This window comes from Melitaea cinxia, chromosome 26 (genome assembly GCF_905220565.1).
Source record: "Melitaea cinxia chromosome 26, ilMelCinx1.1, whole genome shotgun sequence".
In the NCBI taxonomy this organism is placed as follows: Eukaryota; Metazoa; Arthropoda; class Insecta; order Lepidoptera; family Nymphalidae; genus Melitaea; species Melitaea cinxia.
Genome location: NC_059419.1, coordinates 5,806,465 through 5,878,553, shown reverse-complemented (window position 1 = coordinate 5,878,553; position 72,089 = coordinate 5,806,465). Strand labels below are relative to the sequence as shown.

Genomic DNA, 72,089 nt, shown 5'->3' with positions numbered 1-72,089 from the left:
GAGCAAACTATAATTTGTTTATTTGAAAAAAGAAACTTAATTTATTTAAAAAAAAAAAAAAAACAATTTTCCCTATAGACAATTTTTTACTTTGACTTCGAATTGAACTCTTGAATAAATTATAACGCTTGTAAAATCTTTCAGGGAGATGCTACTAGTGCCATTTGAAGTGCGTATCGTGGTCCTGGGCAAGCGACTGGACGCGCTGGAAGGCCGTCTTCTTGTACTGTACATCACAGACCGGTACGCGTACGACACACTGCTACATCAGGTATGTTTGCCTCGTTAGGCCTTGTCTGTCCTCGACTGGCCCCGTATAACCTTTTATGGCCTTACCTGACCCCTAAATAAAATGAAGTGAAAATATTTATTATGTCATATAAAGGTTATTAATGAACGCAAAAAAATTGTAAATTAAAAAAAAAACTTTATCTTTTAGCCACTTAGCTACAGATCCGCTCTGTCTGTGGTAACGTTTATTTTTCAATTTTTAATTGTATGTTACTGTTTTTTATACCAAAAAATAATTAAAGTAATATTTTCTAAAATTATTAAAACACAAGGAGCAATCCACAAGATGTAACAAATTAATTTTTTCCATAGGAGCATTACACAGAAGTTGCCCACTCAACTGCAGTAAAATTCTTGGATGGCAAGCCAATTTATCTAGAGTTTTCTGGAAACTTAGTGCCAGTTACCAAATCTGGCACTCAGCCCACTTTTACATTTGAGGTATGTTAAAAACGTTTCTTTAACATAAAAATATAGAGCCAATTTTACGTAAATCTCTGCTGGTAGTCCTCCTAGGTGAAGATAACAGCCCTATATTTCCTAAATTTAACTCAAACAACGTGAAAATGTCAGGATATTTGTCACCTTATTCGCTGATGATGAATGACCTGTATCAAATAATATTTTTCTAGGCATTCAAAGACAACCGGGTAGAGTTCACGGTACGAGTAAAACATCACGAGGAGAATCCATCCGGCAGAATATATTTCATGAATGAACCTAAGGTAAATGAAATCCTCCTTTACCGTTGCTGTGAAATCGCAATGAATAAGTGTATTTTCTACGTGACATTGGCGAAATCATCTGTGCTCATTTGGCACTATTGAAAGCCATTTTAAGAAGAAGAAGAAGATAAATGTAACATATTAATTGTTGACATGACTGTATCAAAAGATTATTTTTATAACAAATATAAAAACAAAATCAGGTTTGATATAAACATGATTTAAAAAGTTTATATATATGTGGTTACGCCACATATCTAATTTAATGTCTAATTGAACACTACAGGCGGCGAAGGGCGAGCAGGCGCCCAGTCCCGCGTGTGTACTGGACGTGTCCCTTCCGGAACGCATCGCGCCCCGCGCTGCCAAGAGCCACCTCGACTGCCTCAACCTCGACCAGTCCGGTGAGTCACTCTTACACAAATACACACACATACACTGACTATAATACAATCACGTTTGTAAATTAGACTTAACTCTCGCACACGTTCATACACAAGTGGACTGGTACGTTTCCAAAATAAACCTAAAAAGGGATTTAATATACCTAATACATCTTACAGTTTCATATTGACATTTGTTTTTCTAATCTAACCCATTTTTCTGTTATAGGATTTGATGCGCTTAAGGACGAGCTAAGTTTCCACTGGGGTGATCACAACCATAGCGTGGGTCCGCCTCCCATACCTCAAGACCAACCCGCCCTACAACTCAATGGACACGTTAGTACTTTAAACCTTACTTGATATATTAGTGTTATTGTAGTTTTGTGGTAGTAGCCATTCAGTGGGTACATAATGTTCAATCTTAGTTATCAATGGTAGTTAAGTTTTCTTTATAGTAACGTACGATTTTAGTCAAAGTAGTGTGTTACAAGAAAAGTTTTAATACTTGTTTTTTATCTTGTAATGAAGTATAACTTAACGTCGGTCAACTTATGTTTCATGGCAATTAAATTATTAATTTCGCAAACCACTGATTAAATTTTAACAATTTTTTAGTCAAAGTAGCAAATTAAGAAGAAATTGTCAAAATGAAAAGTTTAATTCATCATAAGCTACAATCAAATTTATTAGTAATTATTACTTTGTAAATGCTTAAGAATATCATTGAATGATCATGAAATAGTTTTGCTAAGTTTTCATGTCATCTAATTTAAGCTATTTCGCCAGGATAAAACTATTGCTAACGGTGATGTCAAATACACAACGAAAGAAACAGACAAGGACGACAAAACACATGGTAAGTATATCAATGAGAAATTCCAAATTAATATATACAATCTTTAATTGGAATTAAAATTATTACAACTAGTATTCAATTATAAAGATGTATTCTGATTTGAATAATTATTTATCATACAAAATTTAGGTTTTATCGAAAATTAAAGTGAAGGAAACACTAGAAATAATCGAAATCTAGGGATTGTATTTATTCACATAATATTATAGTTTATTTGGCGGTCTTTTGACGACAGAAGTTCTGAACTTCTTAAATATAAGTTAAAGTGTGCATATGATCTTGGTGATGACTGCACAAACTTGACTAACTTCTACCCACAGCCTAATGCACATTCTTATGTGACTGACGACCGCATTGTATTTTAGATGTAAAGTATACATTAAGAACCTAAACACTCATTAAAGTTTATACATCTCATGCTCGATTTCACATCTTCATTTATACACGTAGATTATGCTTGTGCTACAAACATAGTTGAGACAATTTTAAATAATGTTTACCTATAATTAAAACGTACAAGATTTTTATACATTTTACCCGACTACAGACTTCGAAGATTTATTGTAAGTACGTAAATTTTTAGAGTAATAAATAACTTATTCCAGTAAACGGTGACACTCTGCACGTTGATTCAAATAAAACGAAAGCCACGTTTGATTCTGATGAAGATAAAACTCCCATGAATACTCTCGAAAAAGGCAAAAAGAAGTCTGAGGGAGGTTCTTTCTTAGGCGGTCTCGCTGGTAAAGTTAAAAATGTATTTGGTCACAGTGAAGATAAAGAAGACAGTAAGGAATCCTCTCCTAAACCCCAACCCAAACCAAGAGAATCCAAAGAGAAGACCCCTCCTAAACCTGCACCAAGACTTATTACCGAAGATTTGCTAGAAAAGGTCGACGATATGTTTAAAGATGTACATTCTAAACGACACCTAAAAGACGAAGACGATGTCGACAGCAAAGTATATGCAACTAAACTTATAGTAGACGAAGAAAATCCTAATGATATAAAAAATAAAACTGAAGAAGTATACCATCAATACGAACACATGCAACCAGTAGAAACACCTTTAATTTGCAAGAAAAGTGATCCGTTCCAATTTTACACAGACTGCTGTGAGGGCAAATTTAGGAAAGGTGAAAAACATCGCCATGATGAAACTTCTAATTTAACAGATAGAATCGAACAAGTCAAGTTTACTGCACATGAAAAACTTCAAGAAGTTAGTGAAAGTGCCGAGAATAATTCAAAAGAAGCTTTAGATAAAGTAAAGAAGGAACAGGAAAATATTTTGCAACAAGCCAATGAGGTCACAGAGGACATACTAGTAAAATCAGAAAATATTAAAAACGATTTGATTAATAAGAAAGAAGATTTAAAGTCTAATATTGAAGACAGTGTGCAAATAGCTAATAACAAGTTCGACGATATCAAAGAATCAGTCGAAAAGGCAAAGGAGGATGCATATTCTAGTGCTGTTGGGATTAAATCTAAAGTTGATTCGAGTGTTGAAAATGTAAAGTCTTCCGCAAATAATGCCGTAAATAATGTAGCTGAAAATGCTAACAACACTAAGGAAAAAATTAAAGACAAAGCTCATGAGCTTGATTTTGCTGCAATGGAAATAGCTGAGGAAATGAAATTAAGAGGACACGATAAGTTGTCAATGCTAGGTAAAACATTTGAAGATACAACAAATGACATTAGTCATAAAACTAAAGATGGCGCCAATGCAGTAAATGAAAAAATGAATGATATTAAAGATAGCTTAGATAAAACATCTCATAATATTCAAACTGGTACAGCACATCAAGCTGAAAACGTTAAGGAAACAGCAATCAATATTGAAAATAAAATAAACAATAAATCAAATAATGCCAAAAAAGCTACTAAAGATACTATTGACGACTTAAAAGATGCTACTAAAGAAAAAGTTAATGAAATAAATGAATCGATTGATGTTGCTAAAAATAAAGGTCAAGAAATAGCAGGTGATGTGAAATCCAAAGCAAAAGATAAGAAAGATAAAGTTAAATCAGAAGCTAAAAAGAAATCTAAAGAGGGAAAGAATTTCTTTACAGGACTTGTTCATAATATTTTCGGAGAAAAAGATAAAATAGAGAATGAAGTTATTGAAAAGGTTGCTGACGCTAAAGATTCAGTAAGTGAATTAGCAAATAAAGCGTCAGAAACTAAAGAAAACGTGGAAAATAATATTACCAAGGAAGAAGAAAAAATAATAAAAGATGCTGAAGTTATCGTTCAAAGTGCAAAAGTAAAAACGGATGAATTATTAGAAAAAGCGAAAGAGACAAAAGAAAAAACCGTCAATAACGCGCAAGATAAAACAAATCAATTAGCAGGTGACATTGAAAACAAAACAAAAGATGCCATTAAAGTTGCACAAGCCCAAGCCAATAATACTGTAGAAAGTCTCCATGATAAAAAAGACGAACTAGTTCATGATGCTCAGGAGATAAGCGAAAATGTCTTGAAAAATGTTCACGACAAAACAGATAAACTTGTTAAAAATATTGGGGACAAAAAAGATGAAACATTACAGTTTGCACAAGATGCAAAAAATAATATTGTGGACACTTTTGTAAATAAAAAACAGGAAGTATATCAAAGTGCGGATGAAAAAATGGACGAACTTCTGAAAGTCGGACAAAAAAAGAAAGATGATGTAGTAGGTAACTTGCAAAACAAAAGTAATGAAATAAAAGAGAATTTAGAAGAGAAGAAAAATACGTTAGACGATGCCATTGTCAATAAAAAAGATGAAATAGTGAAAACTTTTAACGATAACACAGAACTTGTTAAACAAAAACTTGGACAATCAAAAGTTGCTGTAGAGGCTGCCATAATTAAAAAGAAAGACGACGTAATAGACACCAAAAATGCTTTACAAGAATCGGCAGAAGATAGATTAAATAGGATAAGGCAAGAAGCTGAACAAACAACAGAAGAAATCAAAAGATCTGCCGAGGAGGTTCTCAATGCAGCTGCAGAAAAGAAATCGCATACTGAAAATGTTGTCGCAGATAAATTCAGTGATCTTAAAAAGAGTGGAGAGGATGAACTACTAACGCTTGACCAAGTTGCGAAAGAAAAAGGAAATGAAATTCAAAAGTCTGCAAAAGTAACTTTCGGTCAAGTTCAGAAATCAGCTTCCAGTGCTTTCGACGACATCGAACGCACCTCGAAGGATAAAATGAACAGCGCAAAGGAGACGTATGAAGATGTGCATAGTTCAGCCCGTGATACATTTGCTGATTTGAAGGATGATGTGCATAGTTCAGCCCGTGATACATTTGCTGATTTGAAGGATGATGTCCATGGATTAGAAAGTTCAGCACAGGATACATTGCACAGTTTTCAGAGTTCTGCAGGCAACACGTTTGACAGTCTTGATGAATCTGTTCGGGAGTATGTAGGTGGTGCGCAACATTCTACTTCTAACGCAGAAGACAGTGCAAAGGAACTTTTCGGCAATGTAAAAGATACATTTGAAGGTTTCCAAGTCGCGGCCGGCGATAAACTCGAAGATATCAAAGGATCTACAAATGAGAGTTTGCAGGAAGTAGATGATAGATTGCAAAATACTAAACAAGGAATCAAGGAAGGGGTAAAGGGGACAGAAGAGTACGTGGCTGACACCCTATCAAATGAAGCGGATAAGTTCACGAGCAGTCTAAATGACTTGGGCAACTCGGTCTTCGGAATGTCTGGCAAAGGTTAGTTACGTTCGATTTAATTAAAGCTACACTCATCTGATATTGTGATAATATTTGTCATTTGTGTTGCTACCAAAGCTAGATTATTGAATTGCTGTAAAGGAATTGGTAAATTAATCATATAATAATCGTATGTTTTTATTTCCAGGATTCATGAAGGATTCTAGCTCGAAATTGCTTGAATCCGAGAAATCACAGTCTTCGCCACACAAGAAAAGCTCCGGGTAAGTTAGCACTGATTCTATCGATTGATACTCTTCAAAATTTTTGATCAAAATGTAAATAACACGTCACGCCATTGAGCACCAAACTAATTCACTGTAAAATTGCACACTTTACATTCGATATTACAATTTTTTCTTTTCAAAATTATTAAACGTTTATAATTTACAATAATTTTTAAATACTAATAAAAACGTGACCCACTCTGTAGCAAGTTACTTGACTTTATAGCTCTTAACAATTTAAAGCAACAAAACACAGTCCTCAATAACCAAGGAAAGATTCTAGACCTAATTCTTTCGACCGAAAATGTTGATCATTTACAAGTAAGCAAGTACATACTCAGCAATGTTGACCCATACCACCCGCCTTTGGAATTTGTTCTGTCATTTTACGATGCACCTGGTCTTCCTCCCATGATTCCCAGTGACAAGTTTAATTTTCACAAGGCGGATTTTGGCAAGATTGTGGGCGAACTTAACTCTATTTCGTGGGTCGATGAATTCTCAACCTTGACTAATGTTGATGATATGGTGGACATGTTGTATAAAATAATTAAAGAGGCAATCAAGAAGCACGTGCCACTAAGTAAAACTACACATAAAAAATATCCCTGTTGGTACAGTAAGGAACTTATACATATACTAAAGGAAAAATATAAGATACGTAAAAGATATCGCAAATATAAAAATCCTTTGGATGAGCTGTCTTTCTTGTTACTAAAAAAACGCTGTTCATTATTAATCGAAACATGTTACAAGAACTACATTGATAGCATAGAGGACTCTTTATCCAAAAATCCAAAGATATTCTGGACTTACCTAAAAAATAAGCGTCAGAATAAAGGTACGTACCCGTCGTCGATGTATCTAGACGATAGACGAGCTTCTAACGGCTCTGGCGTTTGCGATCTCTTTGCGTCATTTTTCGCATCCGTTTATAGGACACCCTCTTCTCCCTCAAAATTTTATAGTGACGTTACATTCCCAACCTCTTCATTTGCAAATTGTCTGACAAGTTTATTCTTTTCACAACATGACGTATTACTTGGTTTGAAACACTTGGACCGAAATAAAGGAGCTGGATCTGATGGTATACCATCTCTCTTTGCAACGGAATGTTGTGATGCGCTCTCGTTACCACTCTCAATAATATACAACAGATCAATAAAGTCTGGATATTTTCCTGCTGCTTGGAAAGAGTCTAGGGTTGTACCCATCCCAAAATCTGGGGATATTGCTTGCATAAAAAATTATAGACCTATTTCTATTTTACCTGTATTCGGTAAAGTATTTGAAAGACTAATAAGACCCACACTTTCCTGGCATATAAAACAAATGATATCGGAACAACAGTCTGGTTTCTTCAAGGCTCGATCCACAACAACCAACCTTGCTTCATTTGTGACCTTTTTGACCGATTCAGTTGATTCTAATATCCCAGTTGACACAATTTATACAGACGTAAGCAAAGCATTCGATACCGTGGACCACGTTATTCTTCTTCACAAGCTTTCAACCTTTGGTATAGTAGGTAACTTGTTGGAATGGTTTCGCTCGTATCTGAGCAATCGGAGTTCTAGGGTAGTTGTCAGTGGATACTCGTCTCAAACATTTTTAACCCAATCAGGTGTTCCCCAAGGATCAGTTCTGGGGCCTATTTTATTTAATATATTTGTGAACGATATTGTAGGAATATTTAAACACAGCAAATGTTTTCTTTACGCCGACGATCTCAAAATTGCAAAACAAATAAAAAACCAACATGACACTATCCTTCTACAAGAGGACTTAAACAGCTTAGTCGACTGGTGTGAGAGAAACGGTTTAGAACTGAACATCGATAAATGCAAATATATACGATTCTCACGTGGAACTTACCCGAACTCGCAGTCTTACACTATCAATAATGAGACGTTGCAGGAGGTGATTGCTGTCAAAGACTTGGGAGTTAGTTTGGACAGTAAAATTAGATTCCACACACACATTGACAGAATAACAACTAAGGCGTTTCAAATGCTGGGTTTTGTAATAAGGAACAGTAAAAATTTTAAAAAACCGCAGACCAAGATTAGCCTTTATGCGGCCCTGGTTCGATCTGGTTTGGAGTACTGTGCTCAGATCTGGTCACCACACTACGAGGTACATATAAAGCGTATTGAAAGGGTCCAAAAGCGTTTTCTATGGCACCTTTCTTATCAGTGTAATAAAGTAAAACAGTTGCCGACATATCATAGTCGTTTACAACATTTTAAACTTAATAGTTTGCTTGATCGGAGACATTTATTAGATCAGGTTTTGCTGTATAGATTGGTTAACGGTATGTTGGACAGCCCCGATCTTGTAGAAAAAATATATATAAATGCGCCCACCAGATTTCCCCGTGCAAGTAAATACGTTCCATTTTCGATTCAACGTTCAAAAACAAAATTAGGTCAGAACGCTACCATGAATAGATTATTTGAACAGTATAACCGAATAACAAAAAACAACGACATTGATGTGGATATTTTTTCAGACAGCCTCCCAAAATTTAAAAATAAACTTATTGCAAGCTTTACTTCTCTATCTTGACATTAAATGCATCACTATGTCTTTCAATATCGATCATGTTCTGTATGTTTTTCATGAGATGTATGAGTGTGTATATTTCTTCTCTTAAAAAAAAAAAAATAAATAAAAATATATATATAGTTAACGTTAAGTTGTTATTGTTTATAGATAAATTGTATTTTTTTTCTTTCTATCTTTTTGTAAATTTTAATTTATGTAAGAATTAGTTATTTGGAGTTTTTAGGTTTTTGTTTTTTACATTTATATAAATTTAAAATAAATAAAATAATTACTACTTAGATGGAACTGTCCTTAACCACGCCGTGGCAACTTGTAAATAAAACAACACTCAGCAAATTATTGTAAACATTTATTTTTAAAATCTGTATTAGTGTATGTTTTGTAAGTTGTCCTAAAAAAATAAATAAAAAAAAATAAAAAATAAAAATAAATGAGGTAGAAATTCGTATTGACAGGCAGATTGGCGTGGTATACAATTATCATCACAAGCTCAACTTATTTTCTTAATTTTAATGATTTATTAGTTGACTATATACATATTAGCAATTAATATTTCCCATATAGACTATATAGTACAGCACACAATTCTAAACCTTTCTTCTTCTAAGCACTACGTGACGTAATTAAGTAAAGTTTCACAAACTCGAAACACTTTAACTACAACACATGCCTGCCTCTAACTCCACTCGCACCGCATTACAGAATACCGAAGCTTAAACGGAAGAATAAGAAATAAGCGCGAACGAGCTACCAGCGGCGAACGAATGTATGGTATAGACTAGATTAGATGTACTATTTATTGTTAATATATTTTCCTACAGCACTATTGTTTCACAGGTGCAATGGTAAACTAAGCTCTTACATACAAGAGAATTACTTAACAAAAGGTGCTCAGTGAAACAATCGTCTTGTAATATAGATCAGTGTAAGCTTACCCTGTGTGAGATGTGTCATTATTATAACGATGATGTTTTAGATATTCGCTCGAATAAAATAAACAATGGAAGTTAACGTATTGGCAGGCAAGGCATGGCACAAAAGAATTTTATTAATTTATATAATATATAGGAGATTTTAAAGTAAAAATTATAATTGATTAAATAATAGGATTAATGCTTTAAATATATTAAATCCAATTAAGCGTTGAGCCAATCAAGAAACACTTTTTAACTTCCATTATCCAAGTACAAATGAGTACAGTCATTTACTACGATTTTTAATATTTTAACTAGTTTTCGATTTCAAAGAAATCAAGTCTATTTAGTGATAGTTTATAAATCGTGTTTTAATACATATTAATTTAAAGTTTTTTTTTTTAAATAATTTATACAGATTTATTTAGACGTTAAAATCGTGTCTATATTCTTGCCTATTATTCTTGATATAATCCCTATTTGTTTTTAATATAATCATATTTCGATTTTATACTTTTGACATGGATCATTTTAATATATTAAAAAGTCATTTTGTTGCAATGTTAGGTATTATGTGCTTACGTCTAAACTTGTGCGCTTAGTGCAACTTTTGGTGCAGCGCTATGTAAAATTTACTTTATTTAAAAAATGAATACTTACTGACTTAAAAATATTTTTTAAATGTGCGCACAAGTATAGACATTCGCCATTTGATGTAACGTCAAATAATTCGCATTTTTGTATTTAATTTTAAGTATTTATGTATAATAGACGCAATTATAAATGTTTTTGTGTTGCATAATTTATTGTATTTTAAATGTGTTTTCTTTATACAGTTTTCACTGCTTTTGTACAGTATTTTATCGATGTTTGTTGTAATGTACCGATAGACAGCAACCGATTTTTCATTCTATAAATACATGATTTTATTATAGATCTGCTAGGTATTTATTTTTATATATGACCTAATATGGAAGACGAATCATCACGATTCGTCAGCAAATTTTTCAGTCAAAATGTTTTAAACGTAAGATTTATGCACAAGTGTAACATCATTTTAGTGATATTTAAACTATTCAAAACGGATAATTGCATCGAGAGTAGCGCTTGCTTCGCTTGTGACGTCTCTCTGTTTATTGTTAATGTAAGATGATATTATACGAAAATGTTCACGATCAAACGGCTTTTTATTTCTCTTGTCTATTAAGTTATGTGGCTTAGCCTGCGCTTAGCTGTTGAAACACTGCCATTCCAGATATTACATTTAGAAATAACTACTATAAATATGCAATTCATTTTATTGCAAGACATTTTTATGTTTATTTTAATGGTAAAATTAATTTTAACGTATTATTCCAACAAGTTTGCTTTGGCTTTAAATAATTTCAAGTGAGCACAAATTATTTCGCACTTAGTGTATAAAATATAAATTTAATAATAATATTTTCTTCTAAGTAAAGGACTATTTAGTAGGTTTGTATAAAAGCCTACTACTGTGATAAATATGCACAAAGTATTTCGTCACTGCATCTTGAGCACGACCGCTTTTGGTAAGTTATTTTGCGCATTCATTTTTTTTTTTTTTGTTCGATGTGTTACATTTCCAAAGAACAGTTGTACATTACACGGCAAATCGACATCAAAAATCGTCATTTCATATCACGATAGCATGTCGTACCAATATCGTATCGTTCTGGTTAAGTAAAGAACATTGAATGCATTAAAATCATAAGCAGAATGAGCATTCAGTTGTATAAAAGGGAACTAAAATTAAAATTCTTTACAATATGCAGAACGCTTAAAAATTATTACACACTATTTTAAAATTACATGCTTTAATTTCAACTAATGGACAAATGCAATGCACAATATCTGCAAATTCACTTAATCTTAACATCAAATAAGTCAATGCAGAGGCAATTTTATTTTTTATTTTTGTATTAATTTGTATTAACAAAATTATTACTTTAACATGTTACTCATAAGCTAATTGTATTAATTAATCTATTTTACAGTTTCTTCTCAAAACTACGCCGCAACCAATGAAGATTGAAGAAACAACTTTGGTCTAAACTAAAAAATTATATTTAAAAGGTGAACTTCATAACACTATTATAAGTAACTTTAGAATTAAAAATAATTATTATTCATATATGTTGATTGATGTAAAGAAATAGTGAGTATAGAGTTTTTGAGTAAGTTACAAATTCGGTACATTTTTATAGTGATTTATTTATGAAGATAGTACCTGAATAATGGGTTCTTTAAACTTGATTCTGAATGTCGTGAAGAGTTTATTTGTGTGTATCTGATCGTTTTCTACTAATTGACTGTTTGTAGAGTAAGTAATGTATTTAGAAATGCGATTGCAAATAATTAGTGAGGTCAAACCGTTTCCCATATTTAAGAAATATGTTATATATAAATATTATTTATAATAATAGTTTTGTCCACCTCTACTGGGTGTCTGAAGCCATTTTTACTATTTTTGTATAGTTTATATTTAATGGTATTTATGATCTGTTCATAATAAAGCGGTGCTTTAAATGTATTGGCATTGAATATTTACTGGGCTCTTATAAATTCGTGTCAAAATTTTAATAAACTGATGAATTTTAGATTTTGTGATTCAAGGATCCTTAATTAAAATTTACATTAAAAATGTATTTTAAAATGTTGCTTGATATGAATATTATAATTTTGAATGAAGCTTGTAGCCAAAGCTTTTATTTACTTTTGAAAAGTGTCATGTCTTTGGCTACATTTGAATTTTTCTATGTATTCTAACTCTCAATGTTATAATTATTAATATTAAAAATAATTCTATACTTATTTCTCGTGTTGTCACAATATTTAAATATTTTTGCACTAATGTCTTTAATTTCTCTATGGACTCATCTCTGTCATTTTGTATGTTAAGCAAAATGTATGTGACCGTTTATTATGTAATAAAATTAAAAAACTTGTTTCTATGGTAATTAACTTATGGTGCAAACTAAGAAGGGGTTTATCGAGTGTCGTTAATATACTCTGACAAGCCACTTTAACAGACAACATGTACGTATGTATAATGCATTGGTGCAAATTAAAACATACATAAGTTCATCAACTGTAACTTCAATAAATGTTACATCGATGAAAACCTTTAATTTCTTCTTTAAAATTTTCTAAATTTATTCAAACCAAATTTATTCAAAATGTTTAAGTATTTTAAATAAATGTTATTAATATTTCTCACTCCGTCTTAAGACAAAAAATGATACAAAAATATTGCGTGTTATATATTACTTGATAGTGTAAAAAGTTTTAGACTATAAACAACTACACAAAAAATAACCGCAACATTATTATTTTTTATTAATAATAAATAAATACCATAGTTTGTTAGAAATATGTATAAATTGTTTTAATTGTACCTTTGTATTCTACTAAAGTTAATAATTGATCTTTGGACTTAGTCTTATTTACAATTCTGTAAAACAAAAAGCCCTATGTACTAAACACCGTTAACAAATCTTACAAATGGTCTTGTAACAATTGGAAACTACCCACTAAAATTCTGAATGTACTGTGATGCCAAAATGAAATGAAGATTATGTAAAAAGTTAAACTTTTGTTAATGTGTTAATAGAGTCTATTACCACCATATTTATTGCTTTTAGTAATAAATTTATTGCAATAAAAAACTTTGTTTTAATCAAACCTCTTACTAACCCTATTTACAAAAAAAAGTGGTTTTATATTATGCTGCAGTAAAGACAATGTTGAAGAGTGGGCACAATTTCCTTTCCATTTTTATAAAAGTTTTAAAATAAATAAAATAAAACACTTCTCTTTATAAATAGAATATTTATTGAAAAATATAAATTACATTAATATCGACAAAACTGCTCCCTTTTGAGCTTTTTTACTATCATACTTACTAAACATACATAATTTAAGCATTCACAATTATTTTTACTATATAAAAGGTAACGCCATAGCTAATACTGCTTCCATAACCAATGTAGTAAGTCTGTATATTTTAGTACAGACTTGATTACAAGACTCATTTAATAATAAGTACAAATTATAAAATATGCATAGAGAAACATTTAACAATAAATGTAAGGCACACTATTGGGCGGTTTATATTATTGTCTATAATAATTATCTATATAACAAATATAACATTACCTAAAGTGAAATACAACCTACATTTTGTAGACTGCTAGAGCGTTTTACTCATTTAAAATAGCGATTAACCTTCGTTTCGACTTTATATTATTTATTTTTAAGTATGTTAATTGATCAGAAAATTACTAATGTGTCTAACACTTAAATCAAATCCAAAGCGAGAGAAAAATCAGAACATTTAGTTGCCACAATAACGTGAATTTATATTGGTGACAATTTATTGTTTAATGAAAAAAAATTATTAATATCACTTAAGGAAGTAGTTTTGTGCCTTCACAAATATAAATTAATATTAGCGAGATTACTGTGCGGCTCGAATGTGCATAACTGTAATTTTTATAATTTAAAAAAAATGCATAACGACTTATTTCACAAAACACAACACATTTATGATAGCAATGCTAAATAAATTCATCATAATATTGACACCTGATATGAAGAACATTGTATCTCATTTTGTTAAGTTTTCAGAAAAGCGTTTTACAATTTTGTTGCATTTCAAAAGTGATGTGGAATAAAGTAAATTATTCCACTATTAATTCACTTCATTGCGGATATTTATTATTCTTTTCGTAACGGAAATTACAATGTTTTTTAGCAAAAATTTGAATTATCTGAAATTACAATAATATTTTTTCATATATATTTTTTTCTAGTGGTCGGATAAATAAGGTTCCTAGATTAAAAGATACCTTTTTCCCCTAAGAATTTTGATTGTATAGTTAGAAAATATTGTTTCATTAGTTACAATGTTTTTCATATTAGGTGTTGATATGTATTGCCAGATCTGAAAATAAAAATTTAACTGTCGGAGTTTGTAGTATATCTTTTTCTATCTTTAACAGCACATAAATCGGGCTATCACAATATGCTTTAAAATATTTTGTTTTTAAGTATTAATTATTATTCAACTTAAAATAAATGCTAACACTAAATAATAATAAAACACGATTATAGAATATATAACTCGAAAACAGTAAAAACAAGAGAAATTTTAAATTATAATAATGTAAAAACTACATTAAAGTTTTATTTAAACAGAGAAAAAATACTGTCTAAGTTTAACTTCTTTCATGTTAATAAAATAATGTCAATATTACAAAATCTCTTAAATTGGTGAGGTTAAGAATGGAATGATCGTAGTAGCTCTTAACTCTTATAATATACATAAACTTCGATTGGAGCATTTAAATACATATTTAGCACCAGAAGTAATCTTGGATATTTGGTACGATTATATACACATAAAATACATGCAACAATGCAATAATAAATTTTTCTGCCTAAAATCAAAAATGAATGTTTTAGTTTATCTTTCCTACATATATCCCATAGTTATGAAACAAAAAGGACAGCCAGAAATGGGATTTGTACGTATTATTCTGATGAGAATGTTGTTTCAGATTTCGCTATGAAACTTTTCCAAAATAAAATATTTCATATCTTTGTCAGTTTCCAGTGAAATTTATTGGTAATTGACGATTTTCTTCCATATTCAATTCAATTAAAATGTTTTAACTTTTACCAAAAGGATGGATCATAAGGTTTTTCCCGAATTGGAGTCGAAAACGGAACCGTTCGTTTCTTTGTCGTACGATATAACGCTATCACAGCTCAAGTAATCCATATCCGTCAACTGTCGCTTAATCATCAGGTGCGGGGTTTTCCTTACGTGTCTTTCCTTTAAAAACTTCGGTATCATCTGCTTACGTTCCATCAAATACTCGATTATAACTCTTTCGAAGAAGAGAGCTATGACGAAATTGAAAGACGCTAAAGCGAGGATTACGTAAGACAGCAGGGTATCCTTCGGCATTCGGAGCTGGAGAAAGGTCGCCAGCCATTTCGCGGGGGAGACGGTTATGTAGACGCAAATGGCGGTCATGATTATCAGACTGGCCATTAGCCTCTTATTAGTGACCACGGAGCGGCGGTACGGCGCACCGTGGCTGAACACTATCACCATAATCACGTACTGGAATATAGAAATCGTGAATATGGCGTAGTTCTCCCAGCACTCGTTCGCCTCCTCGCCCTCGTACGTGTGCCTCACGTACCAGGGGAACGTCGTCAGCGCCAAGTAACTCAGATACTGCGCTATCGCGATGATCGACAGCTGCCCGAGCAGCGACATCAGCGGCACCAGGCTCAACAGCGACGTCAGCGGCGGCACCGGGAACAGCCGCCCCGCGTACGCCTCCGTCATGCCGAAGAAGAAGGCGAAGTTGACGATCAGCGCCACGTCGATGAACAGGAACTGGAAGTCGGTGAGGTTGGAGTCGAAGTAGTAGAGGAAGGCGACGGAGAGGAACTCGGCCAGCGAGTAGGCCACCATGAACTTGAAGACGCCGGCGCCGGTGGCGAGCGCGGCGCGGCCCTCGCGCAGCAGGCGCGGCGCGGCGGCCACGTGGCGCGCCAGCAGCGGCGCCGCGGCCGAGCTCTCGCCCGCCGCCAGCGACACGCCCGCGTGCGCCGCCCGCAGCGCGCCGCAGTCGTTGGCGCCGTCACCGCACATGCCTGCACACGGGCGGTCAGCTGGGGGGCGAACGGGCGCACAGACGCCAGTGACATTAGAAGCGGCGCAAGCGCGTTACCGACCTCGCTCTCGACGCTCCCTAAAGACTCTGGCTACCGTACGCTCAAAATCAAAACTACCCTTATTCAAATAGGCTCCAAAAACACCTTCCAGTCGTTATTTTAGGAATTAAACTTTTAATTATTTTTAAAAGTGAAGCTACCACAGGTTCAGAATGCAGATTCTACAGAGAAGAACCGGCAAGAAAACAGTAGTTACTTTAAAAAATATATATAAACTATATTTTTTAACCAATTTGATAATATCTTGCTTTATCATCTATGACTGTATGTAATCCTGCACCGGGTAATAAGCTTTAGCTATTATAATATTTCCTGGTTTCATTTTCGATATAAATTAACAAGTAGTCCTTTGACCTACAAGGCAGCACTTCGCACGTTTAAAAACTAAAAGATTTTTTTTTATCTGTCAACACTATACAAACCATCATCATCCCTAGCCGTAGTCACCTCATTCTTTTTCCGTGTGAAGCAACGAGCGGACACGTTCCCTTGTAGCCGTTGAAAGTATCGCTTATTATCTTTATCACGTTATAATAATTGTTTTTTACCATGCCAAAGAGGACAAGGTGGAGTATTATATACAAAAGTTAGACAAAGTACGGAACAAACATCGTCGTAAGCGACGACGCTTAGAGGATTCAAAATCTTCCTCAGGCCAGGATAATCAACAAGGTTAGCTTATTTATCAATATTTTTTAATACCATTCAAGTGCTATACAAAATAAAAGTCTTGTACGATGTATTTTGCCATAGATTCAAACTTGAACGCGGCAATACTAATTTAAGGACTATTGTAGTGTCGTAATAAAAGGTCTTCTCAGAAGGTGTCGATCGAATATATTTATTGAATATAAAATGGCAATATTTATATAAAAGTATTAACAATAAAATACTATGTATAACAATAGTTGATAAGTTTTATGACCAATCAGAGAATGTTTATTAGTTAAGCCTTGCGTCTCTTTCCCGCACGTGGCTATCTCTTTCTTCGCGCGTGCCGCTGTCGATGACTCGTGCGTATCGTAAAAACTCAGGATGTGCGGTAGCGCAGAGCGATAATTAATTATAAATAGGACAGACGTTCCCGCGACTCGCTCCTTTCGGCGGCGATCGGCGCGGTGAACGGACGTCTGACGTGTATTTGACTCGGCGGCGGCGTAATTATACTTCGTGAAGATATAAATGAAGAATACTTGCAAATTGGCTTGAATACTTCGGTGAAGATCTGTGCATGTAATTGCTGGTGCATCCGCTTGCATGGTGTGCTGTGCTACTTTCAAACACTTCTTTTCAGAGCTAAAGACGTCTTGTTTCTCGAACATAAAACAGTTCTTTTGAGAGCTTAACAATCTTGTTTCACGAACATTAAAACAGCTCTTTTCAGAGCTATGTACTTCCTGTTTCACGAACGCGTCAATGTTTCTTGGTAACGGTAATGGTTTGAGGTTATGAACGGTAAAGGTATTTTTAAGGTAAAAGTATCGGTAAGGTTAAATGGTTAAAAGGTAACGGTATCAGGTAAGTTATATTGTAGTAGCCTCATTGAATTACTATTACTACTTAAGTAATAATAATAGTTCGATGTGGTAGGTAGCCACACTAATAATACCTACCCGCCATAGATTCAATAAATGAACGAGGCGTTATGGATTCGATTACGAACCATAATTTTATCGCGAGTTATAATCTTTTATTTCCGATGTCGTTATATACATCTTCTAGCAGACAGGTCTTTTAGGAGACATTTATGGAATGGAGAATTACCAAGATTCTCATCAATGCTCGGAGCCTGATGAAGTAATTACCGAAGGCTTGTCGGAGTCTGCTATGACTCAACAAATGGAGCAGTCTGTAGCACCAGCACCTGATTAGACGTCGGAACTCGCACCGGGACTGGCACAGGAACCGACACAGGAGCCGGCAGCCGGTTGATGATCTCGAGCCGCAATTGGACCCGGAGATCCTGTCAGCCCTTGGCGAGGAGACCGATCAGGGACCAATTTGTGGTCAAGAAATACACAGTAATCTGTCCCAGTTGTGGTTGCCGTTATTAAAAAAGGGTATGACGAAAGAGGTCCGTGAAAAAATTCTTAAGGAATATGTTATACCTAGTAACTGTATGTTATTACAAGCCCCCAAACTAAATATTGAGCTTTCGGCTGCGATCGCGGAAATGGTTAGGATACGCGACAAAAAAGTCGAGACGATGCAACAACAGTTAAGTTCGGGCATAACTGCAATTAGCAGGGCGTCATTACTTACGTATGATAATAATAAAATTGAAGCTATCAAAACTTTGAATGACGCTTGCCGGATTTTATGCGACTTACATTGCTCGGAAACACAGGCTCGAATCAAAATGGTAACGCCTGGATTGACAAAGTCCTTTTTAAATATAATACAAGATAGCGAAAGAGGCGAAACGTTGTTCGGTAATACATTACCGGGCAAAATTAGGGCTGCGAAGACGGTCGAGAAGCAGGGCCTGCAGATCAAAAAGACTGGCCCAGTAACAAGACCGAGCACAGTTTGCCAGACCCAGAATTCGCCTGCGCGTCAACAGTTCCAGGGAAACTGGGCAGGACCTTCTCGTTACCCGACGAGCAGGGGAGGGGGCAAGGAGGTCACAGGCGATAGGCGTTGGGGGCGATCGGCAACCTGCCGAACGGCCCCAACGGCGGCTGCAACGACGTCGCAGCCCAACACCGAACAGGGACGCTCGCGTGCCCCTACTCGACAGTAACACACGTATTCATGCCGGCCGAGTACAGTTTTTTGTCAAATGTTGGAAGCGTGTTACAAACAATGTTAGTATTATTAACTGGATACGCGACGGAATACCTATTCCGTTTACGCACACGCCATTTCAATCTTTTGTTCCTCCGCTCGCGTGGTCGCAATTCGAGTACCGTGAGATGTTTTTGGCTGTCGGGAATTTGAGTTAGGAGCCATTACACAAGTTTAAACCACCTCTGATCAGGTTATTTCTAGTACTTTTTTAACACCAAAACCTAATGAAGGAAGTAGGCTCATTCTTAATTTCATATCGTTGAACCGTTTTATACCTAAAATTCATTTTAAAATGGAGGGCAGTAGAACTGTCAGCAAATTAGTACAAAGTAATTGGTTTATGGCCACTATAGACATGAAGGAATCGTATTTGCTCATTCCTATACATAAACGCGCACACACGCAACACGCAAATGCCTAAGATCTAATTATCGCGCCAAACTCGACCGAAGTGATAACGTGCGAGTTTAGTGCCTTACCTTACGGACTCGCTATAGCACCGAGGTGTTTTACTAAGATTGTTAGAGATCGTTGAGAAAGTCTTATAAATTTCTAGAATTTATTTATAACACCATTGATATGACCTAATGTTTACCGTTAGAGAAACGAAATAAGATTGCTGATTTGGTCAAAAAGTACTTAAGATTACCTAGGGTTTCAATACGCGAATTTTCTCAGTTGATAGGAGTTCTAGTATCAGCGTGCCCAGCGTTGCGTTACGGCTGGCTGTATACCAAGTTGTTAGAGAGGAGTAAATATTTGTTGCTACAACAACACGGTACGTTTGATACCAGAGTTAAGCTTCCTCGAACAATTTTAAATGATCTCAACTGGTGGAATGAGAATATTTATAAAGTAAATATTGCAATTAGAAAGCCTAGTTTTGCACTCGAAATTTATGCAGATCCCCATTCCCCATTTGAACAATCTTGCTCGAGACATTTGGCGGTGGTGCGAGATGCGAAAGTTGTGGTTATTCGCTTCGTACATTAACACAAAAGATAATGTCGAAGCCGACGATAAAGTCACGCGAAATAAACCCCGAAATTGAATGGGAGTTATCAGAATCTGCGTTTAATTACATCGTCAGTAGATTAGGTAATTCCGAGGTCGACTTATTCGCTTCTCGCATCAACGCAGTGTCCCGAACATCATTTCAGCCTATTGCAGTCCACTGCTGGACATAGGCCTCCACAAGTTCGCGCCAAAAATGCGTGAACTCATGTGTGTTGCCCATAGTCACCACGCTGGGCAGGCGGGTTGGTGACCGCAGGGCTGGCTTTGTCGCACCTAAGACGTAAAGACGTACTTTTAAATAGCTGCCCGTCTTCAGTCTGTGTCTTTCAAAGCCAGCGGTTAGATGGTTATCCCGCCATCGGCCGGCTTCTTAAGTTCCAAGGTGGTAGTGGAACCTTGTTATCCCTTAGTCGCCTCTTACGACACCCACGGGAAGAGAGTGGGTGGCTATATTCTTTCCCTATTCTATATTCGTCCCGAATATATGTCCTGGAAACCAGACCCCGACGCTATTAACGTAGATGCATTTACTATAAGCTGGCATAAGAAATTCTTTTGCGCTTTTCCACCATTTTCTCTTATTTTAAACTGCACCCAAAAAAATATTTATGATAAGGCCACAGGAATTCTAGTATTCACTATGTGGCCTTCGCAAACATAGTTTCCGCAACGAATGGATTTATTGATAGCGGATATAGTTATTTTAAATCCACGTCCAAACCTAGTATTGTCACATTCCAGACAACAACACCCGCTACACCACACTCTTACCCTGGGCTCGCCTTCTCTCGCCGCGGCACGCCCCCGACCGCCCTGCGTCTGATGCTCAGCTCACTATCAGATAGCACTATCAAGCAGTATAGCGTTTGTTTTAAGCAGTGGTGGCAGTACTGTCGAAACAATAATTGTGACGTGTTCGACAGTTCTGTCACCCACATAATAACTTTTGACTAAGTGAACTTTATGAAAAAGGCGCCACCTTTGGGTCGCTAAGTAACCATAGATCGGTACTATCGCTGCTGAATGGAAATAATTTAGCATCCGACGAGTACGTGAAGAGGTTGCCAAAGGGAATATTTAGATTAAGACCGTCCCTACCGAAATATCCGAGTACGTGGGATCCCCAAATTGTACTTGACCACGTCTCTAAATGGGTTTCCATAACCAACTAAAACTAGATAGACTGACCCAAAAGCTTGGTGGTTTTGCTAGCCCTGAGTACCGAACACAGGTGCAAATCTTTTCACTCATAAAACTTTATAATATTAAAATTAATCCAAATTTTATCGAAATACCTATAACAGATATTATAAAGACTTCCGGTATAGGCAGGGCTTAGCCAGTTTTAAATCTGCCGTATTTCAGGGAGAGGAGAAGTATTTGAGGCCTCCGAATATCGACTACCTTTTAATTACTGTGAAGCGTCCTCACAGGAACGCGACAGCGTAGCCTATAAGCAGGTGGATCAAGCAGGCACTATGCGCGAGTGGCATTGACGTGAAAGTCTTCGGCGCACACAGCGCCCACCACGCTGCCACTTCGGCGGCGCGTGCGCCCGGCCTTAATCTAGATCTCATCAAAAAGACTGCGGGCTGGACCCGTAACTCCCAGACCTTTGCTAAAGATTATGACCTATGAATATATAATAGAAAGATCTAATTTCGCAGAAAGTGTTTGTCTGCCAAATAATACAAATAATAATTAATTGTTAAGAAATATAAATCGTGATTTCTGTTATTTAGTGTTTTATTTCAAATCAAATATTCTATGTAGTAGTAAGACACATAAAAGGTAACAAAACCTGAACATCTACTTGTTAGTTTATATCGACAATGAAACCAGGAAATATTATATATGATCAAACGAACTTCTAAATTGAAGTTCGATCAATATAACTGGTTTCGTTAGGAGATATAAACTACCCAACCCTCCCAATAACCCAGTTTTGTTACCTAACATCAGTAAGTATTCTTAAATATTAACTCTAAAAAGAATGAGGTGACTACGGCTAGGGATGACAGGTTCGCATAGTGTTGACAGATACAAAAAAAAAAATCTTTTAAACTTTTTAAACGTGCGAAGTGTTGCCTTGTAGGTCAAAGGACTACTTGTTAATTTATATCTTTAAATGAAACCAGTCATATTATACTGATCGAACTTCACTTTAGAAGTTCGTTTGATCATATAATTTCTTTTTAATCCAAACTTTAAATTTATACTCAGACAATTTCAATATCGTTTGTGGGATTTCATTATGCATGCGAATAAAAAATGGAGACGTTTACTTTACAGTCAGAAACATGAGTTACAATTTTGTTATACCTTCTCGTGACAAAAAAGCAACACTGCAAGAGAACAGTATTATTTAGCTGTGACCTTCCGTAAGGTTGAGGCACTTCCTCAGACGAGCTGCTCCGGATTATGAACAAAATATTTCCTGCTGTGCCCTACCTCAATAATAATTAAAGTACCCTCTTATACACTATATATGTATGACATATTGACTATAATACTGTTGGTTCACACTGATAAAATAAAGTTAGAGCGGCATCCCAGTTCCCACAATACGCAAAAAAAAATATATAAAACGCCGTCCCTGCCCTATATCGCCGCCCGTACTCACCGACGTAGTAACCCATCGCCTGATAGTCCTGCACCAGCTGTTGCTTTTGATCGGGAGCCATTCGAGCGAACACTGCACCTCGTGCGATTACACGGTGCACTAGTGCACTGGGGCGCGAGCGGAGCTCCTGCGGGGGAGGGGGTACATCTATAACTTCCTAGTCACCTTAACAGCTAGTTGGACCTAGCCGTTCACCGAACACGTAAAGTTGATACTGATAGATGGGATTTTAAAAATTAAACGAATTTTTAAGCTAGTAATTTTAATAATTCTTGAAAAATGTACAGGATATAGAAGTGCTTTAGAAGAAATAGACAGAAAAAACTAGTAAATTGATGGTTCATACTAAAAAATTACATTATTGTTTCAATGTCAGTGTCAGCGCCATTAAAATATTACCGTCCACGCGTCCCCGGTCATGACAACTTTGTACTGAGGCTCCCCGGGCGCCGCCTCCGCGTCCCCGGAGCCCCACGAGCCGTGTCCGCTGTCCGCAGTGCTGCCGTACTCGCGGTCGAGGGACACGCGACCGCCTACACTCACCTATTTTTAACATAACAAATTAATAATTTCGACAATAAAAGTTTTAAAAATATACGGTTCTGCCTCACATACTTATCGTCTAATCAGAATTTTAGACCTTCCAGTATGAACCTTAGTTCATAGGTTAGCTTAGAATCACCTCACGCATCATAACCGTACAACGCATCCTTGTACCTTATTAGATTTATACAGTAGCGAATATATTTTTATATTTACATGATCTTTTATTTCATATAAGCATTTGCAGTTCGGTTGTAAATTACATAAATACCAAAAAATATATATTTTTATGAGTACAAAAATATTTTGTAGCTAGACGAGATTAAGTTCTCAACAAAGGAACCTTAAGTGTTTATATGTAGGACTAGCTCAATCTACTACTACTACTTCAATCCCAACCGTGCATTATTTAACGTCTATTGCAGGAATTCACAAAGTCCCGAGTCTTTCAGTGGCAGACATGAACGAAAACGAAATTTTAAACTGATAAGTATTTTTGTCAACTAGGGTTTTTAAAGTCAATTATCAATTGTTACAATCTAGCTATCGGAATCTGAGCTATCAGTTAACTTTGGAAAAGGGGGTCAGGGGTATAAATTCATTTTGAAATGGGATCGCTTGCTCATAACAGTTTGTGTATTTTTGATCCAGTGGGCAACAGTTTGTGTACTTCTGATCTAGTGCGCAACAGTTTGTGTATGTCTGATCTAGTGCGCAACAGTTTGTGTACTTCTGATCTAGTGCGCAACAGTTTGTGTACTTCTGATCTAGTGCGCAACAGTTTGCGTATGTCTGATCTAGTGCGCAACAGTTTGTGTACTTCTGATCTAGTGCGCAATAGTTTGTGTATTTTTGATCCAGTGGGCAAAAGTTGGTGTACTTCTGATCTAGTGCGCAACAGTTTGTGTGCTTCTGATCTAGTGCGCACCAGTTTGTGTATTTGTGATCTAGTGCGCAACAGTGTATTTCTGATCTAGTGCGCAACAGTGTATTTCTGATCTAGTACGCAACAGTTTGTGTACTTCTGATCTAGTGCGCAACAGTTAGTGTATGTCTGATCTAGTACGTTAGTACAAGCAGACGTACCCCGTGGCGCGTGCTCTCGCAGAACAGCTGCCCGCCGGCAGCAGTGATGCGTACGACCCGCTCGCCCGCCAGGATGCCGCACTCGCGCGCCACGCTCACGGCCGTGTGGATGTTGTCGCCTACACAACAAAACCTCACAACTAGACTACACTATTTTTTTCATACTAGGTCGACCGCTACCCCTGATCTTCACCTCTGGTCGTAACTCACCACAATTACACGAAGCTGCTTGAAAATCGTATTCTTTGGCTATGATTTTTTTTATGGTTGAGGTGATTCCCCAGTTAGTGCTCTCGTCAGATATTCTCGTGGTGAGTAAGACTACTAGCTAGCAGGGAAGGTTGGGGTAAGGATCAGGAATGAGTATTTAATGCTACTAGTGTTGCTGGCGTCCAAATTCTACGACATCGATTTACTCAATCAGGTGGACCATATACTTGTTTGCTACCTTGTTGTATAAAAAAATTCACAAAAGTTTCCGAAATAAAAAGTTAATGTTTCCATACCAGTAATCATAACGACGTGTATATTGGCCTCCTTCAGTTCTCGAATGACGCTAGTAGCGGCTGGCTTCAAACGATTCTCCATTATGACCAGACCGAGAAATTCTAAGTCGATTTCAACCTGCAACAATAATATTAAATAAAAGTTTTTTTTGCAAATTACTTTTAATGACCTAATTTGAAACTTTTAGTTAAGAATACAACATCACTTTCCAAAATTCCTTATTGATACTTTTTTTTATATTATGATTTCCGATTTAGGTACTCATAACTACTTTACTGCATTACGACTTCACACAAAAGTAGTCAATTATCCCATTTGCGCACTTTGCTGTGACCCTGATTTATGCTTCTGGTGTTTTATGTTCGTTTCCCGCCCCACGTGTGGATGTAATATATGTATTTTTTTAAAAGTACATTTATCAAAAATGAAAAAAAAATATGCGTCTTCGACAGATAGCTGTTACATATACTTAATTACCTTGGGAACAGACGCCTATGTGTATGATATATTAATGAAAGAACTTATAATAACACTAAGTTTACTGTAAGTTACTCACCTCTTCTCTTTTCAACTTCTGTAATTGTTTATACGTAACTTCTAAAACTCGTGTAGACATAGCGATAACTCTGTAACCCTTTTCTGCGTACGAGCTCAATACTTCATCCAGATTGACGGGAACTAAACAATAAAAATTAAAAAAAATTATGTTTTTTACATATAGCATACTTTAGGACACGGGATCATAAAATAGTTCTGTGCGAAATTAATGGGTTAATGTATATATCAGGCTATCAGCATGTCAGTCTTTACTGTACTGGTCTTAAGTCGGTCTTAGGTTGATGCTAAAATATCAGTGAATCGGTGCATACAAGCGTACCAGAGTTTAAGTACCTCAGTATACCAATTTCAGTTAATTTGTGTTTCGAGTGTAAAAAACCTTTCAGTGTACCAGTGCTAAATGTACCAGAGTGTGAACGTCTCAGTGTATTGATAAGTCAGTCTATTGATGTGTCAGAGTATTGATGTATCCAGTGGCGTAGCTATCATAGGGCCAGGTGGTGCAGTGCACCAGGGCCCCGGAGCTCAGGGGGCCCTCTAACCTCAGCTTTGAAAAAAAAATATAATAAAATAAAATAAATTTAAAAAAAAAATCTTGTGAGCAGGCTCGAGCCTCGAGTCAAGATTTTTTTTATTTTTTTTTTTTCAAATCAACATCACCAATTATAGAACTCCTTATTCAACATTTTCAACACATGCGCCAAGCGTCCTCGATAAGCATGTGCTGTTTGTTATCGTTATTTCAGTTATTTGGTAGTTTGGATGAGTACGCCCGTAGCACATTGGATCAGCGATAAGCTCACATGCTTGACGGTCGTGAGATCAATTCGCCAATTCCACCCATCAACTTTTTAGGGAAGTTTTCATTCGCTCTTGCCTTGCATCAGTTCTCATTTATGATATTTGTGGCGATGTTTTCAACTTTCTGGGATCTGGGACTGGGACGTACTACAATAGTTGACGCTAGGCGTGTCGCTGACTGTTGTAATTCGTAATTCCCTACTATCAGCCTAATTTCATCAAGTATCACCACTAATGCTATGATTTCTATTCCACACATCCATCCATCTGGCATCAAATTCTGCTAGAACTCATTTTCGCTAAAAAAATTTCCGATGACAAAATATGTATGATACAGGTTGCAGCACAACGGTAACCGTATAATCTATGATAGCTCTCAACATGATCGACAACAAAAAATAAACAACGTTTTTCTAAACTCAACTATCAAACTAGGGATAAGTTCAACTCACTGCTTCCTATTCTTATTCCTATCAATAATTTTAAAGGCCAATACAAGTTCAAACAACGCGGAAAGAGGGGAGGAGGGCCCGATTCTTTCCCTATGCACCAGGGCCCTTGTCCCCCTAGCTACGCCACTGGATGTATCAGTGTGCTAGTGTGTCAGAGTACAAGTTCCATCAGTTACAAGTGTACTTACTAGTGTAACAATGTACCAGTCTCTTAGTATATCAGTGTATCAGTGTACTATGTCGTGTAGAGTCTAAGCATGTCAGAATACCATACTACCAATAATATGTCAGTGTAACAAAGTACCAGAGTGTGAACGCCTGACATGTTAAATCAGTTATCAGTATATCAGTATCCCAGTGTATCAGTGTACACTCACTCTGGTACAATACAACACAAGGTAACTGTGTCGATATACTATGATATGAATACAGTGATGTGTATCAGTGTACCAGTATATTAATATAAGAGTGTGTCAGTGTGTGTGTGACAGTACCAGTGTTCCAGTGTACCAGATTATGAACGTGACAGTGTACCAACACACCGGTATCCGGTCGACACAGTGTCCGCAAGGTCTCGGGCGCGCCCTTACAGTACACACGCAGAACATCCTCCCCCAACAGTCGTACGGCCACTGAAGCTCGTTGCAGTTGCGACACAAATTGGTACTGCTGCACTATCCCCACCTCTAGGGGCACCTGCGCATTATAATTATATATCACTTTAGGGACAATATTTGTTTTAATATAGAACTAAATTATATCTATGTTAATAAAAACTTAATTTGTATGAATAGATAAACTTCCTATATTTTCCTTTCTTATTCTATCAAGTTCGTTAACTGTAGTTTTTACTTATTATTAAATGAATTTTTTTTTTAATAACCCGAGTACAAGTCTAAAATTAAAACAAAAATTATTTTTAACTAATCAGACAAATGTCGAAAAAAACAAATCAAATGAACGTTCATCCATTATAATATCATTCATCATTACAGCCTATACAGTCCACTGCTGGACATAGGCTTACACAAGTTTAGGCCAAAAATAACGTGAACTCATGTGTTTTGCCAATCGTCACCACGCTGGGTTGGTGACCGCAGTACTGGCTTTGTCGCACCGAAGACGCTGCTGCCCGTCTTCGGCCTGTGTATTTAAAAGCCAGCAGTTAGATGGTTATCCCGGCACCTGTCGGCTTTTTAAGTTCCAAGGTGGTAGCGGAACTGTGTTAGCCCTTAGTCGCCTCTTGCGACACCCACGGGAAGAGAGGGGGTGGCTAAATTCTTTAGTACCGTAGCCACACAGTACCATTATAATAAAATCCATGTTATTAATAAAAATTACTACTTTAACTAACATGTAAATCGTCTACGTCTATATTAGCAGCGCCCCGTGGCTTTACCACTGTTGGAGTCAACATGTCGTAGTTTGCTTCTTCTGGCACATCCGGTTCTTCGAGTAGCCAGTTCGTTGACTCGAACATCTGAAAATAATTGTGATTAGTCATGAAAATAAATTAATAAGGCCGATCCCAATACAAATATCTTGGAAACATCGGGACAAAAGATAGTTTCACGGTCAATTTAAGTAATTTGAGTAGTAGGCTACAAAAGTTTGAAATGGCTTTTTACAGATTATTTACAAATTACCTTCAAATCCAGCGGATCGCCACCTAACTCCCCATTCAATAAAGTCAAACTATGACAGGAAGCCATTCCTATCTTCAATTCATGTAAGTCGTTTAATAGCCTTGGATCTCTTTGGGGTCTCCCTAAAATTGGTGGGGATGAGGCCGTACTGACTGGTACAACCCCCCACATGTCTAGACCGTCTTCTGTTAGTGTTCCTGTCTGGAAAATATGCCACAATTAAATACACCCCCTTTTAATAAATTGACTCTAAGCTTAGTTCGTGAAATTTAAAAATTCATGTCTGAAAGATGATACGGTGATTTGGAATTTGAATCCAGTTTTTAAAATAATTTAATAAATCACTAAACTATTTAGATTGGAAAAATTCAGGCCTGTCTTAACTATGAATTTATTTCATATTTCTAACATTGTTTAGAATCCTAGATCATTACAAAAATGATGCAAAAAATGTAATCAATAATCACCATATTGAATCCAAAAAATATTGGTAAAGACATTTTACCTTATCAAAGCAAAAGCAATCCAAGGATCCACTAACATTAACAGCTCTGGTGTTGAGACAAGTAATCCCAGCTTTTTTCAGTCTACCCACCGCGTACAATCGACCCACCGTCATGGCGGCGGGGAGGGCGGGAGGCACCACTATAGTTATTATATCTAGGGCTTTTATAATTATGTCTCGCACGGTCATCGCTCTGTATGCCTGAAAAGTGTAATTTTTATGAGTTAGATACAAATAGGTATCTGTCAGATGTCGATCAAAATTAAATGGGACCACATGGCAGGCACCAGCTTTCGATGAAAAAAAAAAAGATTCATCAAAATCGGTAGGTCCAATAAAAAAAAAACTTATGAGGACTTCCTCCTTTTTTTATAGTTGGTTAAGAAAAGTAATATCTATAATTTTATATAAAAAAGTATGTGTCAACACGCGACCGAAGTTTTATCACCTTAAGAACGATTACGTAATATTCATAAATATATTCATCTTTGTCTCGCTAGGGACGTTGCGCGGTAAAACGTTACCCTTGGGGAAGGTCACATCACAGCTCAGTGTTAGTGTTCACACGATTTCACTTTCCACGATTTTTTCATACCACGAGCTTATACATCGTTTCTTGATGTGTAAACTTCAAATAAAGAATCCTAATAATCGATAGGTATATAATGTTATGTATTGCTACTAATAAACAAAATCACCTACCTTCAGAGCCACTGTATACCCCAACCCCACAAGAGCTATGACGGCTAGAATTATAATAAATTTGTAGGAATCTCTGTCAAACTTAAAGTCCGCGGGCACGGGGTACAAAATACTCCTAACAAGTTCGCCCTTGGTTGTGTTGTATCCTGTTCGAAGAACCAACGCTCTATAACAAAAAGAAATTGGTCACGCCGTCGGTTTTTAATTTATGAGCTCTAATTATAAAATTATACAAGAAGTCAATTAAAAAAAATTAAATCCAGATTTTCAAGAACAGTCGTCAAATACAACACTGTATGATTCATAGGGGTCAAAAAGATAACACCAATTCAATATATTATACGAGAGGAGGTTAAAAAGTTCGCGGAATGACAGGGAAGGATAATGAAATGAAACATTAAACTATTTTTCCTTTTCAATGTATTCTCCCTTAACCCTACATTTATAACATTTATTAGATCTGTCAAATAACTTAGTAATACCGTCGAAAAAAAAAATGATTTGTCTTGGGCGTCAAAATAGGCTGAAATTGCCGACTTCACTTCATCATCGTCGCTAGTTTTTTTTCCACGCAGTTCTTTCTTCATTTTTGGAAACAAATAATAGTTGCTTGGGGCCAGGTCAAGGATGTAGGGTGGATGGTGCAGTTGTTCAAAACCACACAGGTGAATGGCAGCCGTCGCAACTTGGGTTGTGTGCACGGGCGCATTGTCGTGCAAAAAGAGGACGCCTTTTGTAAACTTTTCTCGCCTTTTTTCTTTAATAACTCTTTTAATTGATCTAGTAAAGAAGCGTAGTATTCTCCCGTTATGGAAACACCACGTTTCTTATAATCAATCAAAAGGATACCTTCCGTATCCCAAAAGATCGTGGCCATGATCTTTCCGGCCGATTAAGACACCATATACTTCTTAGGATGCCGTTTTTTTCCACTGCATCGACTCTTGCTTTGACTCAGATTCATAATAGTGAACCTAAGTTTAATCGCCAGTAGTAGTCGGGCAATAACTTCCTCCCTTTGACTTTCGACGCGCTCACGTTTTTGATGCGTAGAAAGCATCCTCGGAACCCATCTTGCACAGACTTTAGTCATATCAAGATGTTTATGTAGGATGTTCAAAATGGTTGTTTCTGATACTCCAACTAATGCTGCAAGCTGTTTTTTCTTTAGCTGGGCCATCTTCCGATACAAGTTTTCAAATTTTTCGATTATTTCTGGCGTGGTAGATTCAATCGGCCGTCCAGGTCGGGGGTCATCTTCAATGGAGTCCCTCCTTTGTTTGAAAAGGGTGTGCCATTGATAAATCATGGTTTTCCCAGTCCCCATAAACAGCTGACGTCTCTTGAAAAATGGTTTGAGGTGTCTTTCCTTGTTTGGTGAGAAACTTAATGACGGCACGATATTCATTTTTTTCCATAGTGGTCAGTTTCTTTCCGATTGACTTGTTTACTCGTTGATAACTCAGAAGCTAATAACCCGATTAGGCTGAAACTTGGTATATATACTAACAATAAGTCACCGAATTAGCGCATACCTGGATGAGTAAGCTCACCGCTAGCCACGCTAACCCCGCCATTCCGCAAACTTTTTGACCTCTCCTCGTACGTCAATAAAAATCCTCATTTCATCAATCTATTTTAATGAATTTTAATATTTGTCTACATCTGTATATGGTGTTACGATAAACGAATTAGTTAAAATGTATTATGTACTTACTTGACGGGTTCATTACTATAGTACCGAGTCTGTATGACCTTCGTACCGCAGAATATAACACTGGAGTTGTGTTCTTTCAAATCAAATTCTTTGTCCATTCTCGTTAAAGCTGTTTTTGTTACTGGTACAGATTCACCTATGAAGAAAATTTTAAAATAATAATAATTTCTGATGTACTATTAATAATAATATAATATATAAAGTGGATCCCATATTCCATTTACAATGTTATGTATTGCTATTAATACTAACGCTTTAGCCTGTAATATCCCACTACTGAGCATAGGCCTCTTTCCCCATGTAGGAGAAGAATCAGAGCTTAATCCACCACGCTGCTCCAATGCGTGTTGGCGGATATTTTTCCTACTATGAGTAACGATCGCTATCAGGTGTTTAGATAACAACCGGGACCGACGGCTTAACTTGCTCTCCGAGGCACGGTGAGAGAGTGGAGACCCACAAGGACTGCACAAACACCCAGACCACGGCAAACACTTGTATGGCCAAAACGAATGTTTGTCATATGCCGGGATCTAACCCGCAACCGTCAAGCTCAACAGGTACAATCCATGGCTGTAACCGTTGCGCCACGCGGCTATTAATACTAAACAGCGAATTAAATCAACCATAAATATAATAACACGTTAACAGGTAAAAAAAAATTCATACTAGTGTACTAATGCACGAGCATTGATTCCTCGGTGAAAGGATGGTTTGCAGGACAAAATTCAAGATATTTTGACTTTTTTGTGTGAAAGATACCTTTCCTCTAGAATGGGTTTAGAATGAAGAGCTGTCTATCTATCTATCTGTACAGTCGTGCACCTGTAACGGCCGAACCCAATATTCAATCTATCTCTGGTTATGTCCTACTAGAGACAGAAATATCTATCTATCATTCATTTTACTGACCCAATAAACTTGTCGACGATAGGCAATCTTATCCTTCAAAGCTGTCTATCGACGAGAGGGAGGATAGCTTACTAGAGATAACAGTTCGTATGAAAATGACAGTGTAAGCGTCCCAATAATAATAGAGTTCTATCTGTCAGTAACGTTGGTTATCTTTAGTAACAACAATATCCGATCTATAGTTTTCGGGGGATAGCTAAGATTTATTACTTGAAAAAGTATTTTCTTTGTTTAAAATTAAATTAATTTCGAGTGAAAAATAATGGCAGACTCAAGTTCAAGTAGCAGTTCAAGTGATATTGCTCTTTTGCAACAATTAATTGAATAAAAATAATATGTTTCTTGTGAAATAATACTTACTTTACTCATCTTGTGAATAAAACAAACAATTTGGTGAATGATTGTACCTATAATTTGCAATGATTTGTATAATTTGAATTTTGATTTGTAAAAAAATTATACAAATTCAAACGAAACAACGATTCAATAATGCGTAATGGCGTCGTAGCGTATTTTCGTGTCGTGTTAAAACGTTCCGTTACTAGATTTACCATGGATTCCATATTAAAATAATATCATTTATTATAAATTAAAAAGTCTGTGTAAAAATTAATTTGTCCATATTTTTATAAAACAAGATTACTTTAATATGAATAAAATTTGTATGACAAAATTAAATACTACAAAACATCTGTGTAACATAACTGAAGGTCGTTTGTGACGCTGCGTATACTGGAATGTAAGGAAGATCTCAGGTAGCCGGTCTATCTACAGCTAACTGGAGATAGTAGTCCCCTATGCGAATTATTGGGACAACTACAAAGGATAGATAGTTAGTTATTAGCAGTCGATGATAACTACCTATCTCTATCTTTAGATTGAATATTGGGTTCGGCCGTAAGTGTGTCACGTGCGCAGGGCTCACCGGTGAGCATACTCTCGTCCACCACGGCGGCTGGCCACGCGCCGCCCGCCCCACAGCCGCGCCGTGTACAGTTGTGCACCTGTAAGTGTGTCACGTGCGCAGGGCTCACCGGTGAGCATACTCTCGTCCACCACGGCGGCTGGCCACGCGCCGCCCGCCCCACAGCCGCGCCGTGTACAGTTGTGCACCTGTAAGTGTGTCACGTGCGCAGGGCTCACCGGTGAGCATACTCTCGTCCACCACGGCGGCTGGCCACGCGCCGCCCGCCCCACAGCCGCGCCGTGTACAGTTGTGCACCTGTAAGTGTGTCACGTGCGCAGGGCTCACCGGTGAGCATACTCTCGTCCACCACGGCGGCTGGCCACGCGCCGCCCGCCCCACAGCCGCGCCGTGTACAGTTGTGCACCTGTAAGTGTGTCACGTGCGCAGGGCTCACCGGTGAGCATACTCTCGTCCACCACGGCGGCTGGCCACGCGCCGCCCGCCCCACAGCCGCGCCGTGTACAGTTGTGCACCTGTAAGTGTGTCACGTGCGCAGGGCTCACCGGTGAGCATACTCTCGTCCACCACGGCGGCTGGCCACGCGCCGCCCGCCCCACAGCCGCGCCGTGTACAGTTGTGCACCTGTAAGTGTGTCACGTGCGCAGGGCTCACCGGTGAGCATACTCTCGTCCACCACGGCGGCTGGCCACGCGCCGCCCGCCCCACAGCCGCGCCGTGTACAGTTGTGCACCTGTAAGTGTGTCACGTGCGCAGGGCTCACCGGTGAGCATGCTCTCGTCCACCACGGCGGCGCCACTGAGCAGCGCGGCGTCGCACAGCAGCGTGCAGCCGCGCGGCGGCAGCAGCAGCACGTCGCCGGGGCACAGCGCGCGGCTGGCCACGCTCCGCCCGCCCCACAGCCGCACCGTTTCCGCGCCCTCCACCGTGGCGCGTAGGCTCTCTTGGTTCTGCGACACCAATCGACGAAACTCAGTGAACCGTTGCTAGTTACCAATGGTTTATTTAACACCATTTAGTCTAATGCACCGTTCCGCAAAATTAACCAATAGTGTGAGCGGGTATTATACAAAATATAAGTAAAACTTAAGGGGGTATCGAACAAAACCGTCTGATGTTAAATGACTACCATGAGTCAACTCCTCTTATATTGCAGATGTCCATGGACCTCTGCAACATAAGAGGAGTTGGGGGTACATTATCGGCCTTTAGGGAAAAGATGAAAACCCCCAAATTATAACGCTCAGGGAAAACCTCACAAGGAAGATCAATCCACAGTTTGCATGTACGAAAAATGCGCGTGAACCTCGTGCATTGGTTGCAACCCAAGCATCTAAGTGGTGTGGATAAAACTAAGTCCTTCAACGACGAGTGATATAGTAAAAACGTGACGATAGCTCTATATCAAAGTTCTTCAGAATACTCTTATAAAGACGGTTATAAACACACAGGGAGCCAATGTCTCTCCTTAACTTAAAGGCTATAAACCGTCCGTAAGTATGGGACTGTCGACAATGCGAACTGCCCGAAGTTGGATGGAGTCAAATGTGTGGAGTTGGTATTGAGTCTGAGAGACCTGTCCAAACCACCAGGTACAAACAATACTCCACATGGGGATGGAGCTGAGCCTTATAAAGCAGTAGCTGATATCTCGATGTGAAGTACCGGCCCGCCTTGTTCAGATCCCCTAGCATTTTTGCAATCAGTTTGGCTTTGCTCTCCAAGTGACCCCGAAATTATATGTTAGTTATATATAATATTAGTGATGTCTACCCCTAGCCCTACCCTCTACAATTGCTACTTTCCACGAAGACGGTACTATACCAGTGGTGGAAAGGAGTGAGAATAAACGCGTTAGAACCGAGGTCAATTCAAGGAAACACGTTTTAAGCGAGGTTGAGGGCCGGAATACTATCAGGACCACTGGACTTATTGACGGCGAGTAAATGCAAAACACGACGAACGGCACTTTGCTGAACGATTAACGCTTTACGCATCCCGTGCACGCATCAAGGGAGGGTCGGTGGAGCGTTTTCCTCTTCGTCAAGAGCTGAATTTGACCGAAAAGAATACAAAGAAGTTTCGCTTTCTCTCGTGCCAAGCTGCCTTCACATTCGAGCAATAATGGTAGTGAAGAGTGACAGAAGCTACCCTCGGCGGCTTTGGCATGAAACCAAAAGGCACGAGTTCGAGTTGGAAAGCCCAACAGCCTCTTGCCAATTTTGCCAATGTGTTTGAACTTTGCCCTAGCGATTTGCTTCCTGCAAGAGCTAGAGGCAGCGTTGAACCTCTTCTTCAGGCTATTCGCCTGTGGATTCCTGCATCTATTACTACAGCCTAAGTCCGAAAACTCCCCAACTTGGAGCTACAAGTTCTTTTGCGAGAGGCATCGAACCATGGCCGCGACCTGACGCCGAAATGAACAACTGTGTTGGGAATTAATATTCAAAAAACGATTTGGTTACGAAGCGTTTTATATCGATCACGATGTGTTCGGTTGTTAGGTGCAATTTTTGTTTCGTTATACTTCTACTGTGTAGCTACGGTAGTAAAGAATATAGCCACTCCCTCTCTTCCCGTGGGTGTCGTAAGAGGCGACTAAGGGATAACACAGTTCCGCTACCACCTTGGAACTTACAAAGCCGACCGATGGCGGTATAACCATCGAACAACATGAAATACACAGGCCGAAGACGGGTAGCAGCGTTTTCGGTGCGACAAAGTCAGCCCTGCGGTCACCAACCCGCCTGCCCAGCGTGGTGACTATGGGCAAAACACACGAGTTCACGCCATTTTTGGCGTCTATGTCCATGTATGACTGTGATGGGCTAAAATGATGATAGCAACCTGGCTTTTATTAACCAATCAATACAAATCGACTTCTATGATGGAAAGAAATACTCTTAATATGCATTATATCATTTTTTTTTTTTTTTTTTGTTACTAGTACCCTTCTTGTTACAAAAATATTGGAATTTGTCACAATTAGTGTACCTATATGTATCTACATAGCAACATCAAAAATAAATACGTCATTAAAGACAGTTAAAAAAAATAAGTAAACATTGCAAATACGAAATACTAAAAATTTTGGTCTTTCTATCAATAACTGTGTAAAAAAAAACAGTGACAAAAACAGCCTTCGTTCATTTCGTTAACAGATCGGAACACATTTGTGTTCTATTTGTTAACAGAGACAAATACTTTGTGATTTTATGTGGACCACTATTTTATCCAATAAATATGAAGTAAAATAATGAAATTTATTTTAACTTCCGTAATATTTTAAGGTTAGATTAGCTTATATGTGACGTCAAACAAGACAAATTTCCAACGCCACAGATAGCAACAGCGTTTTTCAGTCGGTTTCGGAATTTTAAATTGACGTTATACTGATGTTAACGTCGGTTTTTTTCTATGAAATACATTGGTATTTCAAAAATCACTTAAAATGCCTATAATTTATACACTAGAAATTGGTCCACTTTACAGGATAATAAATAAAATAAAATAATTGATAGGGTAACACTCACCTTCTTTGTTTGTATAACAGATGTTGATACACCAAAAGTGGACATAAGTATTATAGCTACACAATAGTAATAGTAAGGTTCAGCGAGCCACACCGCTATTGTAAATAATTGAAACACGTAGAATGGGTTGAACACTTCCAAGAGAATCAATGTCAGTATTGATTGTACCGGCACTTTGATTTCGTTGAGGCCATAAATATTTAATCTGTAATAAAATAAAATATGTTATATGAATCCATATAATTTCAAAAAATTTCTTTATACATTACGGTACATAAATATTACAAATATTAAAAACTGTACTTTTAATAACTTCAAGTGAAAATCTTCATTTTTAATCTTTTAAGTATGTAATATCTTTATTTGTAATCTTTAAGTACAAGTATGTATTTACAATCAAATAAATGGGTATAATAAACAAAAATATATGATATTTTAAATCAATCAAAATATATTGAAATGTAGTTTGGAATTGACACTTTTCCTAAATGTCTAATTTAGTGGCATCATTAAGGGCCTGTTTCACCAGTTGCGTATAAATAAGGTTATTTGACGGATGACGATAAAAATAGACTTTGACAGCGGTAGGTAGAATAAGCCAGTAGGACCTGCTCCTTCAAATTAATAATCTACAACTTTAGGATAGATTATGCGAATAGAAATATACCATAAATATAGTAGAATTCGACGGTAAAAAGGAATAATTCATTAAAAACTTTTTACTGTGCGGATACTGTCATCCTTCTAATATCATTATCCATGACTGGTGAAACCAGCCATAAGTGTAGACTACTAGACATTTCCAAAGCTCTTAATATTAAATAAAATCAAATATCTGACCACTGATGTACCATTATCACACGACTGTAAAAAAAAAAACTTGTTTCGATATTTAAATTTTCATACATTCTCAACCGTCGTTCGGAGCAAGGAGGTCGCGACGCAGCCGCGTGTATTTGAGCGCAAGTGGTGCCGCGCTCGATGCCCGCGAGGCGTACCCACTGAGCTCTTACCGAATCCCATATTAAATGTTGCTTTTTGTGGCGGAAGTAGCGGTACTGTTGGACGTCTGAATGAAAGATAATTTCATTTAATTTCTGATCCTTTTTAAATATCACACATCTATATAGGTACTATAAGTCGTGGTTGTCTATAAATGGTTGAGCACTGAGAACGAAAATTTTCTGTATGTTGTTTTGTAAAACTTTTTTTACGTATTGTCTGGTGTTCCTTTAAAAGAAATAAAAAAGATACGCGTTTGTATTACACGCCTCCAAGGAGGCTGTGCTGTTTGCCTTTGTCTTTCGTCTACCTACGTTGTATTAGTGGTTCATGTAATTGAAGTCGGTTTTTTTTCGTTTACAAGCAAACGTAATTATATACGAAAACTATATTTTTAAATTATATTTAAATTCAAAAAGATTTATGATCATTTAACATTATATAAACCAACCTTAAAATTGTTATCGTTGTTAATAGTGCTTTAATATACAGGAGTATCCCTTTATCAAAACCGGATAGAGTAGAATACAATGACATATTAAGTTTCCACTAAATGATAACTTTTAATACAAAACAATGTTAGAACATAAACCTAGTCATTTAAACATGAAATATTTATTTATTTTATTTATTTATACTTTATCGTACACCACAACTACATTTTAAACATTAAACACATTTAAACACATTTATAGACTGTGAAGTGCAATGGGCAGAGTTATGGCTATTTAGCCGTTTCTTCCAAACAACCCAATTAAAAAACTGTTTATTACTCGGACAACAAAGGTCCATAATTGTTAGTAAAAATAAAAGATGAAAGCTTAATAACTAATGTTAGTACTTAATAACTAAAAGTGTCCTCGTAATGTCACACAATTAAAGGAAAGATATTTTTATTATAATCTCGAGTCAGGTTAATATCTCTAATACATAAAGAGTAAATAAAACAACAACAACAATAGTTACTTAAGACAAGTGGTAAGTAAAAAAAAAACACCTACGTCCGAGTGCTCACGGTCAAACTTTTATCAATAATGATCACAAGTAATACTAAGAAAAATGATAATTAGGTGTCTGAGTATTGTGAATGCGCTATCTTGTTAAATTATGACCTAATTGTTATCCTAAATACGTCATATATACAAAGTTGAATTTAATATGTATTAAATTTTTAAGAAATTCTGCTCGACTAAAAATGTGAGTAAATATACTGGTAAGTCAGTTAATGTTGTAATTTTACTAACAAAAGCGCATTCTAAAAAATAAAATTACTATAAACATATTCTTTTAAGTTCACTTGTAAAACTATCTTGTTCCTATAACATAAAACTATTTATTTATTTATACTCTTTATTATACACAACAAAAACGAAAACAATAACATAATACAAATAAAGAATGGTGTACAAGTGACGACCGCTCTGGGGTAATGGTGCGTGTGGCGGCGCCTAAGCACCGACGGTCATGGGTTCGATTCCCGCTCGTAGTGGATATTTGTGTTTATACAAATATTTATTTCCAGTCTGGTTGTTAGTCTTTCTGGGTCTCCCCACCGTGCCTTGGAGAGCACGTTAAGATGTCGGTCCCGCTTGTTATCATGTACAGCTGCGATCGTTACTTATAGTAAGGAAAATATCCACCAACCCGTATTGGAGCAACGTGCTGGGTTAAGTTTTGATCCTTCTCTTACATGGGGAAAGAGGCCTATGCCCAGCAGTGGGATATTACAGGCTGAAGAGTACAAAGATCTTATCGCTAGAAATGTGATCTCTTCAAGGCATGCTTTGGGCATATAGTACATTGCATAGCAAAAGCTGTAGGGAAGTGTAAAAGAGAAGTGACAAATAGTACACATAATATGTACGATTTTATTTTTGTGTTACCCACAATTAGGAATTCTAAACATTTTTGAATATCATATCAAAAATTGACCGCTCCAGCGGGATTCGAACCCGCGTCTTCGACATACCGTGTCGACGCTCTAGCCAATTAAGCTATGGAACGATATACCCGCTAGAGCGAAACTTTTGATATGATGATTTTTACTTTCGGTTTAAGCGAACCGTGGCGCCGTCTATAGTGAGTTCTTTACAGAGACCCGTAACTATTCAAAGTTTCATATTACAATGAAAATCTTTGACAGGAGACGACACCATGCTATTTTTAATATGTACGATTTTATTTTTGTGTTACCCACAATTAGGAATTCTAAACATTTTTGAATATCATATCAAAAATTGACCGCTCCAGCGGGATTCGAACCCGCGTCTTCGACATACCGTGTCGACGCTCTAGCCAATTAAGCTATGGAACGATATACCCGCTAGAGCGAAACTTTTGATATGATGATTTTTACTTTCGGTTTAAGCGAACCGTGGCGCCGTCTATAGTGAGTTCTTTACAAAAATGTTCAAAAATGTTTAGAATTCCTAATTGTGGGTAACACAAAAATAAAATCGTACATATTAAAAATAGCATGGTGTCGTCTCCTGTCAAAGATTTTCATTGTAATATGAAACTTTGAATAGTTACGGGTCTCTGTAAAGAACTCACTATAGACGGCGCCACGGTTCGCTTAAACCGAAAGTAAAAATCATCATATCAAAAGTTTCGCTCTAGCGGGTATATCGTTCCATAGCTTAATTGGCTAGAGCGTCGACACGGTATGTCGAAGACGCGGGTTCGAATCCCGCTGGAGCGGTCAATTTTTGATATGATATTCAAAAATGTTTAGAATTCCTAATTGTGGGTAACACAAAAATAAAATCGTACATATTAAAAATAGCATGGTGTCGTCTCCTGTCAAAGATTTTCATTGTAATATGAAACTTTGAATAGTTACGGGTCTCTGTAAAGAACTCACTATAGACGGCGCCACGGTTCGCTTAAACCGAAAGTAAAAATCATCATATCAAAAGTTTCGCTCTAGCGGGTATATCGTTCCATAGCTTAATTGGCTAGAGCGTCGACACGGTATGTCGAAGACGCGGGTTCGAATCCCGCTGGAGCGGTCAATTTTTGATATGATATTCAAAAATGTTTAGTACACATAATCTATAATATATACAGGGTGACTGGTGAATTACTATCAATATTTACAGAGGATACTTGGTACATGATTCTCATTCGAATTATGTAAAAAAAATAGGTACTTAATTTTTGACAAAATTCCCACACATTTCATATTAAATAAATGAAATGTAGACACATTAATTTTCAGCCATAATGGCGGCGCGTGCGGCCTTGGCCTTGTACTGTGCCGCTTGCCGCCGCCCGCCGCAACCCCCGCCAATTCTAATTCCCCCCTAAATTCAATTAGTAGGTCACTAGGTCAGTTGGGCAAGCGCCGCCATAAGGTTTGTACGTCGGAGTACGTCCATCTTCCCGCGCGCGCGCCTAGTGATCGATCTTACGCGGATACCTAATATGTCTCTTGTGAATGTGACCTGTCATAAGTAATTAGGTATGGCTTGTCAATACACAAATGCAGAGTAGTTAAAAGTGACCCGTTCATGTTATATCGTGTAAAAGAGAATAAGTATATTATAATAAAACACAGTGGTGGCTTGACGAAGACTAAATTTATTTTAATTTTATCATAGACATAGACACAGTACAGAGTACAAAAAATAATTTTATATTTAGTAAGCGGCGCTAGTGTTGCTAGAATTATTTTGTTATAATAACCTGTCTAAATAACACCCTGACCTAACAAAATAATCTAACACAGATATAATTACAACTTATTTATTTATGAAATTTCTACTATACCAAGCATTTTTAAAAACTTATAATGTTTAGTTGCACTCAAACTTTTTGTAAATATGTCTGCTGGCATTTCCAAAGTTGATACATATTTTATATCTATTTTTTTTTCAGCTATACACGCTCTAACAAAATGATGTCTTGTGTCAATATGTTTGGTGCGCTTATTATGTAACATTGGATTTGTTGCTAACTTAATAGAACTCTGGTTGTCACTAAACAAACATATTGGCACATTCTCACACATTACAGTTATTTCATTTAATATATTACTCAAATATATTGCCTCCTTGCATGATTCAGATAGGGCCATATATTCGGCTTCCGTGCTAGATAATGCTACAGTTTTTTGTTTTTTTGCTTCATAAGAAATAACTGATCCTGCCAAAATGAAACAAAACCCAGTAAATGACCGTCTATCCATCATACAAGAGGCCCAATCAGCATCAACATATCCATATAGATTACATTCTGTCTTCCTGTATAATAAACCATAATTTTTTGTTTTTTTTAGGTATCTTAACAAACGTTTCAGATGTTTCCAATGAATTTTATTAAAACAATTATTATATTGACTTAAGAAACTCACACTATAAGAAATATCTGGCCTTGTGAGCACAGACAAGTACATCAAACTTCCAATTAATTGTTGATATGGATAATTTTTCTCATATTTATTATTTACATCTTTTTCTAGTTTTAAATTAATTTCCATTGGTGTATTTGAATAACAACAATTCAACATGTTAAATTTCTTTAAAATAGCCTCAACGAATTGCTGTTGATCAACTGTAATACTATTATTATTAACATTAACACGCATTCCAAGACATTGTTTAATTTGACCTAAGTCTTTTATTCTGAAATTTGTTACTAATACATCTAACATTTCTTCATACATATTCTGACAGTTATAAAAAACAAAAAAAATCATCTACAAACAGTGCTACATAGATTTTTGTATTTTTATTATTTTTTATGAAGAGACATGGTTCATGTAATGATTTTTTAAACTTTAGCTTTAGCAAACATTCTTCTACTTGAGTATACCATGCTCTAGCCGATTGCTTAAGGCCATAAATACATTTTTTTAATTTAAGAACTTTGTTATTACAATTTTCAATATCTGAACATTCTGGTATTTCCATATATACTGTCTCTTTAAGGAGACCATTGAGAAATGCAGTAGGTACATCTAGATGATTAATTTTTAAACCTAGTTCAACACTGATAGCTAACATTAGTCTCAAGGTAGAATATCTCAAAACTGGAGAAAAAGTTTCATTAAAGTCAATACCTTTTTGCTGTGTAAATCCTTTTGCCACTAGTCTGGCCCTATAACGAACTTCACCTTCACTGTTATATTTCTTTTTAAACACCCATTTGTTTTTCACAACCGTACCATCTTGCGGCCTATCCACTACTTCCCAAGAGTCACTGTCACGAAAAGATTTAAGTTCATCTTTTATTGCACACTGCCACTGATCTTTTTCAGATCCACTCATTGCTTCATCGAGAGAAATCTGTCCACCTGACATATCTACACACATGTTCACATTACTATGGTAATAATCTGGTTTGCGCCTAACACGTTTTTCTGGTAGATTGACGTCACACTGCCTAGAGGCGATATTCTTTGCTTCTGGTGACATTGACAATGTGTCAACGAAACTGTCATCTGATTCGCTTGATGAAATATCAGGGATATATGTCTTATCATTCTGATTTTCATTATCTGAACTATTCAAAGAATCCTTGTCGGCTGACTCATCAGGTTGTCTCTGCTCTTCAATCAAAATAGATGTTGTGGGATTGTCATGTATTTTCTCCATTATAACAACATCTCTGGCAACAATAACACTTCGTGAAGTTGGATCATATAAGCGATAGCCCTTGACATTCTCTGAATATCCAACTAGGTACATCTTTTTTGCTTTTTTATCCCATTTTTTTCTTTTCTCTTTTGGTATATGGACCATTGCTGGACTACCGAAAATCCTTAGATGACTTATATCCGGCTTCTTGCCCGTCCACATTTCATAAGGAGTAGTATTCTGGTCTAAGCTGGCCGCTGGTGATCGGTTCTTAATATATACAGCTGTGTTTACAGCCTCCGCCCAAAGGAATTTCTCAAATTGAGCATCATAGAGGAGACAGCGTGCCTTCTCAACTATGGATCTATTGTTTCTCTCGCATAGTCCATTTTGTTCTGGTGTATAACTATTGGTTTTCTGATGAAGTATTCCACACTGCTTTAGATAATTAGTCATCTTTGCTGAACAAAATTCTGTTCCGTTGTCAGATCTTAATATTTTTATTTTCTTTGACTGTTGATTTTCAACATATTCTTTGTATTGTTTGAAATACATAAATGTTTCATCCTTAGATCGCAGAAAATATACTATGCACATTTTACTAAAGTCGTCCACAAATAACAGGTAATATCTTGCTTTACCCAGGGATACATTTTCCATTGGCCCACATAAATCTGTGTGAACCAATTCTAGGACCTCCTGACTTCTGCTGGTGCTTGTTGGGAACGGAAGTCTTGTTTGTTTGCCTTCACAGCAGACTACGCAACTGGACTTTCCAGTATCACATGTATCGTCAACATTGATACCTTCAGCTGCTCCATTCTTTAATTTTCTTAAATCACTAGCGTTGATATGGCCTAATCGCCTATGCCAAGTAATATTTGAAATTTTTACTGCTGCTGCTAAATGTTGTTCAGACTTCACAACTCTTAATCGGTATACACCATTTTCTAAGTGAGCTTCGCCAATACATTCGTTTTCTGAATTGTAAATTAAGCATCCATGTTGATTAAATATTACTCTATTGCCACTCGCAATTATCCTACTCACCGATAATAGGTTCGTGGTGAGGTTAGGTACACACAAAACGTTTTTTACATCAATCGTAATCTCTTTATCACCAACACATGTCGTGATCTGTATGTCTCCGGAGCACAAAACTTGCACTGCGGTTTGATTGGCAACGATTATTTCTTTAGTCTTGGGTTGATAGCAAACGTTTGATAGTAAATTCACGTTTGAAACAATGTGTGTGCTTGCGCCGGAATCCAAGTGCCAATCTGACTGATTGAATTCTTTTGTCAGAAAAACTGCACTAAACGCATTTGACTTCGTTTTTTCTGTAATACGACACTGATTTTTAAAATGTCCAATCTGTTTACATTTATAACAACGAATAAGTTTCTTTCGCTGCGCCATGTTGATTTCACTGTTACTTGTATTAACGGGTGGTGGCGCGAGCGTTCTGTTCTCTCTGACATTTGCGTATTTGGCAGTAGTGCCAACATTACGCTTAGTATAACTATTAGCGGCAAATGCACCTTCCGACTTAACCTCAAAATCTGTACTCATGTCTAATAACTTAGTTTTTATGGAGTCCGCACTGATGTTTATCCCTGAATGTTCGATAGCCATAATCATTGGTCCATATTTCTCTGGCAATCCAGCTAACATGAGTGACCCAATCCACTGGTCGTTTATCTCGAAGCCGGTGCCTTTTAGTTTTTGACCGGTTTCTATGATCTGGCTGACATAGCTAGTCATGGTCTCGCAGTTTTCTAGGCGTATATTAATAAGGTTCCTCAGCAAACTGATTCTTCGTGAATATCCTGAGTCGTCAAACATATTTTTCAACGTCTTCCATAAGTCATATGTTGTTGTAGCTTGTTTAATATGCACGTAGAGAGTTGCGTCGATTGTCAGTATTAGCTTTGCTTTCGCCTTTAAATCTTCTGCTATCTGAGTCGGAGTAGCTGATGACGGTAAAGCTGCCTTAATGGCGTCCGCCATTCCCTCTAACACGAGCACATTTTCTGCCGCGAAACACCAGTCGTCGTAATTCTCGCGACCTTTCAGTTTCGGGATATTTGCCAAGTAATTGGTAGACATAATTCAAAATTATCACTAATTGAATTATTAATTACTTTTTTTCACTGGGACTGGGCCCATAACCTATTATAATAAAACACAGTGGTGGCTTGACGAAGACTAAATTTATTTTAATTTTATCATAGACATAGACACAGTACAGAGTACAAAAAATAATTTTATATTTAGTAAGCGGCGCTAGTGTTGCTAGAATTATTTTGTTATAATAACCTGTCTAAATAACAAAGTATGGTTCATTTATTACGTAAGACGATTTAGGGGGAAAGGGGGTCGATCATGTCTTTAGTCTCGATAGTTCTTAGATAAAATTACAAAAATGCGCCAAGTGAAAATACCTTGTAAAATCGCGGGCAACCGCGCGAGTGCCGAGCTTAAGTGTAAGCGATTTCCATTTCCATGGCAACGAACCCGCGCCGCGACTAGTCGTCACTCGCTTACGTAGTAAACAACATTCGTTATTTCGTTGATAAATTTTAATATTGTAGTTGAATAATAATTGAATTATTGAAGTGTGTGAATAGTTTCTTTTATTTATTTATTTATTTTTTTTTTTTTTGTTAAGCCTCTGGACTGAAAATCTTATGTCGGTAAAGATCAATAATTAAAACCAAAGTTTATTACTACCAAAAAATAAAAATTATTAGTACCTACCTAAAGTACAAATAAAAATAAACGTTGAAACAAACCAAACGTTTATTCATTTTTTCATTTAGATTCTTACGTAATAAATTAATATTTATCAAATTATCAAGGGGAAGGGGTCGGCCTAATCTTATCTTGGTATTTTTGCCTATCCTAAGCCAAAATTAAAGTATGAAGGGGGATTGGATCATACTGGTTTATCAAAAGTAGCCTGCTACCCTGTTAACGCTTGACGGTGTTTGGACGTCGGTAAACGACCGCGCGATAGCTAAATGTATCTGTATACCTACACACCTGCTTTGTGACGACTGCGCAGCTAGGGCGTCCAGACGACGCGTAATTAGCGAGATAACTGGTGGTTAACTTTACTTAGAAGTTTATGAATATTTATTTTATATGTAATTTTTTTTCGTCATATATGATCGTCAATTAACACGTCCTCAAATATTGATAGTAATTCACCAGTCACCCTGTATAAACGCGAAAGGTCATTCATCACGAAATCTCCGAAACTATAACACCTACAAACTTGAAATTTGGCAAGTAGGCTCCTTATAGGACGTAGACATCCGCTAAGAACGGATTTTACGAAACTCAACCCCTAAGGGGGTAAAATGGGGGTTGGAAGTTTGTATGAGAGTCCCATGTTTTTGACGTAAGAGACTTGAAATTTAAAATGTAAGCTCTATAGATAGATGGTGAAAAGGTGTCCAAATAATGTATCTTTAGAAATCAACCCCTTTTTGGGTTAAAACGGGGGATAGTAGGTCGGCTCACTGATCACGAAATCTCCGAAACTATAACACCTACAAACTTGAAATTTGGCAGGTAGGCTCCTTATAAGACGTAGGCATCTGCTAAGAACGGATTTTACGAAACTCGACCCCTAAGGGGGTAAAACGGGGGTTGGAAGTTTGTATGATAGTCCTATGTTTTTGAAGTAAGAGACTTGAAATTTAAAATGTATGCTCTATAGATGGTGAGAAGGTGTCCAAATAATGTATCTTTAGAAATCAACTCCCTTTTGGGGTTAAAACGGGGGATGGTAGGTTTACTCACTCACCACGAAATCTCCGAAACTATAACACCTACAAACTTGAAATTTGGCAGGTACGTTTCTTATAGGGCGTATACATTTGTTAAGAACGAATTTTATGAAACTCTACCCCTAAGGGGATAAAACGGGGGTTGGAAGTTTGTATGAAAGTCCTATGTTTTTGAAGTAAGAGACTTGAAATTTAAAATGTATGCTCTATAGATGGCGAGCAAGTGTCCAAATAATACATCGTAATCTATATATATAAAAGAGAAAGGTCACTGACTGACATCACGAGAACTCAAAAACCGCTGGATGGTCCATCCATCCAAGATGGACAAAGATGAAATTTGGCAGGGAGGTAGATTATAGTTAGTAGACGTCCGCTAAGAACGGATTTTGCGATATTCCATCGCTAAGGGGGTTTAATTGGGGTTGATAGTTTGTATGAAACATATACAGTAGCAACAAGTTCGCCTGATAGGTTATTCATACTGCAGCCTGAAAATAAAACTAAAAATGTGGTGTATAGAGAGGTTTTATAAAAATAACTATTAAATTATACTAAATTGTGCCTTTGAAAAAGTTACTCAGAGTGATAAGCATTTCAAGTGACTGAAATAAAAAAATAATTTGCGTTAAGCATCTTAATAGTAATGCATATCTTCATAACCACGCGGACGTAGTCGCGGGCAACAGTTAAGCCAAAAGCGTATGTGACCGATTCTCTCAAAATCTACTTAACGGATTTTCATGCGGTTTCATAAATGGAGAGAGGGCTTCAAGAGGAAGGTTTACGGAACGGCAAAGCCGATTTTGATGAGAGTTTCACTGGAAGTTTGCCGGGAAAACTTTGTGACAAACTGATTTCAACGCGGGCGAAGCCGCGGGCACAGCTAGTACAATATATGTACTTAAATGAAATACATATAATAAGAATAAATATATACAATACATAATACAAGTGTAGTCACAAATTATATTTAATTGGTTTTCCAAATTTATAAAAACCACTTCATTAAAACCTTAGAAAAGGTATGTATGTACAATATGAGGTTATGTACAATATGAGGTTTAATTTAATGTCTCCAATCTTGTATCAATAAGAATTTAATTTTTATACTTACTTAATTTTGTGCCATCATCTAAATGCAATGGTGTGTAGAGATCGTCTGCACTGTCTAATGTACCTTTCTCACCTCCGAACTCATCTTCAAAACCTTCATTTAGTAACCCACTGGTAAAAAAGAAATAATTATCATATTATTAATTGAGAACATAAAACATAAATGAATATAAATCATGATTAATAATCTTATTTTTAGAGAAGACGTTCGAAGCTCTAGTTTTATGAGTTGTTGTGAAAGAAAATGTAGAAATCTGTATATCCGTTATTTGACCGAGGGTTGATTACAAAGATTAAAATTTATTCTTTCATCTTAAATGGATAAGAGGCTAGTAGAAAGAGTAAATAATATATTTAAATCTTTTATAGTATTGTTAATTTTTTTTTTTTTTTTTTTTTTATTAATGCGCTCTTTACTTTAAATATGAAATAATTCATTTCATAGAATATGGGTTGACCTTTTTTTTAAATAGTTTATATATTTTACCTGGCATCAGCTATATTTTTATCTATTATCTTGTGAATGAAGTAGATTTTACATTTCTTTTGAAATACTTCCTGAAAATGAATAAAAAAAATTATAGTTGACTAATAATTTAACTTGTCCATAATATTATAATTGCAGTATAGTACGTAGTACTTACAATTACTAAAACTTGGTCAGCTATTTGGAAACAGCATCTGACCGATGTGGCATAAAGTAGCCATGTAGGACACCAGTGGAAAAATAGATAAGGTATTCCACAAGTTAGTACTGATAGAATGTGCACCAACACTACCCGCCATCTACATTTTCGATAGCCATATACCACCTGAAAAAAAATTAAATTACTATAAAGGTACCCTAACTCTTCACTCCACCGGCTTGGTAGTTTTTTGACTGATACAGAATATGTAATATAATAACAAAATACAGTGATAGCATAACTTTTTTTATAATACGACTTTTATGATACATTAGCGCAATGGTCACAGAAACTAATCAATGTGCTAGAGGTCACAAGTTTTTTAACCTTTTTTAGGTTTTACTAATATGGGTTGTGGTCTGGGCATTTTTGTATGTATAGAAGGTGTTAGACTCCTTATTACGTTTCTCAAATGGGAGGTTTCTGTAGGTGAAATAAATCAGGTTTCTCATGAAAAAAAAAATTCCTGACCCCTTTTTAAATTTGACAGTTTGATGTATATTGAAAAAGAATGTTTACTCTACAAAATAAGATAATCCAATTAAGCCTAGCCCACTTAGTTCACAAAATTTTTTGTATTTTGTTTTTGCTCTCCTGGAAAATGATGATTTTTGACTTGAGTCACATACTAAAAGAGAGCCGTTGAATATTAAGTTTCAATTATTATTAATTAATTAATAAAATATTTAATTTATTCATTAACAAAAATTTTAGATCCAATAGATGCACCATTTTTTACATCACTTTTTGTATAAGTTGCAACAAATATTTGATTCTTTATACACACACAGATAAATATTACCATCAACTATTATGATCATTACAAATACCATTCTAATTACAACTTTTCTTGTGAGTCATTAAATGTAATCAACCTTACATTAAGACCATTGTTCTTACCATAAATATGTAATAACTGTAGATGGTTATTATAGTAGTTATTGAGTAATAAATATTTCGTATTATTTGCTTATTAAAATATGTAAATATATATTTTACTCTTGTATGTTCTTATCTAACATAATAAAAAATATATATTTAAGAATCTGAAATTGGAATGTTTGTTAACTTTTTAAAAACTTAAAATGTAGCTATGGATTTTCGTTTAAAATAAATAAAATACCAATATACTTTACCTGATCAAAATCTGGGTCAGTGTTAATTTTTTGGACACAACTGAATAGTGATTCCCGACTTTGTAAGGAAGCATACTCTATGAGAGGTTGACTTTCATCATCAGTCATATTAGAAGTTTTATATATTCAAAGTAAAAATATAAATGCTTAATATAAATCAACTAATTGCTTTTGAGGTATTCAGTTCATAGTGATGATTTGTTTTGTATACTTATTTGAAGCAAGTATATTTTCCTATTTTTTTTTTTCTATTTAATCCTACATGTTTCTAAGAATATCGAGCTAAAATAATACACGCAAAAGTTAACATATTTCAGTATTTATTTTCGAGTGTCGGCCTTGAAATTCATATCCACTTGCTTTACCACGAACAAAATTGTGCCAAATCCATTAGTAACATATTATATTCCAGATCAAATATATTTATCGTCCAATAGGGATAATAAACGTTTTTATCTAATGATATGAACACAAAAGAAATTTAAAACAAACTTTTGTCACGTTTGTTTTCAAAATATTAGACTAATGATGTAAAAATTCACAGTAATTCAGGACAGATCAATCTCTTATGTTTCTGCCTTCTAATGAAATAATAGAAACTTATTTAAATATTTTGTTGAAGTTTTTGTTGAAATTTTTACCACCACTACCTCCCACCAGAGTTAAACAAACGTCACTAAATAATTTAACATTTGACACTTGACAGTACTGCTACGTTCCACTTTTGGAGGGGGTAGGGGCGAAGAGAATCATCTCATATGGAAGAAAAGTTGAAAAAATGTTCAGCCCAGCTGTATACTATAAATAACGGTTCAAAATCCTTCCACAGTCGCGCTGGTGTAGACAAAGAGTATGGTACACGGTCTTATATACGGGTCATGCAGCTAAGATCAATTTCAACGGTGAGAGATTTGTACGAAAGTGTCATAACTTTTCGTTCGCGTCAAAGCCACTGTACGTCACTGCTATCGATATGATATGCGAATTTTATAAGTGGAACGCATATTGAAGCACTTTGTGCTCGCAATATGGCGGCTTGGTCACGTTTTACATGTAGCTGTGGGAGCTGTCAGTAAATATTTCGCAAGGATTGGAGTAAAATTTAATTCAACGTGGATTCCCGAGTATTTATAGTTGCGTTTTTGACAAAATGAATGAGAGATAACGACTCCAAAAGTTTGACATTAACGTTTTTTTCGAATTTCCGCAACATTTTTTTTTTGAATGCCAACTCTGATACACCAATATTTTGTGAGCGAAAGGGGCCCAGTGGTGTCGCGAACAGTAACATCATCTATGACTTCGAGCGTTTGCTCGCGACGACCACAGGTCTGAGGTGGAATGATACAGAGAGTGTTACATACAATCGTTGCGGGCCTTTAGTGGAACGTACGATATGTCATCTAAAAAAAAACACCAAATCAAAAATCTCCTTTAGTAGGAAATTCCGCATTAAGTGCTTGTTCAGATGAAATAAAATACTCTAAAAAACCTAATATCTGGTTTCACTAGCTTTGATAAAGTATTAAAAGACTGATAAGTAGTCTTTACACTAAAATGCATATTTTAACAAGGTTATAATATTAAACAACTGATTATCTTAAAACTTTTTGTTAACTGTTGTGAACAGTTTATAATGATAACTGACAAGTTTGTTTTTTATAGTGGTAACACAAAACTAAAAAATATAATTGCGTTTGCAGGCAAACGAAGAAAAACTGACTTCATTTATATCGGCAAGTAATACAACGTAGGTAGACGAAAAAATAGTCAAGTAAATACGCATTATCAAAGATTACTCCAAAAGTTGTAATCAGATCTCGATGAAATTTAAATGTGATCACATGACAAACATTGGGTTTCCCTCGATTTCTCTGGGATCCCATCATCAGATCCTGTTCTCCTTATCATGGTACCAAACTAGGGATATCTTCTTTCCAACATAAATATATATATATATATATATATATATATATATATATATATATATATATATATATATATATATATATATATATGTATATATATATATATATATCGAATTGAGTAACCTCCTCCTTTTTTTGAAGTCAGTTAAAAATGGTTGTCTGTAAAGTTGAATTACGGACGATAGTTTAACGTGACAACGCAATGTGACAACGTCAAAACAAAACATCTAAGACGTATAGGCCAACCAAGTGGAAGATAGATGTGGCTTGTGCCGCATCTATCTCTCTTTCACTGAGCATAACGCTACAATGAGTCTTCCTTTTGCGTGCATGCCACCGGCGTTCATCGACTTATTACACGTAGTCACGTCAATAATTCATACATGTTAAATATAATGTAAATTAGTTTGACACTAAGGTAAAGGTAAAAATAAGTACGTTCATGTTTTTCTTACCACTTGACTGTCTTCTAAGATTAGTTCCTGTTTGACACTAACAGTCATGATTCAGTAACAAATATCTGCAACAAAATATTTTTACATTAGTAAAATACAATTTTATTCAAACTAAAACTTAATTCTGACACACAAAACTTGAACCTAAAAGTTATTTATTAAGCTTGGTAGGGCACAGCAGGAATTTTCTGCTCAAAATATGGAGCAGCCCAACTGGGGTAGTACCTCGACCTTACAGAAGATCACAGCTAAATAATACTGTTTTCAAACAGTATTGTGTTCCGGTTGGTGAGTAAGGTGACCAGAGCTCCTGGGGGGATTAGGGATTGGGTCGGCAACACGCTTGCGATGCTTCTGGCGTTGCAGGTGTCTATAAGCTACGGTAATCTCTTACCATCAGGTGAACCGTACGCTAGTTAGCCGACCTAGTGATAAAAAAAAGCTTTATTGTACACAAAAAAAGAAGATTCATTTTAGAACAATTTGATACTAAAACAAATAATGTATGCAAAGGAGGCCTTATTGCTTATAGCGATCTTTTCCAGGCAACCTTTCGTCTTAATATTTAGTAGTTAAATTTACTAACGGTTTGTCAGAAGCTAGTGGTAAAGTGCAGAGAATACTTTTAAATGTGTAGGAATGAGGTCACACTGTTTTAATTAACAATGTAAGGTAACCCAAGATATTTATTAGTTAACGAGGGGGAGACTAACTTTTTAGCATTCGATGGATTCACTGTGTGGGTGCCGGGTCCATCGTGTGGCAGAGGGAGAAACTTAGAGCAGTTCCTAGGACTTGACCTAGACTGACTAGTTGACCTAGGTGTAGGTTTGAGGAGACCCCCCTTTGAGAAGCGCATCAACGTTCACCTTCACTGCTTGAGTTGTCCGCCCTGTGTTGCACATATTATTTATTGAAAAAGTCTAGATTAAGCTACTAGCAGGATACAACAAGTAAACCATGCCAAGCCAGAGCTAAGACTTCTTAGCTGCTGTTGCACCGGTCGTTTTATATACGTCAGAATAACTCGAGTAATAGAATGAGTGAGTCGAACGATATGCTAAGTGGTACTATCGGTGCATCTGTTGTTTATCTCTTGCTAAGTGCCTATGATATGACAGCATGGGTGCCGACAAATATTTAAAATTTATGTTTGGTTACAAACCAAAAAAAAAACGATTACATTTTATATCTACAACTAATAGAATGACAACATCAACATAGTCGAAGAATGCACTTAAATGCGCATTATTAAGGATAGCTCAAAAACTACTCGTTAGATGTCGCTCAATTTTAAATGAGACTACGCAACAAGCGCTGACTTTCGATCGCTATTAGATATTTATGATAACAACTGACAGCTTAACTTGCTCTTCGAGGTACAGAGGGGAACCCACAAGGACTGATATATAAACTGGAAAGATATATTTGTTTAAATACAAATATCCATGTCGAGCGGTAATCGAACCCGCAAAACTGTTTTTTTGTTTTTTTGTTTTTGTGTCTTAAAGTATAAATTTGTAAAACATTGTAAATTAATATATTCTAGAAAATTAACACAATACAAATTTTTGTTATGTGCGCGGATCAAACCCACAACTGCCAGCACAACAGCCACAAACCAGTGCTGTGACTGTTGCACCAACGTGTCGTCAACATATGAATACATTTTATTAGATACTAACTGACCCGTACGTTGTTTTGCCATATATGTTATTAAACCCCTTAATCCCCACTTGATACCTTAAGGTTATAAAAAAAAAGATGTTGGCCGCTTCTAACCCTACCCTTTTTTTGTAACGCAGGGGAACCTATTTACGGGTGATATCCAGGATGCTCGGGTGGGCATTCCTAGACCGTTTGTCAGCTTCAGCACTTGGGGGTGCAATACTGACCAAATCCCCTGCGGTAGCTTTCAGCCGCTTTAATTGGAAAGTCACGGATCTGCAGGCAACAGGATCCCTCCAGCGACAGGCTGGCTCGGCGAAAAGGCCAGACTACTCCTCCATGGGGCTGTCCGGCTCACCTCTGAACAATCCCGACGACGCCGTGTCTAGCAGGACCGAATTCCCATCCCGGCTCGACACGGAGACGAGTGCGTTACTGGAGGCGCATTAAGTAGCGCCATCGTTCGTCGCCTGCGGATGGAGGCCTCGTCGGTGGCCCCCTCCCTCATCCGCTCGTCATTCTTCTTCTGGGACAGTACTGTCTCGCAGAAGGAGATCATCTCCTTCCAGGATTCGTCGTCACCGATCATCGCGGTGATGACGCTCGGCAGTGACAAGTCTCCTCCGAAGACTGTCGTCAGATCGCGATGCAGTGCCGCCCATCTCGGGCACACCTCGAGTGTATGCTGGGCCGAGTCCACCGCCACGCCACAACCGTGACATCCAGTTTTCGGCTTCCTTTGGGCCGTCCGACACAAGTATTCACCAAAGCAGCCATGCCCGGTAAGAACTTGGGTCAAACGGAAGGTCGTTCAAGGACCGGGTGCAAGGCAGCCGTTACGCGTGTGCCATACGGCTGCTCCACCAGATCCTCCCCCCACCTCCGCATTAATCGCCCCTACCCGAGACGTATGAGTAGGTCTCGGCAAGGACCTCCTCCACAAGCTCCCACGGGGGGTCGCCGGCTAGAGCAGTATCTGCAACCCAGGATATCGTACGGTACCCCCGGATCACCCTCACCACGATGATCCTCTGCGCAGACCGCAGCGCGGCCTTATTCCTCGCAGTGAGGCGATCCGCCCAAAACGGGGCATATAGCTGCCTGCAGGTGGCGCTGGGTCCTCTGAGGTTCGGGAGGAATCTGCCTAGTGCACTCGCCACCTTCACGACCTTCGGTCCCACCATAGCAAAGTGTGGGCCGAAGGTCCACCCTCGGTCAAGGATGAGCCCCAGTTATTTAATTTAGGAGCTCATCCTGTCCCTCCCCTCTCCGATCTTCAGGGTAGCCCCCGGTGGGGGTCCCTTGCTTCCGGTCCCGCAGAAGAGAAGTGCTTCGGTCTTGTCAATTCTGATACGAAGACCCAAACTCTTTATGCGGCTGATCACGAGTTTGAGTCCGACCTCGGCCAGCTGCGCCGCCTCCTTGTAGTCTCGGCGCCGCGAGTAAGCGAAGGTGTCATCCGCGTAGCAGATGACACCTATCCCGGGGAGGAGACGGCCTCGCAGGATCCAGTCGTAACCAATGTCCCACAGGGTCGGACCCAGCAGCGAACCCTGCGGGACACCACAGTCGACTCGCCGGCACTCCACGGACCCCGACCGATTCTCGAGGCCTACTTTCCGATCGGAAAGATACGTCACCAACAGCCTCCCTAGAAACGGGGGCAGTACGAAGAATTTCAGTGCCTCCCGAAGCACTGCGTGCGGGAGACTGTTGAAGGCGTTCGCGATGTCCAACGGCACCGCAACCACAACCTTCCTCCCGTGTTCCACCTCACCCGTCACCGCCCGCAGGCATTCTCAGACCTACCCGATATGCACACAAAATTTCATAAAAATCGCTCCAGCCGTTTTGAAGGAGTATAGTGACTAACATTGTTGCATGAGAATTGTAATCTAAGACTGGGTGACCCCGCAAATGTTGTTTTGCCATATATTTTATTAATCTTCTTGACAATATAACGTAGGGAAATGAAAAATAGATGTTGGCCGATTCTCAGACCTACCCGATATGCACATAAAATTTCATGACAATCGGTCAAGCCGTTTCGGAGGAGTTTAACTACAAACACCGCGACACGAGAATTTTATATATTAGATAATTTTCTAAAAATTTTACAATTTTTTTTAAACTTTATAAACAAAAACAAAACGATATTAAAAACAACATTAAAATATAGTCTGTGCATTATTTATTATCTATGTCTATGAACGTCAACTGTCAGTTGTAACTGTCAAATTCGTTGCAATTGTCTCTGTCGAGTGTGTGTTTTGATTGTTCGTTCTTTTATTTATCATTCGGAAATCACACAAAAGTCTATTAAAACATTCAAAAGTTACTTTATATACTGTTGATCCATACCACTAACCCATCGTTAAAAATATATTGTACTTTGAGGTAAGACTTTAATGTAAATAATTGTGCAATAACCTCCAAGCATTCTAGAAGTTTATATTTAAAAAGTGTGTACTACAGTTCCGCAATCACCTTGGAACTTATAAAGCCGACCGATGGCGGGATAACCATCCAACTGCAACTTTGAAATACACAGGCCGAGGACGGGCAGCAGCGTCTTCGGTGCGACAAAGCCAGCCCTGCCACCTCTCACCAACCCGCCTGCCCAGCGTGGTGACTATGGGCCAAACACATGAGTTCAGGCCATTTTTGGCTCCAACTTGTGGAGGCCTATGTCTAGTAGTAGACTGCAATATGCTGATGTGATATTTAAAAAGCATTATTTATTTCATAAGTCTAATAATTACCGATGATAATTGATGTCATAAAAAACATATTCACTTGGATGTATGTTATTATACTTATTTAAAAGCATACTGCGTCGTTAAACATTTCGTATCTAATCGTGAGAACATTATTATGTATTTTTTTTTCAGAGACAAACATGATAATACCGGTGCGGTGCTTCACTTGCGGCAAAGTGATAGGGAACAAATGGGAGGCATATCTCGGTCTCTTGCAAGCTGAATACACGGAGGGGTAATAAGTTAAAATAATTTTTGACTCGTAAAATAATATATAGGCTAAGGATATTCGGACACTAATGTTATCCTAGCGGTAATCTAGCGTCACTGGTACTTCTTGAAAAATAAAACAAATCTAACCTCAAAATTAGACCATTTATCGGCATGATTTCGTTCCGAGGGTATTCAGTGTGATTTATTTACGGAAATTGTAACTGTACTTAGTACCAGCCATGCTAAATTCACGCTAGAGTTAAGCTAGTGTCTGAATATTCTTACTGTAATATATATCATTATCAGTCTATTTTCCGCTTTCACCATCCAGACACTACCAGCTTCTCTCTTCAAGTCTTTGTTGTACATATAAAATGTGCCAAAAAGTAAAACAACCACATTATGGAACATGTAAACTATTTCTTAGAAGATTCTTTGACATACATTAGAGTTGTCTGGAGGTTTAGGCACCTGGTACCTGGTAGTATTAGGAGGTTATGCTCTTAGTCTTGTCGAGGAATATTTAAAAATATGTAGAAAATAGCGTAAGCTGATATATACACTTTTACTAATACTGAACGATATGTCTTATTTTGAAATCAAAGTTTTGGCAATGTTGAAAATACTGGTCATGTAAGAGGTGCCCATCCAACTAGTCAACTGTAAAAATCTAGGATGACATGTTGGCGCAATGGTCACAGCTCTGTTTGGTGCGATGGGGGTCGTAGGTTTGATCCCCACTTATGACAGAATTTGTATTGGCCATATAGATGTTGTTCGTGATCTGGGACATTTGTGTATGTGTATTGAGTGTGTAGGAAGTACATCTTACTGGGGGCCGTTGAGTGTTAAGCGCTCATTTATTTATTATTATCCATCTAATTGGCTGAGTTGTAGGTTCCTCATTAAATGTAATATTGCTTTTAAGTGTCATTTTTTTTATGAATAGTGTTATTTTATTGCATGGAAAAGGTCACATTAATTATAAGTAATGAAGTCATCATGGCACAATCAGTATTATTGCTGAGCAATACTTATTGTTTAAATCAGTTCTTACTTTGAATGTAAATGAGTAGAATTGTTTGCAATTTGGACTTTTACTGATAATAAAATAATAATTTTAGACATCATTTACTAAACTTAGATAATTTTACATAAAGTATAAACGAAATATAAAGAAAAATCTAAGATAATATGATATTAAGTAAAATTCTTTACATATAAAAATATTTACATTATTTACTAATTTGATATTAAACAATAATAAAAAAAATAAATAATAAGTTGTTATTATTTTGTTACTTTGCAATTTTGTTATTTAGTATATTGTTATTTTCTTTAATCTAATTTTAAATGAGAAATAAAGTATTCACTTCAGCCTGTAATATCCCACTGCTGGGCGTTAGCCTCTTTCCCCATGTAATGGAAGGATTAGAGCTTAATCCACCAGGCAGGCCAATACGGGTTGGCGGATTAAAGTATTAAATAAATAAATATAATAAATAAAATTTTTAAAATATTGTGTGTTGATTTGTGGTAATTTCAGGCAATAATAAAAAACTAAAATTATATGCTTCATTAAACACATAATTAATTCAATGTGATCAAAGTGCATAAGGCTACTAATACAATAGTAAAATGATACGGTGTTTGAATTAAGTATGAATTGTGTGTTGTAAGAAAGATAGTGTTTGTAAAGTTATTTGAATGAAATGAAAAAAATTTAAAATACATTTATTCTGAACAATCTTACCCTTACCTAAAATTTAATTGCAACATTTCATTTTCTATTTCAACGCAAAAATTAAATACGCCTATTAGCTCACCTTTTTTCATTAATGAGATTATACCTGTATTTGGAAATTATAAATATACTTTGTACTAAAAAAATTCACGTAATTTAATCGAATAGGGGGGCGGGAGGCGTTTAAAAGTTTCTAAAAACATCACGTTACTAATATCCCATATTTTAATTCTCCTACATGGAGATAGGCTAATGCCTAGAAGTGGAATTTTATACTCTAAATCATTTGGTAAAATATAATTATAATTTTACTATAACTCATAAGAAAATGAAGTGCTTGATTGTATCACAATTTTCTAAGGGAAGTAATTTACAATAAATTTAATACAGCCAAAGAATGGAACTCTCTACCAGTGTCTGTGTTTCCAGAAAATTATAACCTGGGGATCTTTAAGTCGCGAGTGAATAGGTTACTTCTAGGTAAGCGTGCTCCATCTTAGACCGCATTTTCACTTATCATCAGGTAAAATAGTGGTCAAACGCAAGCCTATCATTGTATAAAAAAAAAAAATTAAAAGTATAATAATTATCGAAATCTAAAGTACAATATTTTATTGTTTCAGTGATGCTCTTGACGCTCTGGGTCTCAAGAGGTACTGTTGCCGTCGCATGCTGCTTGGTCACGTAGATTTAATTGAAAAATTACTTAATTATGCGCCCTTGGAGAAATAATTGTCATTCCTATTGTTGTATATTTTGTATTTTTAAGATAAATAAAGTTTAAGGATTTACTGAGTTGTTTTTTTCTTTTAATAATACAACAAATTGTCAGTAATAAGTAGAGTAAAAATAGTAGTTTCGTTTTATCCACCCATTTCGTATCAAGACTCAAGAAATCACATAACAAAACTGTTTTACAACTACAATAGATACAATAATCCGTTTAGTTAGATAAAAACAGTTTTTACACTGTCGTAATGAAGAATACACAAGTTTTATTAATAATGTTTCAAGTGCTATTGGGGATTTTTATAACATGATGTAAGTGGGGTTTCAATGTTACAATATTTTAAGCTTCATACTAGTAAAATATTTCAATGGCATTGTAAATTGTAATAAAGATAAGCTGTATATCTAATGTGTTCTCATGTTTGTTTATGTCTATTACAAATATTTACCCAATGTTTATTTTAAATATTTAAAAAAGAGTAATTTTATCTCTAACGTTTAAACGTACTTATTTATATGGACAATGTTAGTATTTTTTGTATTTTCTCGTATGATTAATAATTGTACTAGCAAAAATTAAAAAAAAATTTAAGCAGCACCCAATATTTCTGTCTGTACATGTAAGATATATAAGAAAATATATTATTGGGACTTTTATCAACGCAAATGGCACCCAAAACAATGATTGTGCGTTTGTGCACGCTAATCTCAGAAACGGCTAATCCAATTTAGATGTGGTTTTCATTAGTATAAATAAATAAATAAATAAATATCATATAACATACACAGTCGTCTGTTCCTATGGTAAGCAACTTAATGCTTGTGTTACAGTTAACAACCGACTGTTATGACTATATTTAACATACATAGGAATAATACACATATAAATATATAAATACAAATATTATATTACACCCAGACTCAGGGGGGAATCGAACCCGCAACCCGCGGAACTGAAAGCAGTATATATTGTAAGCTTAGCTTAACATTTATGTTTGTTTCATGTCAATCGGTTCATATATAAAAAAAAGTTATGCCAAGTTAAAGAATCACGTTGAACATGTAAAGTCACTTTTCCACGCGGACGAAGTCGCTAGCACAGCTAGTATGTAATATAATTGTCATCACAACAAATAACGTCAAATAACTGTCTACAATTCTATATCCTTAATCGTCAAATGCGGCGCCGCGCCGCTTGTTTCCGTGCGTCAACTAACATCTAACTCGATTTGAGTGAAAACTAGAATAGGTACCTACGTGAAACTTTGATAAAATGTGCCAAGCAATATTTATTTTACAGTTAAAATATTAATTCGATATATTATAACGATAACGGCAAAGTTTGTTCATTTTTACGTATTTGGTTCGGATTCGTATTTTTATGTTACATTTGTTAGTTGCGATTATTAGTTGACCAGCCTATCACTTGAAATTGTGGAATTTACGGGCTATGTGGGTTAATTTCGTTCTCTCGGGGATAATCTTATCCTATCACTAAGAGAAACTCCAAGGCTGCAAGCATAGACCTTTACATAGAACGATGAGTGACTAAACTTGTGGACTAGTCTATCCATCAACACAGTAGGTGTGGCGCATTTTTCGAAGTCTAATGTATTCTAGCTTTGCGGAATTTTCAAAGTCTTGATTAAGCCTACCATATGCCACTGAGCCTAACTGACTCCTCATATCGGCGACCTAGTTCGATTGTATGGCCTAGGTAGACAATATTATTTACAGTTCGAGTAGCTGATTCTTCACCATAGGTAGTAGACCGATAAGCCGTAGTGTTTTTGTAACTCAGATAAAAGTATGGGACAATGATCAGTAAAAGAGATATTCATTACATAACACGTGGTTCAATAAGTCCCGAGACTAAGTACTAAAAAAAGGTCTTTTTTATAAAATTAATTTTTATTCATCAACATAGTCTCCTCCAAGAGCGATACAGTCCCTCCAACGCTTTTCTAACTTTTCTATCCCATGTGTGTAGAACGATTTGTCTTTGGCTTCAAAATAAGATAACTTCACTATTTTAGTCAAATTTCTTACCCTGAAGCATTTTTTTGAGGTCTGCAAACAGCCAGTAATCGCTGGGGGCCAAGTCTGGCGAATAAGGGGGATGAGGAAGCAATTCGAAGCCCAATTCGTTAATTTTGGCCATCGTTCTCACGGACTTGTGACAAGGCGCGTTGTCCTGGTGAAACACCACTTTTTTTTTGTTCATGTGAGGCCGTTTATCCGCAATTTCGTACTTCAATCGCTCCAATAAGCACATGTAATAGTCACTATTTATATTTTGCCCCTTTTCAAGGTAGTCGATGAAAAATATTCCATGCGCATCCCAAAATATAGACGCCATAACCTTACCGGCCGATTTCTGAGTCTTTGGACGCTTCGGGCGGCTTTCACCAGCCGCTCTCCACTCCGCTGCCTGCCGATTGGATTCCGGAGAGAAATGGTATATCCAGGTTTCATCCATTGTTACATACCGACGTAAAAAATCCTTTTTATTATGATTCATCAGCGCCAAACATCGCTCTGAATCATTGATACGTTGTTCCTTTTGATTAGTTGTAAGCAAACGCGGCACCCACTTAGAAAAAAGCTTTTTCATGGCCAAATTTTTATGTAAAATAGTGAAAACACTACCAGCTGAAATCTTCACTATCTCGGCTATCTCTCGCACTTTTACCTTCCGATCTTCCAATACGATTTTGAGGACTTGGTTAATATTTTGTTGAGTCACTGCTTCATTTGGACGACCTGAGCGTTCCCCATCATTGGTGTCCATGCGACCGCGTTTGAAGTCGGCATACCACCGACAAATGGTTGCTTTAGAGGGAGCTGATCCTGCATAACATTTTATAAGCCATTGCTGTGCTTCAACGGTATTTTTTCCCATTAAAAAACAATGTTTTATCAACACGCGAAACTCGTTTTTTCCATTGTATCGAAATTACAACCGTAGCGTCACTTAAATGTTTCAAAATCAATAATTTTATTGTTCCATTTTTAAAAATTTGACACATATTCTTGTATTGATAGCCAGTACTTTTTAAAAATCAAAAGAGTTTTTAATATATGCGCCATTTCCAGGTTAGTCTCGGGACTTATTGAACGATCTAGTACTATTAACCTTTTGACCGCCGTAGTCACCTATACTTGACAAGGGCTCGCGAGTCCTGTGCGCCAGCGACGTCTATAGGTGACAAAAAACCCGGACCACAAAAATATTAAATAAAATTATTAAAAAAATATTTCTAGTATTTTAATTCAACATTTATGAAAATAGAATATCCCCGCTACATTTGAGTATAAAAAACAAGTCTTGTAGAGCTACACGTACTGAGAAACATTGAAATAAAAACATGCATTTTTATTCCACGTAAATGATATGTCCAGAACGCCGAAGTCGTCTATAGTTGACCGCTAGGGATGTGACGCAAGAGGTATAAATAAATAATAAATAAATAAATATTTACAACATACACACACGGTCATCTGTTCCTAAAGTAAGCAACTTAATGCTTGTGTTATAGGTAACAGCTGACTGGTATAGCTATTTTTTTTTTTTGATAAGCATACATATAAATATAAATAAATATATATTATACCCAGACTCGGGGTGGGAATCAAACCCATAACCTCCGGAGCAGAAAGCACCGCTGACCTGTAGTCACTACAGACTGCGCCAACGGGCTAGTCAAAATGGTATAGATGATTTATATATTCTTTATTGCACTTTAAAAAAATCATAATTACAAGTCATTTTTGCAATTAGCTATTCAAAATTCAACTCAAACGTGTTATATTTTCTATAAATAATTTAATATTTGAATAAAACGAAAGGTAAAAAACATAAAACTATCATCAGCTAACACATAAATAGCAAATGAATAAAAAATCAAATCAACTAAAATTAATCAAATCGCCATAATAAATCTGATATCTCAAATCTGGCGCATCTCTAGCGCGTAGTCATGAATCCGTTCTCTACACGCCGTTGTCAAGTATAGACGACACGCTGATGACGTCATAAGCGAATAGCGAGAAAACTAGTGAAGTGCAAGACGAGCGATACCTTAGAACATCGTCGCATTTTGGAAGGCGTCGATGATTTTAATAATATACAATTACCAATAAAAAAAAAAATATTTTTTTATTTTTTTTTTTTATCTAAGGTTAAGAGCGAAATTACGATTTTCTTTCTCATTCTCAAAATCATTTGGCAGTATCAATATCATCTCTAACCCCCACTCTCATAAAAGCTTTTTTTCTGAGACCCATGTCGTGTCGTCGTGTGTCGTGAAATATTTGATTTGAAATATTGCTACTTACTCAGTACTGTTTTAGTACTATTTGCTACCTAAGCAAAAAAATATTTAACGCATGTAAATATTTCTTTTAAACTAAGGCTGGCATCGACCGCACCAATTATATTAATTTGCTTCATCGGATCAACTACTGAGTTGGGGAACAATGGAACACGGGGCACTATGGAACAGTGTCGATAAAAATTTGAATTCTAAACTAATTCGTGTGGTAACGCTTCGACCAATTACAGCGCGTAGGGACTCTTGAAAATCCGTAATAACTTTTTACTGGGTGTACCGATTTTGATAATTTTTAATTTTATCGAAAGCTAATGTTTATCATGTGGTCACATATAAATTTCATTGAGATCTGATATCTACTTTTTGAGTAATCTTTGATAACGCGTAGTTACTTGACTATTTTTTCGTCGATCTACGTTGTATTCGAGCAAACACAATTATTCTTGTTCAAAAGTTGAGATTTCTTTTCAAAGTACTTTCTTTTTAGTAAAAAAGTTTAAAGAATAGGTAAATGATATTTTTTTTCATTAATTTTAATCATTTGAGACAATTGTGTGGAAAGTTCAAAAAATAACCTAAGTTTTTATAAAACTCGTTTAAAACGTTGGCCTTATGGGGCACTATGGAACGGGGCACAGTGGAATACTGTTCTAATGAACCTTAAATAATAAACTATTATCTAATAAGATAATAATTGTGTTTGCAAGCAAACGAAAAAACTAACTTCAATTATATCGACAAGTAATACAACGTAGGTAGACGAAAAAATAGTCAAGTAAATACGCATTATCAAAGATCAATCAAAAAGTTGTAATCGGGTTTGATGAAATTTAAATATGACTACATGATAAACATCGGCTTTCGATTAAATTAAAAATCATCAAAATCGGTGCACCCAGTAAAAGTTATGCAGATTTTCGAGATCTCATTGTAAAATCCTGGTTTCCTTAGCATGGTACTATACCGGGGTTATCTCCTTTCCAACAAAAAAAGAATTATCAAAATCGTTTCATAAACGACAAAGTTATCCCCGAACATAAATAAAAAAAAAAAAATATATATCAAATCGGTCGAATTGAGTAACATCCTCCTTTTTGAAGTCGGTTAAAAAAATACAAATTTGAATTCGGTTAATTTTTTTCTAAATTACTTTTCATGTATATATCGATTCGATTCGAAATCGATATATAGCCTGCGGCTTCCTTGCGTGCGACACAGCACGTCTCTAAAGAGAGTTTCATAACCGTAGGTCAGCTGCGCCGTAGTCGTCCAGTCGTGACAATGACGTCATGGCGATAGAAAAGAGTGTTGTGCTTTACTACGATTATTTTTGTAATGTTTGTTTTTTATTTATGTTGTTGTAAGTATATATAACGAGTGCAAGATAACACAAGAAAAATATCAAAAAATAAACCTTCCTAGATTATATAAGTAGTCATTTATTGCATAAAAACCAACAAAAACAAGTCACTGTGTGGTACTCGATAACGACTCTTGGCAGCACTATTTTTTTCGTAGGTATTTTTGTTTATTTTATGCCTTGGCGTACAGGGCACGGGAATGGTTTTGAGGCGTGGCGGTCAAAAGGTTAAACGAGCAATTCTTGTATATATATAATCTGCATCTCAGAAACGGCTCCAACGATTTTCGTGAAATTTAGTATGCAGGGAATTTCAGGGGAGATAAATAAGTCTAGCTAGGATTCATTTTTATAAAATGTCGTTTTATCCCTGTTTTTGGCCATGAAAAAAAATGGCTACAATATTGTTAGAATACGAAGGTAAATTTCGCACCTGTCAATCAAGTTCAACAGCTCAGAGGAAATCGGCCGGTCGCGATCGGCCGAAAAGATCATGGCTCAAATTCTCGTGTTTCCAAGATCGATAATCATTTTTCTTTTTTTTTTTCTAATTGCACTCGTTACTTTTTATTTAAATAGCCAGTTCATATTTTTTATTACTATGTCGGTAAAATCGAAAAATATTATTCATGTTTTGTCATTATTATTTTTTTATTCTTTTTGACTTTTTATACCTATTTACTTATATTTTTTATTACTGTCGGTAAAAAACATATTAGTCATATTTTATAAATATGTAATTCGTATTTAAATATGATTTTCAAAAAACACGATTTACTAAAAATACCGAGCTTAGCTCGGTCACCCAGGTACTTTGTTAACAAATGACTAAATAAATGATGGTCTAAGATCTGAACCTAAGTCGATCTTCACCGATCTGGTAATAGTGAAACATATTTTATAATAAATTTAGTATATTAGATAATATATTAAAAATGGGTAGCCTAAAAAAAATCCTGAACTGACTAATTTTATCTATTTTTATTTTTTTAAATTGAAAATTGCAACATCAAGATAATAAGAAGAGTTTAATTTCGGCAATAATTATTTTTAATGTCGGCACCTGCGCTATCGTAGGCAATTAGCAAGGAATTTATAAACAACAGATATACCGATCACGCCATCTAGCACATCGCTCAAAAATCACCTACCCTCACTCATTCAATTACTCGAGTTATTCTGACGTGTATAAAATGACCGGTGCCACCGCGGCTACGGCAGTCTTGGCTCTGACTTGACACGGTGTACTTGTTGTATCCTTCTAGTAGCTTAACCTCGGCTCTTTCGATAATCCCAGGGTAAGTTGTGTAACGTATATTTTTATTTTTTGTTCATTCTCGTAACAATTATATCGTTTCGTTGAATTATTATTTTCATTGCTGGCTGTTTCGCTATTGGTGTGTTTCGTGTGACATGGGGCTGCGTAGGCGGCCGTTGGTGGAGTTCGCGGTGTAGATTAGGCTCAGAGCCATATAAGCGCTGGTGCTGTGCGGCTCCTTCCTTTCCTTGGTCTTCAGCCTCGGTCAGGTTCAGGGTGCGATTTTGTTGGGTGAGTTGTTGTAATATTAAATACTTTTATTTAATTTTAATGACTAACTTACTTTTGCTTTAATTACGAATATGTGTGTAGATTGTGTGTGTTGGATTAATTTTATTTGCTTTAAAGTTCATTGTTTTATTGAATTAAATTATTGTAAAATATTAGGATGTGCTTGTCTTTGTGGGCCATTTCCGTCTCAACCCAGAGACTGAGACGGTTGACTACGGAAGGGCTCACTTTCTGGTGTGACCTTCCAGGGTCCTTGGCGTGGCGGACACGTGCGGTGCCGTTGTTGCCGGTGATACCACGTGGCAGAACTGCTCAACATCTACGATAAAGAACTGAGCAAAATTTTTCATCCCCGGCTGATATCGTGATGGAGATGGTGACGTGGCCCTTGGACATCTGAACTCGAGAGACTGGTGGGTGATCATCATAGTATGATTTAATTTTGTTCTCCAATCCAATGTGATCGCTAACTTTTTTAAATATGTCTGCACTAGCGCTGTCGTACGCAATTAGAAAGGAATTTATAAGCAACAGACGCAAAGATCGCGCCGCCTAGCGTCGTCGCTATCGTTCGATAGTCACCTACCCTCACTCGGTTCGATTACGTAATTCGATTTACCGGTTATTTGTTGAATTTAGTTTTGTTTTAATACGTGATACGAAGGTAATTGTATAGCGATTGATTTTGCGATTGTTTTTGTTTCGATTCAGTTACAATGTCAGATTGTGAGCGTGATTGTAGTGCGAGCCGTTGCGGTAGTCGCAACCGCAGTCGTGAGTGTCGCCGCAATACCCGTGGTTGTCACAACGGTCATGAGCGTCGTGATTACTTCCAGCATCGCGACAGTCGTGAGCATCACAGCGACCGTAATCAGAGTGATCAGGGTGAGTGTCAGATTAGGCCGAGTCGTGAAAAAGTTAGGGCTTTGATTGACACACCTTAACCGCAATCAGTGGCGTGCACAAAGTTTTTAGACAGGGTAGGCAGTTGAAAAAATTTGAACAGCCACACTGCGCTTACTTTCTCACAATTTTTTCCTAATTTATTTCAATTTTGTTGGGAATAGATGCTTTTAGATAATTTCAAGAACAGACAAGTAAATTATTGGACACTTAAAGTGCATTTATACTATTAGTTAAAATTGTATGCTTAATGAAAGTACTTGTTTATTTATTAATTAATGAAAAATTATAACGTCATTGTTATTTTTGTGTTAAATCAATACGCCTGAATAATTATTAATTTATCTGTAAAATCGAACGTGTTGAATTTCGATGCACTATTTACTTTCATCAAACACATGTCTTCGTTGCATATTTCAGAAGTAAACTTTTTCATCACTAATATACTAATATTTTCGCTAATAGGCACAAACTAGGGACAGACTCCTGAAATTTCAAGTTCACTTCATTATAAAGTAAAGAATAACATTTAGTACCTAAGAGGAGGAAACAGACCTCTGGGTGGTCAATGTTACATAACTTCCAGGTCGAGTGCGGGTACTTCAGAAGGCAAGGCCAAGTCTGGCCTGGAGGTGTTGGCAGAGCTGCGAAACATGAAGCGCCGGCGAGCTCGCTACCGCGGCGTCGCGGCCAACTAGAACTACTCGCACACACTCAGGGAGCTCATCGCCACGCAGGTATACGCAAATAAAATTAGAGGTATAGGAGGTTCTAACTGAGGTAGGGCACAGCAGGAAATTAGATTCTAATAACAAGAACGCACAAATGAAAATTTAAAAGTGAATTGTCATAATATTACTCTGTGGAATGTTGCGATTACGCGACCGTGTCAAAAATCATAATTATTAATACAAACGGTGTCGAATTCCAGACAATTTAGTTTGACAGGTTATTCTGAGGCAGTGCCTAATTTCGTTGTTAAACCGACCAATGTTAAAAACACAATACTTAGTTCGTATTCCATATGACTCGCGCGACATTATAAAATTGTAGGATTATATAATGTCTTACTGTCATCGCTAACATTTATTATGCGATTATAGGCTTCTGCCTTTCATCAAAGGCCCGTCGTCGATGCGCACGAAGCGTTGATATCGCATATAATATGACGGCGGCTTTTTTGAAGCGGATTTAAATTGTATTATGTTTTATGTCTTTTTCAAAAATATGTATTCAAAAATAATTGTAATGTTCATGTTTTATATATCATTTTTAGTAACATGCCAGGGTAGGCAGTGCCTTTCTGCCTATATGAAATGCACGCTACGGACCACAATATGCCAAGCAGTTTCATCAGTTCATGGGTTTAGCCAGCTATTTTAGACGTTACATAGCTGATGTTGCATCGACAGTGAAGCCGGCGGTACTGTAGCGGAGCGACGTGTGGATATCTGAACATTAACAGGCGTTTGTGGTACATTACAACAGTTCGGTGAGTCATGCTATTTTTATTATTATTCTAGTGCCGAATGCTATCTTGTTAAACAAACTGTTAGCTGTAACTTCATAGGGGTACATTCGTGATTATTTGTATAGAGGGTATAGTGAATGCTAATGTGGATTGTACTGAACAAATTCTTTATGTCGTGTTGATTAGTGGTGGTCGTTTATCGGTTTTATTTCATGTTGTGCCTGACGATTGCTTGAAATATCACGTGATAATTGGTCGATGCGTTTTATAACAAGGGTTTACAATTAGCGTGTTTGAGTCGTCTCTTATTATCTTAAAACAAAAATCTGTTGCTACCTTTACTTACGAACCGGATTCCGTGTACAGTCTTAACGATATGGACACAGATATTCTGAATAAAGAACCTCTGTTGTCCTTGCTTAAAGAATTTTCCGACTCTTTTGTTAGAGAGCTAATAGAAGTTAACATCATTTGCCCCAGTCGGTCTTCGTTTGAGAGTCCTATACTACTTTTGAAGTAGCGTGACGGATCTAATCGTTTTAGATTTGTTACAAATAAGGTTAAAATTGCAGAGTTTGACATTGGTGACTTGGTCTTAATTCAAAACGAGGAGAGAAATCAAACTAAGCTAGCTATCCTAAATACAAGGGGGCGCTTAAAGTTGTAGAATTGCTTGAAGGCGATCGCTATCTGTTAAAGTAGTTGTCTGGTAATAGAACTTATAAGTTTGCTTAAGATCGTTTATGAAAGATTCCTCTTATACTGGTGTACCTGCTGAGTTAGATTTGTTTAATGTGGATAACGTTGTTGCGGGAACCGCCACCAGTATATACAGCACATACCATGGCTATTTGGTCGCACTGCACGCACTAGTCTGTAGTTGTAACTGCAACTCGCTTGGGTTGTTAGGGCGCGATGGGCAGCTAGCGGTGTGGTGGGGACCCGGGTCTCCTAGGAGACTATTATTGTGTCGGTCATGTATTGACCTGGGAGAGTCGTAGAGTCTAGATGAGGTGTTGGTCGTATCACATGAGGTGATGATGATATGGGTCGTATCACTTGAGGTGATGACAATAGTAGTTGTCACTAGCTGGTGAGCCAGCCTGGCCATGAGCGTTGTATGTGATCTTACTGTGTCAATAATATAACTTTGTTTTTTTTTTTACGACGGTTAGAGGAACCTTTCGTCTGTTAACAAATAAGGTAAATTGTTAGTTTTTTGTTTTTTTTTTTTTGTGATTAACGTTAACTAATAAGTAAACAATGTAATTTCACGTTGCAGTCAGGCTGGCCAAGACTTAAGAGATGCTTCAGTTTGATCGTCTTGTTACAGATAAACACGACAACGTGAAACTTGTCTGACTCAGGTCCGTGGGTGCGCCATGTGCGTTTAACTCTGGCGGAGGTCGCGCTCTATGGAGACCGTTGTTTTAAGTGAGTAATGTGATTGCTCTTCGGATAGAGAGCCGAGGAGTTAAAATACCTCTAAGTTTGGTTGTAACTTGATGACCACGGCTTTAGTTTTGGTTGTGATGACGTCGATGGTACATGGCTGTGGTATTTGTGTGTAGTTATAATTAATGTAATGACAATTATGATTCAGGTTTATGGTAAAGTTCTTGGTATAAATTAAGTTTAGAGCGTAGTTTGTCTATTTTCCCCTTTTACGTAAAATTTGACTAAGTGGTACAAGGCACTGTTGTGGCTTTTTCTTCTACTCCAGGTTGACCATCACACGAGGGCGTGTGATAGCGGGATCGCCGTGTCGGCAGTAGCGCTGTCGTACCCAATTAGAAAAGTATTTGTAAACAACAGATGCAACGATCGCGCTGCCTAGCGTCGTCGCTATCGTTCGATAGTCACCTACCCTCACTCATTATATTGCTTGAGTTATTCTGCCGTATATAAAACTAACGGTTCTACGTCGCTAAAGCAGTCTTGGCTCTGGCTTGGCACGATACACTTGTTGTATCCTGCTAGTAGCTTAACCTGGACTCATTCAATAATTAATTTGTGCAAACGAATTATATGTTACATATTAGGGCGGACAACTCGAGCATGAAGGTGAGGGTTGATGCGCATCTCAAAGGGGGCCTCCTTGAACCTACACCTAGGTCACAAGTCCTAGGCACTACTCTGAGTTACTCTCTCTGCCACACGATGGATTCGGCACCCGCACGGTGAACCGTGAATCCATCGAATGCTAAGAAGTTAGTCTTCGCCCCCTTAACTAATAACTATCCCGCCTTCCGTGCTGCGTTATCTTTCTGTTAAGTGAATTCTGTTTCACGATAAATTGATAATATCATAATTTGTGTTTACTTGTGTCAACATTACCCACAGAAGCCCACAGTAGACTAAGTACTCTGAGACGATGAGAGAGACAAATATACCTTCACGCAGACAAAAGTATACCTTCTTCATCTCCGACAAATATATATTTATCTCTCTGTGATTTAGTTCGTCGCGTTAAAAAAGAATTATGCTCTTTTATTTTAATTACGTTTACATATATATTACATTTTTTTTTAAAGTGCGACAGGCTGTGTTGCAGGATCTCGTACTGGGCGCATCCTCGGGTGGCGGATGGAGGGAAGCCACTGGTATTGCACCGCTGCGGGTGGTAGGGGTCTTCAGACCCGCGCGGACTGAAAACCAGTAGCGCTGGAAGAGAGGGCGCAGAGTTGTGGGGTGTGATTTGGCCCCTCACGTGGCGCCGTAAGAGACGGCGCGGAGTGGGTCGTGGAATTTGGCGCTCCCCTCGGTATTAGAGGGTGAGGTGAGTGGGTTTCGCCCCCCTGGTGGTTACGACGGGTCAAGCGCTGCGAAGGCGCGGAGCGGAGCGGAGTGGAGATTAATACGCAC

At 36.8% G+C, this 72,089-nt stretch overlaps 3 protein-coding genes and 1 long non-coding RNA gene across 4 annotated transcripts in view; 2 read left to right on the top strand and 2 right to left on the bottom strand.

Moving 5' to 3' along the window:
* The window catches only part of LOC123666432 (putative leucine-rich repeat-containing protein DDB_G0290503), a 37,341-nt gene extending 26,457 nt beyond the window's left edge, over nt 1-10,884 (top strand). The window contains exons 11-20 of the mRNA XM_045600523.1: nt 145-271; nt 604-732; nt 924-1,016; nt 1,303-1,420; nt 1,629-1,738; nt 2,189-2,258; nt 2,864-5,525; nt 5,571-5,995; nt 6,144-6,219; nt 9,493-10,884. Of these exons, the coding sequence (XP_045456479.1) occupies nt 145-271; nt 604-732; nt 924-1,016; nt 1,303-1,420; nt 1,629-1,738; nt 2,189-2,258; nt 2,864-5,525; nt 5,571-5,995; nt 6,144-6,219; nt 9,493-9,526 (3,844 nt within the window). The 3' untranslated portion in view covers nt 9,527-10,884. The remainder of the gene's footprint in view (nt 1-144; nt 272-603; nt 733-923; nt 1,017-1,302; nt 1,421-1,628; nt 1,739-2,188; nt 2,259-2,863; nt 5,526-5,570; nt 5,996-6,143; nt 6,220-9,492) is intronic.
* Nucleotides 10,885-14,872: 3,988 nt separating this feature from the next.
* Nucleotides 14,873-50,979, bottom strand: LOC123666517 (polyamine-transporting ATPase 13A3-like). The gene is made up of 19 exons (XM_045600599.1): nt 50,112-50,979; nt 48,934-49,101; nt 48,777-48,847; nt 48,291-48,400; nt 37,702-37,864; nt 36,796-37,000; nt 34,026-34,212; nt 31,426-31,561; nt 29,709-29,874; nt 29,007-29,207; nt 28,502-28,702; nt 28,210-28,335; nt 27,398-27,551; nt 25,601-25,722; nt 25,044-25,161; nt 24,538-24,656; nt 23,308-23,451; nt 22,909-23,035; nt 14,873-16,397 (listed from the first exon to the last, which is right to left on the bottom strand). The coding sequence occupies exons 1-19, from the start codon at nt 50,217-50,219 to the stop codon at nt 15,418-15,420; spliced, it is 3,606 nt and encodes a 1,201-aa protein (XP_045456555.1). The 5' UTR covers nt 50,220-50,979; the 3' UTR covers nt 14,873-15,417.
* A 5,390-nt stretch (nt 50,980-56,369) lies between these two features.
* Nucleotides 56,370-59,673, top strand: LOC123666518 (DNA-directed RNA polymerases I, II, and III subunit RPABC5). Its single transcript, XM_045600600.1, has 3 exons — nt 56,370-56,559; nt 57,054-57,156; nt 59,502-59,673. Exons 2-3 carry the CDS (start codon nt 57,062-57,064, stop codon nt 59,608-59,610), a joined length of 204 nt encoding a protein of 67 aa, XP_045456556.1. The 5' UTR covers nt 56,370-56,559; nt 57,054-57,061; the 3' UTR covers nt 59,611-59,673.
* Nucleotides 59,674-67,071: 7,398 nt separating this feature from the next.
* The window catches only part of LOC123666522, a 19,975-nt gene continuing 14,957 nt past the window's right edge, over nt 67,072-72,089 (bottom strand). The window contains exon 3 of the long non-coding RNA XR_006745265.1: nt 67,072-67,158. This is a non-coding gene — a long non-coding RNA (uncharacterized LOC123666522). The remainder of the gene's footprint in view (nt 67,159-72,089) is intronic.

Coding starts and splice junctions, on each gene's coding strand:
- LOC123666517 (XM_045600599.1), bottom strand. CDS start 50,219: ATGACTGATGATGAAAGTCAACCTCTCATAGAGTATGCTTCCTTACAA. Junction 31,562..34,025: donor GGACGAGAGCATGCTCACCG/GTGAGCCCTGCG, acceptor TTTTCTTCATAG/GTGAATCTGTACCAGTAACA. Junction 24,657..25,043: donor ACACGTCGTTATGATTACTG/GTATGGAAACAT, acceptor TTTGTTGTGTAG/GCGACAACATCCACACGGCC.
- LOC123666518 (XM_045600600.1), top strand. CDS start 57,062: ATGATAATACCGGTGCGGTGCTTCACTTGCGGCAAAGTGATAGGGAAC. Junction 57,157..59,501: donor CAAGCTGAATACACGGAGGG/GTAATAAGTTAA, acceptor TTATTGTTTCAG/TGATGCTCTTGACGCTCTGG.